The 72089-nt window shown below is 40.7% G+C and overlaps 4 protein-coding genes and 1 pseudogene across 4 annotated transcripts; 4 read left to right on the forward strand and 1 right to left on the reverse strand.

The window, feature by feature from the left end:
* Nucleotides 1-3722: 3722 nt before the first annotated feature.
* Nucleotides 3723-21400, reverse strand: LOC139459721 (F-box/WD repeat-containing protein 5-like). Its single transcript, XM_071241365.1, has 7 exons — nucleotides 21296-21400; nucleotides 13026-13409; nucleotides 11412-11586; nucleotides 10274-10413; nucleotides 7821-8593; nucleotides 6888-7100; nucleotides 3723-5664 (listed from the first exon to the last, which is right to left on the reverse strand). Exons 2-7 carry the CDS (start codon nucleotides 13392-13394, stop codon nucleotides 5463-5465), a joined length of 1872 nt encoding a protein of 623 aa, XP_071097466.1. The 5' UTR covers nucleotides 13395-13409; nucleotides 21296-21400; the 3' UTR covers nucleotides 3723-5462.
* A 2625-nt stretch (nucleotides 21401-24025) lies between these two features.
* Nucleotides 24026-42996, forward strand: LOC139459736 (TBC1 domain family member 13-like). Its single transcript, XM_071241388.1, has 15 exons — nucleotides 24026-24061; nucleotides 24172-24245; nucleotides 26298-26344; nucleotides 29997-30058; nucleotides 31829-31907; nucleotides 33675-33757; nucleotides 34699-34858; nucleotides 36174-36305; nucleotides 37098-37164; nucleotides 38002-38100; nucleotides 38817-38960; nucleotides 39877-39958; nucleotides 40785-40842; nucleotides 42170-42258; nucleotides 42610-42996. Exons 1-14 carry the CDS (start codon nucleotides 24045-24047, stop codon nucleotides 42245-42247), a joined length of 1182 nt encoding a protein of 393 aa, XP_071097489.1. The 5' UTR covers nucleotides 24026-24044; the 3' UTR covers nucleotides 42248-42258; nucleotides 42610-42996.
* A 1094-nt stretch (nucleotides 42997-44090) lies between these two features.
* LOC139458522 (chondroitin sulfate proteoglycan 5-like) lies at nucleotides 44091-45583 on the forward strand. Its single transcript, XM_071239958.1, has 2 exons — nucleotides 44091-44543; nucleotides 45575-45583. Exons 1-2 carry the CDS (start codon nucleotides 44091-44093, stop codon nucleotides 45581-45583), a joined length of 462 nt encoding a protein of 153 aa, XP_071096059.1.
* Nucleotides 45584-61368: 15785 nt separating this feature from the next.
* LOC139459752 (uncharacterized) lies at nucleotides 61369-67111 on the forward strand. Its single transcript, XM_071241414.1, has 7 exons — nucleotides 61369-61401; nucleotides 63165-63218; nucleotides 63764-63900; nucleotides 64092-64244; nucleotides 65540-65586; nucleotides 66478-66517; nucleotides 67062-67111. The coding sequence occupies exons 2-7, from the start codon at nucleotides 63166-63168 to the stop codon at nucleotides 67088-67090; spliced, it is 459 nt and encodes a 152-aa protein (XP_071097515.1). The 5' UTR covers nucleotides 61369-61401; nucleotide 63165; the 3' UTR covers nucleotides 67091-67111.
* A 3547-nt stretch (nucleotides 67112-70658) lies between these two features.
* Nucleotides 70659-72089, forward strand: part of LOC139458523 (uncharacterized) — a 5860-nt pseudogene continuing 4429 nt past the window's right edge.

Raw genomic sequence — 72089 nt, forward strand, 5'->3', positions numbered from 1 at the left:
CCATTGTGTCAGTCAGACTTGATTGTTTGTTTAATGTTTAATGCTGAACCCAGCAATATACCAGAGCCCTGTTCCTCAAAGCGATCTTAGCACTAAGGTGATCGTAGGTCCCATACTTTGACATAGGCTTACGATCATCGTAGCGCTAAGATTGCTTCAAGGAACGGGGCCCAGCAGTATAACGGCGGTCTGTAAATAACCGAGTCTGGACCAGACAATCCAGTGATTGAAATCATGAGCATCGATCCGAGGAATTGGGATATGATGACATGCATCACCAAAGTTAGCCAGCCTGACCAAGCGATCCTGTTAGTTGCCTCTTGCGACAAGCATAGTTGCATGTTACGGCAAGCAAGGGTTGCTGAAGACCTCTTCTACCCCGGATAGATGAGCTGGGGTGATATACCAACAGTGTGATCCAATACATAGCATGATACCTTGCTCATAATCCGATACCGATAATTGCATGTGCTTGTTTCTGTGGTGCCTAGGCCACCTTGTTCATAGACAGCATGGCCAAATACCTGGCATGCTGACGATTTACAGTTGGCAGTGTCAAGTATGGCACAACAGATGAAAATATTTACATTTTCACTACTTCTTTCACTACTAATTAGGATTTGGTGTAACAGTTATCAAAGAAAATATTTTATGTAAGTGAGTGAGTGAGTGAGTTTAACGCCGCTTTTAACAGTATTCCAGTTATATCACGGCGTGTCAGCTTAATGTGGGAGGAAAGCCCGAAGTGATGCAGGTCTCAGACCTTTACCACTTCGGTGAAACCAACGAACACGAGTATGGTGCTGACAAACCTAGAAACATAATCCGGGTGAACCGGGATTCGAACCCACAATCATAGGTTTCTGGCGTGCACAAGGGACCCAACTCTGCAAGAATCAGTATTTGTCACTTAGCATGCGACAGTTATGTATACTTGTACTGAGAAGTAAAACATTGTGGTCCATCTGTGTATCGTCCCACTACTAGAGTGAGTGAGTGAGTGAGTGAGTGAGTGAGTGAGTGAGTGAGTGTTATGGTTTTACGCTTTTAGCAATATTCCAGCAATATCACGGCAGGGGACCCCACTACTAGAGGTCAGAGGTCAGAGCGTGTGGCTTCAAGGATAACATAGGACACGGAACTGATACATCATTCAAACAGCTCCTGGCTGGTAAAACAATGGCAGACCCCCCTAAAGGAGGAATAATTTACATGTTAATATGACCTTTTAGAAACCAGAATTTTGATTGGTCCGCCAGCGGTTTCAAATCTACAACAGACCATTATTTTTCCATCACAGTAGAAGAAAACATTTCTTTGAAAACACTTCCAAGGGCAAATCCAGCATTTTTAAAAGGAAGGGGTCCAATAAGAAAATCCTCTCTCAGTGGGTGGGTGGGAGCAAGTTGTCTACAACATACTACACTTAGCTTTAAACAAAAGAAGGGTGAGGGGGGAGACTCCGGACCCCTCTGGATCCGCCTATGACTTCTCAAAGACGACCAGAAAGCAATTTCATATACTTCTTCTCCCTAGTGTTGTGAAAAACTGTCTTGCAGTTCATAGATTATTGTTAGTAACTGGGGCAATATATACAACGCAAAAGAAGTTAAAAAACACCAAATGGTTTTTCTAAACTATTGTTAATCTATCATGACATGACAGATTAACAATAGTCAAATGAAAGATTGTGTGTTCTATAACTTCTTTTGAGTAGTATAGAAAAAAACACATGGAACAAGCCTCACATAACATGTTTGGTTTCAAATGAAATTTACAGGAATCAAATCTATATTTGAAACCTCTTACTTGAAAATCCACTAGATTTTTCCCCTAATCAAATCTAATTTTGATAACAGCGTTGTTGGTAACATTTGAAGAGATGCTGATTACATCACGTCCAGCATAACATGAGTGAGTGAGTATAAGGATTTACACCGCTTTTAACAATATTCCAGCAAGATCATGGCAGGGGAAACCAGAAATGGGCTTTATACATAGTACTATGAAGGGAATCAAACCCAGGCCATCGTTATGACGAGTGAACCTGTTAACCACTACACTACCATTGCATAACATGAAAGTTCACCTCAGACTTAAGACCCAAGAGTGCCTCTACTGGCTGGTCATTGACTGGTAATCACCAACACTGTGATCCAAAAATAAGAACGAACAATAACTCTTAATGACTCTATAGGTACTGAAGCTCATCTCATTGGATAACTTCACACTTCAGTGATATCTTCATGATCTTGCTGACGTGTTTCCTCTTAGCCTCATTTCAGTGACAATAACATGCTATATACATAGAAAAACTGTATTGCAATACATATGATATTGGTAAACAATTTAAACAAAGAATCTGTTCAAAAGTTGTTCTAAATTAACATGTCCTGACATTTTCAACAGTTCTATGACTGTCCCTGATCCATTACCACCAGGACAGAAGGAGAAGTATCAACAACATTCAGTTGCAAAATTGTAGGAGGAAAAATCGTGATTCAAGACTTAATAGTGGTAATTGGAAAAGAGTACACATGGCTAATATAGAGTATACACCGCCCATATCATCACAAAGTTCTGCGGACGTTTCTTTCCCTCACCCCCATTTTTAACACACCCCCTCCAAAACAAAACCTTAAATATTCCAATAGTAGTCAAATAAAGTATTCCTCATGAAGGAATACATTTATGTAGGGAGGCCCTTTCCCAGGTCGATTGTACACAACTATTTCTTTGGTTACACACAATCTTTTGTTTCAAAACAACAAACCCCACTGGTAAGACAGACAAGCTTAGCTTGACGCTGATTAATGATTGGGAGCAAATTGAAAGTTACACATAACATTTTCTTTCTCTTTCAAATGCTGTACATGTCTAATGTGAATGAAAATAAACAGATATTCCACCACAAATTTTGCAAAGACTGGTGGGGTAATTCCAGGATTAGATCTTGTCGTTCATGCCTTGCGGGTGGATAGTTTTCAGATCTAAAATCCATTTAAGTTCAATGGATCGGCGTCTAGCCGTGCTCTGGTCTGACTCAGGGTCTGTTTTAAGCTGTTGCATGATTTGATAGTGTAGGTCTCTGGTTGAGTATCCTGCAGAATTAAAGTGTTTGGTGACAGGTTTGTCCCTTTGGTGGTTGATGTCGGCAAAGTGTTCTTTGAGTCTAATGCAGAAGGGTCGATTTTTTTAACCTACGTATTGTTTACCACATTTGCTGCAGGTTAAAAGATAGATTATGTTTCAACTTTCACAGGTAAAGTGGGTTTTGCATTTATATTTTTTGCCTGTTGCATGGCTACTGTTGCTGTTGAAAGCACTCACAATCATGGAGTCTGATGAGAGCCCCTAGGCTCGAAACTAGTCACTTGAGATTAAACTTGGGTCTTAGCCCAAACCCTAAACTTATCTGACTTGAAATAATATTACATCTTATCAGATTTGTATCAGCAGTTGCCTGGGGAGCATTCTGTCTACTGTATGGCAACCTTGGCCTTTGTCTCCAGCTAAGTGGTTCACAGATCTACAAACAAGTTCATAAACTTTGGAATAAAACCAGTTTCTTTTACTAGGTATTGTAAGCTCATTCCAGTGGAAAAACACCTTCAGCTTGAAACCCTTGACTTTTGTCTGTTAAATGTATTTTATCAAAAGAACATTACTTTGAGAGATCACTTTAAAAGATATGTTTTCAAAATATTTTTGTGTTGAAATTTATCAATACCTTTTTCTTCTCAAGTCATTTAACAACATACCCTCCGACCAAAGCAGCACAGGGACATAATGATACAATGTGATGAGTAAAGGATAGCACACTGTACGATACACAACTACTGTCAATCTACACAGCAATTTTGTTGTTTCTGAATTCTTTAGTCATTATAATCTAAATCTGATATTTTGTATCCCACAACTTGTAGAAAATCTCTAAAACATGAACAATCTTGTTAAGGTTGATTGCAACTTACATGTAACTTGACTACTATGTTTACACCATACTGGCTATTTGATACTGAGATCAGACAAATGCTGACAGCACCTTTGTAGATGTCACAATCAACATATGTCATCTTCAGCCATCTTCCCGAGGCAAGAGAGTTAACTGACTATAAAAGTCCAGTTTCCACCCTTGCCGAACTAGGCTGGTATTATGGAGTTACATTTTGGCTGGACTAACGAGTCTTTGCATAGTCCAATCAAAATCGCGCAACTAAATCTAAATCCTGTTTGTAAACTGTTATGCAGATTTTGGTCGATTGCAGGATTTGCAAAGCATGTGCACTGCCAACTTGTTGTCAACAGATGTTTACCTAATCTTTTCATGTTTTTAATTAAGGCGCTCGGGTGATTTGATGCACTTTGCGATGTAAGACCTGTTTTATCACAATAAAGATCTTTATTATCGATCAGATCGTCTTGACTGGGCTCCGCCATTTTGTTTGAAACAAATGCAAGTGATATGTTAGGTGGAATCTGATTGGTACATAGGAGAGCCATATAAGGGACATAACTCCTAATAGCTACTGGCGGCGCTACGATTGAGCCAGGAATTCCAGCCAAGTTTGGCAAGGGTGGAAAGTTAACTTTACTTTTGTAGTCAGTTAACTCCCTTGCCTCAGGAAGATGTCTTCAACTTGAGGAACAAATTTAGTTGACACTACAAAATATTCACCAGTGAAATATATTGTCAGTAGAGACAGTGAGTGAGTTAGTTGGATTTAACACTGACTACAACAGTATTTCAGTTATATCACAGCATGTCTGCTTAATGAGGATGAAAAGCCCAAAGTGATGCCGGTCCAAGAAGTTTACCACTAGGGAAGCCAACAAGCACGGATGTGGTGCTGACAGACCAAGATGTTTGTTTGTTGTTTAACGCTGCACTCAACAATATTCCAGATATATGATGGCGGTCTGTAAATAATCGAGTCTGGACCAGACAATCCAGTGACTGACACCATAAGCATCGATCCACGCAATTGGGATATGATGACATGCATCACCCAAGTCAGTGAGTCTGACCACCCGATCCTGTAAGTTGCCTTACGACAAGCATAGTTGCCTTTTATGGCAAGCATGGGTAGCTGAAGACCTATTCAACCCTGAATCTTCACCGGTCGACAGACCAAGAACCGTATTCAGATCAAACCTTGCATTAAAATTCAAACCAAAGATGAAGAGATGTCGACATGGCAAATGGGTTCCTCTCTGCTTAGTGAGACCAAAGGGGACAACAAGCCACTGGAAACTGAGGCTTGTCAGTAATTGTGAATCAGTGGGAAATTAATTTACAAAGACATAGCAGTACATCAACAAGTGGAGAGTAAACTAATTCTCTCTGACAATAGCTCATTAAAACACCAAAAGGGGAGATAATCCAGACATACACATTGCAGGGATTATCTCCCCATGGTCTAATATTATAACAATAGAACGAAAATAAAATCAGTTCGACATCAGGACTTTGAGGATTTTATCTGTTTTTCTTGGTTTTTAGATCTCCATATCTTGATGGTGTTGTCATCACTGACAGTGATAAGTACTTCTGAATCAACAGGGTTGAAAGCAACACAGTTGACAACGTCGCTGTGCGGAAAACGATGAAGGCAGATACCGTAGTGGCGATCCCAGATGTAGCCATGTTTGTCTTCAGCTCCACTGAAATAATATTCAAAGATCTCAAATTACCAAGGATGAAACTGACTTGATTTGTCTGACAATATATGAATTTTACTCATCTATTTTGGGTGTCTGCAACAGTTGATGATAAAAACATGCACATTTGTATACAGTTGGTCATTAAAGAAATATACAATACATCTAACATTTCTAAATGACAACCAGTTTTCATTGCCCCTCCCATACAGCTGTGATAAATTTTGGCAACCCAGATTGATTATTAGGACATGGACCTCTACAAAATACTCCTCACTCTTCAGAGCAGACAAGTTGTCATGATGGCCCCAAGAGTTGGGAAATCACATATCATTTATCACAGGAGTTTACTATCACAGCAAATCACTGAATCATTTAAGCCTTTATGTGAACACAGTGGGAAAATCATCTTTCAAGAACTGTCATATTTAAATATTTTCTTACAACAGAGAAAATATTGAGAAAATATTGAAAAAGTGGTCAAATAACAAATGTTATATTTGGGATTACACTTTGCTAGTAAAGTACAGATTATCATACTTTTTTGGGTTGCGCCCTGTCCGGGATTTGAACCCACACTGCCAGAGTGAAGCACCTAATCACCAGCACAAAAAGTCAATGATCTAACCCACTCAGCCACTAATGCTTTCACAAACATAAAAGTCAGACAATTGGTAGTCTAGATCACATACTTTGTGTACCTTTCTGACAAGTGTAATTTGTCACGGCTCCCATGGCCGAACGCTATGAGGGAGCACAGGGGGCCCAGTCATCTAAGGCGCCGCAATTCGGTGTGCAGAGTTACGTCCCTTGGGCACACAACAAACCTATGATTGTGGGTTCGAGTTATGTTTCTAGGTTTGTCAGCACCATACCCCTGCTCACTGTGGGTTTCACTGAAGTGGTAAATGTCTAAGACCTGTATCACTTTGGGCTTTCCTCCCACATTAAGCTGACACGCTGTGATATAACTGGAATACTGTTAAAAGCGGTGTTAAACCCAACTCACTCACCCTAGAAAGCTATGAACACATAATGCCATTTAGAAAGTGGTCAAATGTAACAAATGTCATAATGGGAATAACACTTTCTTAGTAAAGACCCAGATGGGACTCAAACCCCAAAAGTATGAGAATCACTACTTTACAAACAAAGTGTTATCCCAAATATAACATATTGAAGCACTGTTCACGTTTGTGCAGACCCTCTGAACGGCTGCGACCTACCTGGCAACATACTCCTCACAGACATCGAGAAAGATAAAGAAACACTCGTCGTTGGGGGTGAAGGCTTTGTGAGACCTCAACATGGTGCCCACCTCCTTCATCTTACACAGGTCAATGACATGGACGTCGATCTCCTGGGCTATTGGGGGTGGCTGTAGTGGGTTGCAGATCTCATAGCCTGGCGGCCACGGTCGACTGTTCACATACAGGTATCTACAACATGGTTGTCATGGTAACATCATGGTCACAAATATGTAAAGGATGAAGTATACACTCCAGGGAGCTGAGAATACAGTTGAATTAACACTGATTAACTGATCTGGATAATTTGTGCATGCCCCTCTGTGGGATTGAATCTTGCACTTAAGAAAGGTCATTTCATCATCAGAATCATCAACACCATGCCACATCTAAAACATTTTTTTATTTGATACTTACATATCCTGTTTTTTTAATGCTATGGAGGCCACCATCATAATAAATATCCCTAATAAAAAAAAACGCTGACCGTTTTTTTATATTTAACATAGCCCTGTTTCTATTAATGCTATAGAGGCCACCACCACCACCACAACCACCACCATCATCATCATTATCATCATCACCATCCCACATCAAAAAAACATTTTTTTATTTGATATTTAACATACCCTGTTTTAATGTCTGCTATGGAGGCCACCATCATCATCATAATAACTATACCACATTAAAATTGCTGAAGATTTTATTTGACATTTAACATACCCTGTTTTGATGTAGTCCACTTTCACATTCGTTTAAAGACCATACTGTACCCTGCTTACTGCAGACAGAGTTATACGTACCACAGAGCTTAAAATGTCCTGGATATGTTGAAAGGAGAAGATATTCTGGGAGATTAATTTTAAGGATAAAAGACAAAAAACATGTTTATGAAGTTGTCTCTCCACCCACCTGTGATCGGGAGACAGACTCATGCCGATTATGTGTCCATCCATATCGAATATTTCATCCACGCTGTCATACGGACGATCCACTCCATGGTTGTTTTCGTCAACATCAGGCAAGAGGAAGCGCACACCACCATCCCCGCAGTGAGACTGTCCAACAGTGCTGTCTCCTTTCAACGAATCAATCCTCTTAATGCCGATCTGGTGCGGAGTGTATGTCAGGGAACCCATGGTGAATATAAGGAGTTTATCACATTGTTCACTCACTTTCTGTTTTATGGTATTGTGCTTTTCAGAGGTATTGTTGGTTGGAAGACGACAGTTGTCGGGGAAACCGTAAAACTGGTTGTTTGGCTGAGGAGACATGTCGTCATCGCTGTCGCAGCAGGCACATGGAAGGGCCGCCTCGATCTCCACCTGGCGCAGAGAACACTCCATGGAGTGATTCATCACCTCCTCCGCTTCCCAATACTCAGGCCTGTAGATTATTCGGCCATTTATCTGATTGCCTATGTCTTGTCGGCTTCCTGTTTGTGAAGTCACAGAATGTACAGAGTTTTCCATCACTTTGACACACGCCTGACTTTCACCATTCATGTCTGCCTTCCCCCACACAGGCTCCTGGGCAGGTTTCTCTGCATTCACTGCCATGTCCAGTTTGGAGTCAGTGAGATTTTTGGATATCATGATTGTCCGAATGGAGCTTGCGTTTGTGTTTAGGAAGCGGAACAATCTCATCACAACCGACTCACGTTCCGATTCAATAGACTGGGATGCCTGTAAGATAAACACACATGCAAGTTGAACAGTTTTTACCAAGAAGGGTCGGCATGGTGTTACCATGGTTACGGAGCACAAACATATTCCTTCCTATAAGCATACAAATTGTGATCGGTCATACTGCAAGTCCTGCAGGTAGCTAATATTTCTACTCTGGTATATATTAAATTCAAAGTTCGGAGTGTTCAGGGTTGATTTTCTCCAATCTAACATTGAAATCCTCCTGTATTAATGGACTAAAGAGTAGAGCATGTGCATTGATATGAATTCAGATCATTCATGGACATCAAGTGACAGTGGCCACATGTTGCCAGCCTTGGATTCCCAAAATTATACTTGATAGTTCTCTTGACTTGGTGAGGTGAGGCAGGTGACATCGCGCTCAAGATTATTGCACCTAAATAGCGACACGTTGGTGTGTGTGTGTCTGTCTGTTTGTGTGTCTGTCAGTCTGTCTGTGTGCATTTGTAGTAGTCTGGCCTAATGCTGATTTTATAGTATATGCCGTAGTATAACTCTACAGAATACTGACTCCAAGCCAACCAGTCCTTGTTTTAGCCCCTTAATGCCGAGCGCCAGACAGTGTAACAACAAGTACCATATTTTAACGTTCTTGGGTATGACAAGGCCAGGGATCAAACCCCAGACCTTCCGCTTTCCGGGCAGACACTCTATCCACTAGACCAAGGAGGTCCCATGGACCAGATAAATCTCATATGTAACCATTTTCATACACCTTGTAAAGGTTGAGATTTTTTCAACACTAGACAAAATGTAAGTCTAAAATAATTGTTTTCTGAATGTAGTTTGACTTGATTTTCATGAAAACTAATTTATCAACCCTACATGGTTTTCATATGAGTCCTGTCGACTAACAACATTTTTCAGCTTGTTAGGAGACAAAGCAGAAGCTCGTTTCAAGTATTTATTAATGGCATAAAATCATTAAATTGGTATAAAATGGTTTTCCTCTTTCTGCTTTACATTGAAAAAAATCATACACTTTAAAATCAATCAGCTGAGTAGCACACCTGGTCAGTCATCAACGACGTATACTATGTAGCATGTACAGTGCTCGTTTGCGCTGTTCCTTCTACCGTTGTGCCCCCTCCGATCAAGATGTCAGTCATCAACGATGTATACTATGTAGCATGTACAGTGCTCGTTTGCGCTGTTCCTTCTACCGTTGTGCCCCCTCCGATCAAGATGTCAGTCATCAACGACGTATACACATACCCAAACACTACTGCCCATACAACAAAGACTTCAAGTCAAACTTTATTTTGAATATATACGTACCGTATTCGACATAATAAGTGCCCAGGGCGCTCTCAAAATTAGAAATAGGGGGCTCTTATGAGAATATTATTTTGGTGGAAAAAAACAGAGTTGATAGATATATTTCGTGGTTTATGCCGACAGCCTGAAATGTTTATATACGACAGAAATATTTTTCCAGAATTTAATTGTCCATAATTAAGGGTGCATATAACACACGAGTGCGTATTATACACGAATAAATAAGTTTTGTGTACATTGATCAATTGGAAGGGGTGCTAATGGGGATTGTTCACTAGCCAATATATTAGCAAATATCGCCGTGGGTGCTTATTAGAGAGGGTGCGCTTATTATGTTGAATAGGGTATTTAGTTTACAACTACTATGACAGGCCTAACCTTATTGAGCCACAGAGCTGAACATGAGTTGAGTTGCCGCGTCCAGTGCAGGTTCCCGGACAACAAGTGTGTGTCATCGTACCACGTCCCAAACACGTCATATGGTTTGTTTATCACACGACACTGTAGTTCAAAGTTTTCTGAAAGAGCAATCCAAAATTAATGAGTGATTATATCCATACAAATATGGCTTAATTCCCATTACCTTAGTGTCAGTGCCTTGTTCTACAACATGAACATATGGTTTCACAAACTGTCAATTTTACATCAAATTTAATATTTAATGCTTATATATTTTGTCTTTCATATTGCATTTAATCCCATTGTGTAAACAAGAGGTAGAAACTTTGCTTGCGAACAAAACTATTTGCAGGTTGAAACACCAAGACCAAAATGCAATAGCTGAGACAGGACTAGTAAAAATGTTAGAAATATTTTTTATGAGAATATTAATAGAAGATATATTTGCAAATAAGGTCATTTTTTATCTAAATATGGTAATTCTTATTTAAAATGAGAGAAAAACAAAGAAGATTGATAGTTATCTTACTTGTTCTCATATCTATCAAAGTTTTGAGTAAATACAAAGAAGTTGAAGACAATATTCGTTAACATGCTGAACATGCCAAGGGCTTCAGGTTAGGCTTAAAGGAAAGGAAAGAAGTGGTTCTCAGGCAATGACTTAAAACAAAATGTGGGCAGGTGGTGGTTTTGTTTGTTTGTTTGTATGTAACCAAAAAAACAGTGTTCCATCCACCTGGGAAAGGGCCTCCTTACTTAAACAAGCATACAAACTCCTATTGGTGCCATTACTGTACCACATGATGCACAGTAAAGCAGTGCACATGTAAAGGGAAGTAAGTGTGTGCCATATTGGATCGCATTGTTTTTAAGTATTCAGATTTTTATTTATTATTTTTCTAATGGAAATAAAAACGAAACATGCGGCTGACTTAATGATGATGTGGGTGGTCCCTGAGAACCAAGACTAATCTTTTTTTAAGCCTTTAAATACTTTCTAGGCCAAGAAAAATATTTTTTTTGTATAACATTAACATGGTTAATTGGTAACTAAGTTTGTCAATAATTTAACCAGGTTTGTCACCATAGCAACTGATTATTCACTGCTGAGTCTTACGTGTCAAGCTGAAGACGGCAATCTCTCCCGATGTGCTCATGTTACCAAAGTGTACCCCAGACACAAGGAGGAGAGTGTCGGACTCGTTAAAGTTGGAGAACTGCGTGTACTTCCAGGTGAATTCCTTCATGTCGTGTTCAAACTTGAGAGTCGCTGGGTAACTCGATGTCCACACCTTAAACAGAATCAGTTTTACAGTCCACGCTAATCTTAATTTTCAGAGGGTGGTCAGGTAGCCTAATGGAGCAAGTGTTGACAGGTCAGGGGGAAGTCCCGGTTGTGTTTCTTACAGGGGATCATGTGTGAATCATCTACTGGTGTCTACTGCTGTTATAATGATGTCCTTGGAATAATGCTAAAATCAGCGTAAAAATGTCATATGTTCAGATAACAAAACTGAAAGGGTTCAGTACACTGCGACATCAGTATCAAACTTAATGATACGATACTCCGTAAGCTTCCTCATCATCATCATTCATTTGAATCAATCCATAAAATATTTGAATTTTCTTCAGTTCAGATGGCTTACAGACCATGTTGACTGATCATTGACTGATCATTGACCATGTTGACTGATCATTGAGCATGTTGCCAATCACTGACCATGTTACTGATCATTGAACATGTTGACCCAGAGCTCCAGATAACTTTTAGAGCAATTGAGTTTTTACTCCAGGGTTTCTATTCTAATTGGGTTATTACATTTTTCATTGGGTAACCAATACTTTTTCACTCATCAATTCATCACTCTATTGGTTTTTACCCCAAATTAGTGAACATTTTGAGATTTAAAAACAATGAAAAAATGTTTTAGATGTATATAACTGTTCTAAATATATAGGCTTGACTCGGAAAGTAAATTAACTTGTAATTGTGTTTTGGAAATTAGCTCCTATGTATGCATGCTGGAAAAGCTTTATTGGGTATTTACCGGTGTTGTTCTTATACATTTGAGTTTTTCATTTAATGCATGCATTTCTGTACGCAAGTTAATTGAAAGTTAATTGAAAGTAGCTGGGTTTTGAATACTTTTTGGGTGGCGTGGGGTGGGGGTATTTGACGCAAATACGCTGCTTATCTGTAGCTCTGTTGACTGATCAGTTCGAGTGGGTCACTCGTGTTGACGGAACCTTACAGTGGCTCAGTAAACCAATTTTAAAGTTTTCAAACAAGTTGATGCCAGACAAGCAGACCACCATTGGATAATGGATGTGTTGATGTTGCAGTTATTTATTCAGAATCAGAATACAGAATGATGTGACGTCTCATTCCATGTGGATGACAGACTGAAAGAATGAACGAATGAAAAGTAGTATCGGCAACCAATGAAAAGCTGAGTTATTTATAAAAAGACTGTAATTCCCAAGAGCTTTACAGAAGATTTAATACCCTCTACCCGACTTTCCATATGGGTAAGAAATTATGATAAATACCTTGGATCCATAGGCTATCAGTTTTGGATGATAAATTGGGATTCAAACCAAACAACAGTAGATCCTGGAACACTCAAGGTAAAGAACTCTGCTTAGTTAAGTCTTGCTCTAATTGTTATTTAGGTAAACAGGGATAAAGCCCCGATACTATAAATCTGAAAACAACAACGATCACTGATACCTTGACAGTTCCGTCTTTGGAGCATGTTGCAAACAGCTGACCATTATGCGAGAAGCTAACGTGTAACACTTGGTCCTTATGCTTTCCTATGTTTTCACTCTCTAACACTGGGGTGTAGTAATACAGGCGCTTGAACTCCTGCCTCCAAGAGTGTTTCCCCGGCGCCATGGGAACAGATGGCGCTATGTGCCAGTGATGGTAGAAGAGTCCCTTCCATAGCAGGTCATCTAGCGAGACCTGGAACCAGCGCTGGCACGTGTAGGACGCCCTAGCTAGGTCTGCCACAGGCAGGTTGGAGAAGATTTTGAGCAGTAGGTCATCGGGCAGATGCTGGAAACCATAGTAGCAGATCACCTGATCTTCTGCCATCGACAAGTCACAGCTCTGAAAAGACAATATGGTTTTAAATGTAGGTATGTAACACTAATTGAGTGAATGATGTTCAACACCCAGTGTTCCTGTTTACCAGAAATTACCAGTTTTTTACCATGTTTACCAGTAAAATTAGGCCTGGACTGGTAATTCACGTGACATCCAGTCCTTGTGGACCGGCAAATAAAGTACCTTATAAATCTTTGTTGTTGAACAAAACATAAGTGACATTCAGTATATTTTTAGAAAAAAGTCAGCTTGTCTGTTACCATCAGGGTTTCCCTGTGTCTACTTTTAGTGCAAGGGAATATTTCACTTTGCTTCGAGGTTAAATATATATTTGAAGTGACTTTGTCGCAAACTATTAATAAAAAAGAGAAAATTGTGACTGAATTTTGTGTGAATGATGTGTAGATCATGTAGAACAGTTACTTCAGAGGTGTACTGAACAAGGTTTTGAAAGAACTAAAAGCAGGTATTTTTGTACATTTTTAAATTGTATAAAGTTGGGACTGACAATAACTAGCAGGGGACTAGTAATTATTAGAGTTGCCAGTCCACCAGAACTGGCAGTTTCAAAAGTCGGCAGGAACACCGAACATTCAGAAATATTTCAGTTTTAATATGGCTGCCTGTAAACAATTGTTTGTTTTTGAGACAGTGGTTGATTGAACAATATAATATACAATACAATAGTTTATAATGTTTATAATGCACCAAATTCCATTTACCAAGTCTTTGCTCATGGTGCCACATTATCGTTACCCTCGTAAAATATCAGATTCTCATCTCCCTGGGGAGTATACAACCCATGCTGCCTGCGAGGCATACTACCGGGTACCCATTCACTGCTGCGTGAACAAAGTCACTTGCCAAAGAAGAAACCACAAGTGGTTCAGCCTGGGGCAGGTCCTAACCCCCCAAAACTCTCAAGAGTCAAACCGCCAAATACAGTCACTCATCCAAATATTCTACTGTACCAATGTTGCATGACTTCACCTGATTTGTGATCTGTGACCAGGACCACATGCTGACATCACATGCCATATCTGCCTGAAATCCTACAGCTGTGTGTACAGGTGTGTGGGAGTGGGTTGATTCAATTAACGTGAGTCAATAACGTGACTAAGGTTGAATATAATATGGTCCAACATTGAATTTTAAAATACTTTTTTCTCAAATGGCACAGACAGTCTGTTAAAACACTTTTCAGTGTACAAGCCCGAATGATGTCACAATGATCTCCAAAGCATTGTGACAATGAGCAATATTCCAGCTATATGACGGCCGTCTGTAAAATAATCGAGTCTGGACCAGACAATCCAGTGATGGATATCATGAGCATCATGAGCATTGATCCGCAATCAAGATCGATGAAATGCATCAACCAAGTCAGCCAGCCTGACCACCCGATCCCGTTAGTCGCCTTTTACGACAAGCATAGTCACCTTTTGCGACAATGTAGATATCGCTTGATCTCACCAAAGCGATATCTCCTGTGGGAGCCTGTTTTGGATGACAAATGTAGTACAAGCTCATCTAACTCACTCACTCACTCTAACTAGACCATAAGAACTTTCAGACAAGTTGAGCAAGATGAAGACTGCATAGAGGAGTTCTTAACCAACCATTTATCATAATTAAATCAAACTGTAAACGTGTATTGGTTGGGCAATTTTTAAGTTTATGTGTTGCTTGGGAACCATAGTTCCATCATTGTTCCTATACAGGAAAGGACGTATTCCTGTACCTGTAGCTACCTCAATAACAGAGTCATCAGCATGACCAGCACTTCCAGTCTAACGACCTTGACCTTCAGTCTCAACCATAAACCATCTAGAGCTCATGTATATAAAGTTTCATCAAATTCCAATCACAAATGCTCAATATTGTAAATCAGACAAGTTTCCTGTTTAATCTGCCTACCCATTATCAGAAATGATTCATTTTCAACTGGTCGTTATCACTGGTCATAAAAATACTATCAGACTAGTAATAATATAAGTTGTAGCAGGATCACGAGGGGTACATGCGGTTTTATGTGTCCTGAGTTAGGTTTTATACCACGAGCTGGAGGCAGGCTGTCCCACATAGACTCGTAGTATAAAACCTAATTCGGGATGCATAAAACCCCATGTACCCCTCGTGATCCTGCTACAACAAATTTATTTTACTGCCATGTTTTAATGTGACACTGTAAAAGAATTAACACAAATTCAAAATTGAGATTGAGATGAGGTTAGCTTGTGCTTTGTCACATGACTTCAAATAACTCGAAAAAAGCATGCGGCTTTTTTGCTTTGAAGCGGGGTATAAGAGATTTATTCTGTCTTTCAGAAATTCCTGTGCAGCCTGTATTGCTTGTATGAATTGTATTAAAATCATATCAATCAAACTGGTAGTATGTAACAACCCAACTTAACGAGCATGATCACTGATCTATAAAGTCGCATGTTGCAATCAGCATTGGTTGCTTGGGACCAATTCTACCCAGAATCCCAATGGAGCATGTAAAAAAAATCAACCACTGAGAGTAATTTACACTGAATTTTGCTAAGACAATGAGCTTCCTTGAAATGAAAGTCACTATCTACAATATCAAGGAGGAAACAGTTTTGTACAACACAGTCAAGAAGGACACAGAGAACAATCATTCACTTCAAGCAGGAAGTCAGCTGTCAGTGACAACATCAACACCATCAAAGCGGTTGTACAAGCCGCTCTCCTATTATAACAAAGCCTTGAACACTATTCTCAGTAGGCAGCTGTGTGATGATACAGTCATATTTTCTGAGATCAGTGTTCACTGCCTCTGCTGTTTATACTGTATTATTATTGCTTCATAAAAAGATAAGAATCTTCACCAAAGCACTGCCCACAACTGATGTTGTTTGTCTTGTTTGTTGTTGAGCACATAAACTCAGCAATCTTCCAACTATATGATGTGATTCTGAGTCTGGACCAGACAATCCAGTGATTGATGTCATAAGCATCGATCCATGATGAACATGATGAAAGCATCAACCAGGTCAGCGAGCCTGACCACTCGTTCCGGTTAGTCGCCCCTTACGACAAGCATGGGTTGCTGAAGACTTATTCTAACCCGGATCTTCACGGGTCCCACAACTAACGTGATAAATTGAGAACTTGACATCCATACACCATCTACACTTGTCCAAATAATCGAGTCTGGACCAGACAATCCAGAGATTGATGCACCCGTGAAGATTCCGGTGTAGAATAGATCTTCAGCAACACATGCTTGCCGTAAAAGGCGACTACGTTTGTCGTAAGAGGCGATTAACAGGACCAGGTGCAAAATATTGGCACCTTTCTCTCATTATCAGTCATTTCAAGTCACCTTTGCAACGAAAAACATTAGTCTTATATATAATAACTTAAATATGGACATTATTTATCATAATTGGGGAAATTTGCTTAAACTGTAAATGTAATTGTCAATCTGCAGTTAACCTGTGGCCTAAAGAATTGGCCTCTGCAGAATGCCTAAACAAATCCCTGATTGTATGGTGTATTATGACCACAGTATTCATATTGCCATAAAATAAAATGTGTTTCCTGTTACAAATGACAAATGACAGGTTAATGATGACATAGAAAAATGGTTTTCATCATGTTTAAAGGGGCACTGATCTAACGCCATTCCCCGGACTGGTTGTTGCCTTTGTTATTGTTTTTTTCCCCGTGAGTACCCGGATGATACGCAACACAACTGAGCGTGACCAGAGACTGGGCTACCGTCTGCAAGGACAGCTAAATACACTTGGAGGCTATTTGTTTTACGCATTTTTGAATAAACACTGATTGGTTAAATGTGATCTATAAAGATTCGACAAAGGGCACATGTTAATTAATTTCTTCAGCCTAAACAAACAGACAAAAAGAACGGCGGAGCTCATCGGAAGTCGTCATTTGGAAATACCCCAGATGGTTATAGTTTAATACTAAAAAAAAGTATCCATGCAGTGAAAGCATTTTCGGTTTTCGGATTGCGTCGATAATACGATTACTACTCCCTTGTTGTCATCCACGTTTTCTCGTATAACCCTACACTTGTGTATTTGTCGTCATTCACTTGATGCTCAGTTAATGAATTTATTACAGGTACAATTAGTGGTAGCACCACTTAGATTACCTGACAAAGGTTCTCATTTGGCATTTATTGTGTCTGGGGTAATTATTCAATCTAAATCCAGGTTTGAAGTGAGGTGAAATGTGCGTTATGTAATATGCACGTGGCAGCCCAGCAAGAGATGAATGATCAGTTGATTTACTTTTTTTGGTAAATCAACGGATCGTTCCTAGTCATCAAAGGATTAACAGAAAATACGTTGATTGATTAATCACTGTTATCTTGCACAGTGGATATGTCAAAAGAGTGTTTACATGTCTAGGTTTACTAAAACAAAGGGAATACACTCATATCATGGCGTGAAGTGCCGATGTAAAAACAACATACTTTGTTCAAAGGGTTAACTGATAATACGTTGATTGGTTGCTCATTGTTATCAAACTCAGTGGGTTTTTTAGGAACCGTGGACGTAATGAAAATAGTTGTCACGTGGCCTTTCTCAGCCAACCCTTGAGACTTGACACCTATGTGAAACACCTGAAACAATCCAAGTGATCAGTTGAGAAACGAACACTCCGAAACGATATATATCTTTTAGAATATTTGATAGTTACAGAAACACGTGACATCGAATAAGTTATTTTGTATAGCTGCAGATGAGTGGGATATTATTCCTTTGTGTGGATATTCACGGATACATTCCTCGAACAAGGAAGCTGCCTATTTATACACATAAATTTGGTAAGATGTAATTATGGTATTTGCATTTTGTTTTCCTTCATTTGAACCGATTCGTTCTTGTTTCTCTACGTCTTGGTTGGGAAATTCTTCAATGCACGATAGACGTTGTTTTCACAGGTCATTTCCTTTGTAAGCGTGTATAGATTACCGTCAATTTGTAAAATGTGATTCTCTCAGGCAATTTATAAAATGTTTAAAATGTTAAATGTCATTTTGACTAAAAAATCTGTCCAGATTGATTAAGACGATCAAAAGGGCCTACAAACATCACAACAGATTATTATGTAGGATAAGAAGCCAAACAACATAGAAATGTACTTTTCAACGTTACATTTTCAGTCTCTCGGTGATGACATTAAACATCAAAATGTTTGGAATTCGTTATCATAATAATACAGATGGAAATGTTGTTCAGTCACTTTGTAAAATAACTGAATATTTAGACGTTTAATAAATATGTTACACATTTTGACAGTAAAAAAATATACACACTATAAAAAAAGCAATGCTCTGATGAAATATTTACTTTGTGTTGCAAGTGAAAATAGTGTAAACGAAAATCGCAAAACTACCAAGCAAGTGACTTATCAAAACTTCGTCACCATTACCGATGCTACCCACAAAGATACCTACATTTCCTTATCTCGAAAACTGTATTTCATTTTGTTGATCAATGTGACCATACGCTCTTATTACTACCGGTATCCATAAAAGTGACTAATGCGCTTACGAATGGCGCAACAGAGGTCGCGAGCTAGTCTAGATTTCTGCTCTACATCCGGGTACTCACTGGGAAAAAACAATAACAAAGGCAACAACCAGTCCCGGGGAATTGCGTTAGATCAGTGCCCCTTTAAAGGGGCACTGATCTAACGCAATTCCCCGGACTGGTTAGATCAGTGCCCCTTTAAAGGGGCACTGATCTAACGCAATTCCCCGGACTGGTTGTTGCCTTTGTTATTGTTTTTTCCCCCGTGAGTACCCGGATTAAACGCAACGCAACTGAGCGTGACCAGAGACTGGGCTACCGTCTGCAAGGACAGCTAAATAAACTTGGCAATATTTGTTTTACGCATTTTTGCATAAACACTGACTGGTTAACTGTGATCTATAAAGATTTCGACAAAGGGCGCATGTTAATTAATTTCTTCAGCCTAAACAAACAGACAAAAAGAATAGCAGAGCTCATCGGATGTCGTCATTTGGAAATACCCCACATGGTTATAGTTTAATACTAAAAAAAGTATCATTGCAGTGAAAGCATTTTCGGATTTCGGCTTGCGTCGATAATACGATTACTACTCCCTAGTTGTCATCCACGTTTTCTGGTATAACCCTACACTTGTGTATTTGTCGTCATTCACTTGATGCTCAGTTAATGAATTTATTACAGGTACAATTAGTGGTAACCCCACTTAGATTACCTGACAAAGGTTCCCATTTGGCATTTATTGTGTCTGGGGTAATTATTCAATCTAAATCCAGGTTTGAAGTGAGGTGAAAAGTGTGTTATGTAATATGCACGTGGCAGCCAAGCAAGAGGTAAATGATCAGTTGATTTATTTTTTTTGTAAATCAACGGATCGTTCCTAGTCATCAAAGGATTAACAGGAAATACGTTGATTGATTAATCACAGTTATCTTGCACAGTGGATATGTCAAGAGTGAGTGTTTACATGTCTAGGTTTACTAAAACAAAGGGAATACACTCATATCATGGCGTGAAGTGCCGATGTAAAAACAACATACTTTGTTCAAAGGGTTAACTGATAATACGTTGATTGATTGATCATTGTTATCTATCACTCAATGGATTTTTTAGGAACTGTGGACGTTATGAAAATAGTTGTCACGTTCCCAGCCGACCATTGAGACACCTATGTAAAACACCTGAAACAATCCAAGTGATCAGTTGAGAAACGAACACGGGTTATAATATCCCGAAACGATATCTATCTTTTAAGATATTTGATTGTTACTGAGACACGTGGCATCGAATAAGTTTCTTTGTACAGCTGCAGACGAATGGGATATTGTACCTTTGTGTGGATATTCACGGATACATTCCACGAACAAGGAAGCTGCCTAAAATTTATACATATAAATTTGGTAGGTTGTAATTATGATATTTGCATTTTGTTTTCCTTCATTTGAACCGATTCGTTCTTGTTTCTCTACGTCATGGTTGGGAAATTCTTCAATGAGCGATAGACGTTGTTTTCGCAGGTCATTTCCTTTGTAAGCGTGATCAATGTGACCATACGCCCTTATTACTACCCATAAAAGTGACTAATGCGCTTACGAATGGCGCAGCAGAGGTCGCGAACTAGTCTAGATTTCTGCTATACATCCGGGTACTCACTGGGAAAAAACAATAACAAAGGCAACAACCAGTCCCGGGGAATTGCGTTAGATCAGTGCCCCTTTAAAGGCTTCTGCATTTCCTTGAACATGATGATGTGGAAAGTATTTATTTAAATCAATCAGTATCTACGAATGAAGATCTATATCTCAGCCAGAAAAAAAGACTGATTAAAAATGTATTTGTAGGCTATTTGTGTTGATGTTTGTTAGCCATGTTAAAAGGCCACTTAACAATCATAATTTGAGTAATTTCTTACATTTGTTCCACTGGAACAACACAAATAAGGAAGGGAATTACGTGAACAGGCGAACACCTATTATCTTGGTATACATCCGTTGACTGTAATAACACCACTCAATATACGTTCCTTTATCGTTTGGTTGAAATGGCACTTGTAAATGACATCAGCTGATAACCAACTCCAAGTTCACAAAGCTGTCAATGGAGAACGTTAATTACTCTGATCCTGGTGTTGGTTGGTGTGGTTTTAGAAAAAGGACAATGAATAGATAAAAATATGATGCTTTCTAAGAATCGACCGAAGAGAAATAATTTTAAGTCAATGATTAAAAGAAATTTCAGAAGGAAACGAAAACCTCTAGGCCTACACCATCGAGCAAATGTCAATGTCAGTAAAAAGAAGTATGTACACTATAGTGCAGGAAATTGACACACTCATAATTATACAAAAATGCATACCTTTAGAAAATATAAACATAAATCCTCATAGGCACGACAGAAAGGACAGTAGTTGTCAAATTCGCACGTCACAGACTCTCGTTTACCCTAAACAACATTGCAACATGCCATTTTGCCATGGGAATTCTGGGAGCTTGTTTTGCTTCTAAAATTAGAAACATAATGCGTGCGACAATATCGAACTCCTAACAGGGTCGTGAGCACAGCGGCGACTCTACTAAATTAACCACAGTTTCATAACCGCAACGGTTTAGCATTGGGGCTTAGGAAAAGCGCGTATGATCCATAAGTTTATCAATGTTATCAAAGTAAGAAATATTGACACGGTGTATAAAGTGTTTGCCTCAAATTACTTATGTCCGTTATTCAGTCATGGCCTGATGAGACTCGTACGTGGTACGAGTTGAAAGCGCTAGTCTATTAAAACTGTGTTCAATCTTACTCCACTTATATATATATATATTCGTCTTTGAATACATGCTCTTTTGATAAAACCTTCAGGTTATTTTACTGTTGACCGATTCTACGTTTTAATGTGAAAAACATGTCAGAATCAGAGAGCTTTGTTGGTACCTTTTTATTAAATGTAAATTTAACACGAATGTGATTGCTATTTCAATTATCAGTGTGCCGCCTGTACAGCGAAAGAGGGGATTTTATATCGTGTTTAACAATATTACGCCAATCTCTTTAAATTCAGATCTTTTACTGCGATATGATACCTCTCTGCGTAATGAGTTGTAGTTATAAGTGTTAAAGGAGTCATTCCCGAGGCAAGGGTGAAAACTCCTGTTTCCACTGTGGTGAGTGAGTGAGTTTGGTTTAACGCCGCTTTTAACAGTATTCCAGTTATATCACGGCGTGTCAGCTTAATGTTGGAGGAAAGCCCGAAGTGATGCAGGTCTCAGACGTTTACCACTTCGGTGAAACCCACGAGCACGGGTATGGTGCTGACAAACCTAGAAACATAATCGGGGCGAACCGGGATTCGAACCCACAATCATAGGTTTCTGGCGTGCCTAAGGGACGCAACTCTGCACAGCGAATCGCGGCGCCTTAGACGACTGGGCCACCCGTGCCCCCGTTTCCACTGTTGAAATTGGACTTTAATGGCCAGTTAACGTCCTTGCCCCGGGAAGGTGTGAAGAGGTCGCCTTCTGTCTCAGCAATTTCGGCTGACCTGTTCCTCTTGAGTACTCGTGAGTGTGAGTAGGGTACACATATCCATTGTGAGGTTTAGTATTGGTAATCTTTCTGTTGTATTGATGAGTTTTCTGTTTTCGCATTGATATAATTTGATTTTTGATTTTTAGCAACTAATCATATTTCTTTGGCTGCTCTGTTTATATACGCCCAAGAAGCAGACCATCTGTCAGATATAGAGTTAGTTTGGACTTGGCTACTGCGTCCCTTGGTTTTAGGAGATCAACTACAAATAGTGGACCTAGCTGCCATTCTTTGTTTCAACCGAGTCCGGGCTGGGGCATGTTCTTGAAATTCCATTAACAAGTGAGCAATGGATTCAGGTTCATTCGAGAGGGGCATACCTTGTCATAGTGCTTTTGTGTTTTGTTTTATTTGTTGTTTAACGCCGCACTCACCAATATTCCTGCTATATTACGGCGGTCTGTAAATAATCGAGTCTGGACCAGACATTAGAGTGATTGACATCATGAGCATAGATCCACACAATTGGGATACGATGACATGCATCAAGTCAGCGAGCCTGACCATCCGATCCCGTTAGTTGCCTCTAACGACAAGCATATATATAGCTATTCCCCACACGGACCCCGTACGATATTAACAAATTCGGTCGTTTTTGAATTTTGATATCCTTTACGTGAAGGTAAACAGGGATATAAAAGCTCAAAGGTCGAGCATCTGTGTTAAAAACCAACACATGTATTTTTTTAGCTCATATTATCTGCATAATCTAGGAAATCATTCATAGTTTTCTCTCTAATCACACGAACAACTGTAAAACATATCATTCGCTTATATAAGACAACTTTCTCTTAAAAACAAACCATCATCTGAATACAATGTCTGTATGTAGTGTGTGATGCTACACCCCTCGTTATAGCGCGAGTAATCGCGATAACCATGGCCATCCGAAAACGTTTGATATCCGAAAACCTATGATCCGACGATAATCAAAAGTGTTCACATGACGAGTGTTCAATTAGCTGTGCAGAGTTGTTTCCCTTGGGCACGCCAGAAACCTATGATTGTGGGTTCGAATCCCGGTTCGCCCCGATTATGTTTCTAGGTTTGTCAGCACCATACCCGTGCTCGTGTGTTTCACCGAAGTGGTAAACGTCTGAGACCTGCATCACTTCGGGCTTTCCTCCCACATTAAGCTGACACACCGTGATATAACTAGAATACTGTTAAAAGCGGCGTTGTACACAACCCACTCACTCATTACCACAGAATAGACTTTTAAGATTCCTAGAAGTGTCTACTATTACAACTTTGTTGGAGATCTAGATATCATCTCTTCTCTCAGAAAAGTAATTTGAAAAATATCAATCGATTTATAGTTGTCCAGCTTCGAAACTATTTAGTATGAACACTGTATCTTGACAAAAGGTGAAATACCAATGGTTTTATTATCGTGCGAACTTTATTAAATGTGCGGGCATAAATGAAAGTGGTGTTTGGAGTTTGCAAATAATGCTAAGGGGGGATAACCACCAAACCGGAAGCGTTTCACACGCACGCGCCCCTCATGTAAACATGAAATATGGCCTACAAGGCAAGGTAAGACAAGTTTGCTGACCCGCCCCTTTCGGTCATCATTTGATCAAACGAAACTATGATTTGTCATTTCACAATATCATTTTGATGACATGAATATATTCATTTTGCAGGTTACGAGAGTTTGAAGAACAACTAAAATCGGACGAAATTGACTTCAAAAACTTGCGGAAGTTGTGTTTTGCGGGTAGGATATTATTTACATCACATGACTTCAAAACATTTAATGACAGGTATCTTTAAACTCGGTGTTGAAATTTGAAAATATAATTTCCTCATGTATATTCAAAAGAGTTTTCAAACTAGGGTAGGTTATTGTCTATAATATTATCCTTACCCTAATTTATAGTGCTACAAAATCCGTCAGCACTATTATAAACTTCACATTCGTGTGACTGTTGCAAGTGATCCAGTTCAAGTGAAATTGATGGGCCGGGTTTCAGAAATGTATGGCCACAGGACCCTTATTGGTCAGAAATGGGGGTCATATGTTTTGTCAGGTGGCAATGTCATGGACTGCCTTGCAGTCTGAAAGACTGAGAATATGATGAACAGGTACACTGGGTAGAGTCTACACAATATGGCATTGGTAGACGTTATGCAAATGTAAGTTTGGAAAGGCATAGAGGATATTATATTCATGTTCATGTGATGCTATGTTTACGACATGAGTGTCTAAATTCTGGTATAATACCAGAATTTAGGCAGGAGTGTCGTATACATAGTATGGCATGAACATGAATATAATGTTGTATTTATTACAGAAGATGTCTACAAACAGGAAGGAATTTAAGTGTTTTCCTGTAAGGACAGCAGTAGTATATCCACAATTTGTCAAATGATGTCAACAGTCTTCAGCTATGACGATGTTTCTAATGTGAAGTCATTCTGACCTCACGTCTCAATTGGAATCGAATGACATCAACAATGCTGTCCAGAAGACGGATACAATACACTGTTGTCTCGTGACGTGATATGACCTAGGGCACATATGATTTTTTTAAAGCCTGATATGTTTGCCCTCGTAGGTAATAATACAGTTTTCTGGCTGTGTACAAGGCTCCACCAGACTAACACTTTACTGATCTGGCATGTTCTTCGATGCTTAGGGTAAGGTTAGCATAGGGTGCGTTGTGTTAGGGTAAGGTTAGCATAAGATGCGTTGTGTTAGGGTTAGGTTAACATATGGTGTGTTGTGTTAGGGTTAGGTTAGCATAGGGTGCGTTGTGTTAGGGTTAGGTTAGCATAGGGTGCGTTGTGTTAGGGTTAGGTTAGCATAAGATGCATTGTGTTAGGGTAAGGTTAGCATAGGGTGTGTTGTGTTAGGGTTAGGTTAGCATAGGGTGCATTGTGTTAGGGTTGGGTTAGCATATGGTGCGTTGTGTTAGGGCTAGGCTAGCATAGGGTGCGTTGTGTAAGGGTTAGGTTAGCATATGGTGCGTTGTGTTAGGGCTAGGCTAGCATAGGGTGCGTTGTGTTAGGGTTGGGTTAGCATAGGGTGCGTTGTGTTAGGGTTAGGTTAGCATAGGGTGCGTTGTGTTAGGGTTAGGGTAGGATGCCCCAGGATGGTCCCACTCCCCTTATGATCCACCATGTCTCTTCAGAGCGGCAATCAGGTAGCCTAGTGGTTTAAAGTGTTCGCTCGTCACGCCGAAAACCCGGGTTCGATTCCTAACATGAGTAAAATGTGTGAAACCAATTTCCGGTGTCTCCCGCTGTGATATTGCTGGAATATAGCTAAAAGCAGCGTAAAACCAAACTCACTCACTCACTCCTCTGCAGGTATGCAAGTGTTGATTCTGTAGCTGTGACAGACCAATCTTATGCCTCTTGGAACAACTGCAAGTTTGGTCAACTTGGGATATGTCAACACTAATCCTGGGGTTCTTTGAATGCGTTTTATTGACGGGAGTACATGTGACAGCCAGCATGGCGTCCATTCAAGTACACAGTAATTCATGACGTCACTTGATGACATAATACGCAGACATTAACGAAGGGGAGCTAACTCAGATATTGACTGGGTTTTACCATAATCGGCGATAACGCTACAGTTAATTTCCAGCATCTGTCTGTAGTTTAAGTGAGTTGATGTCTCTTATGTCAGCAATAGTGTCTGCATTATGTCATAAATGTACAAGGCTAGTGAACTCATTAGAATATATGCACTGTGTGGTTTTCAATTAATTTGATTATCCAAATCCTATGGATACATTGTTGTCCTTCTCATCTTCTGCAGGTTGCCCTTATGAGTCTGGAAGTGGAATTCGCTCAGTATGCTGGAAGGTATGTCTTCACTCCAGACCGTTCTTCCTTCATTAGCTCATAGGTGGTGTAATTTAAGCTTCACTGATTTACATTACCGTATTCAACATAATAAGCGCCTAGGGCACTCTCAAAATTAGAAATGGGGGCTCTTATAAGAATACATTTTTGGTGAAAGAATTGAAAGATCGTAAATCTCGTGGTTTATGCTTGCAGCCTGAAATGATACAAAAGAAAAGTCTGTGCGTATTATATACGACAGATATATTTTTTCCAGAATTTAATTGCCAGTAATTAAGGGTACATATAAAACACTAGTATGTATTATACATGAATAAATAAGTCTTGTGTACATTGATCAATCGGAAGCGTGCTAATTGGGATTGTTCACTAGCCACTATATTGTCAAATATCCCCGTGGGCGCTTATTAGAGCAGGGCACTTATTACGTCGAATACGGTATATATTGGTGATGAGAAACTTTGTCAGTACAAATTCGAAATTTGAGATAAAAAATCATCAGACACGTTGATTTACCGTTTAAATTGTATTTTTTGTTCAGCTAGGCATTGTTTTATATCCAGGGATTAAGATTACCTTGTGTATTTTCTCGTAAACTAGGCCGGACACAGCAATCAGCTGTACACACGTTTTCTTGGAATCTACCGGTGATTCGGTCAAGATGATGTAACTTTACAGTATTTTAATGCAAGGATCGGCAAAAGTTGTATCTGAAACTATTTATTTATCAGGAATAATATATTCCAATATCTTGTGAATTTAGATGCAGCTTTTACTAAGCATATTAAAAATATTAATAACCCTAAGCAAAGCAGCTGATCGCTATTGCCGGGTATTATTTTTGACGTGGAAGCAGTCTGACCAGTCACCATCAAGGCTCCCGTGCACGTGATCGCGTGATTGCGAGAACTACATGTTGACATAGAATCGTCCAACAAAAACAAATATAACTTTTAACTAATCAAAGTATGGCATTTATGATATATGTATCCATTCTCTGTCAACTAAAGTTTGTTTCAAGGCGTCAATAGCGGTAATCTGACCGTGGTTGCTGTTAATAACTGTGAGTTGTGCGCTCATTGCTTCACACACAATTTCACCGAAATTAATTAAAACAATATTAAAAGGAATTTTGAATAAAATCAATAAAATAAGTTACAAACATAAGTCCAGATATACAAAGAACACTTTTTATAGCCAGACAGTGAAATTACATGAATAATATGCGAACTTCAGTATGGATTTGTTGACATAGTATTTCTGGTGTTACGCGTTCTCGGTAATGTTTTTCCATGGGGGAAAAAACATCAAAACTCATTAATTCGTGTGTAATGCGCACCCTCTTCTACACAGCTGTGTTTTTTTGGAAAAAAAGTGCGCACTATACTCAAGAAAATAAGGTATTAAAGCCACATATACTATTAAAGCACCAAAAATATGAAGAAAGGATGTTTAAGTGAGATTGATCACAACAATAGATTTTTTTAAGACAATGAAGAATTCATGACACACTTAATTTAATTTTTTGTTGGGTGTGAAAATAGATCTGGTTGGAAAATATCTGATGGTCATACTGCTTTTGTTATTGTAATATAATAGTTTGGTATGCTGGATGTAATAATATATTGACAGACTAATAATCCAACTATAAAAGTCTTGAAAATGTTTGTTTGTTTGTTGTTTAACGCAGCAATATTCCAGCTATATGACGACAATCAGTCAATAATCGAGTCTGGACCAGACAAACCAGTCGTTGACTAATAAAGTGTAGTTCAGACCTGTTCTAGCACAGTTTGATATTTCATGTACACAAGACTGCCTCCGTGGTCTAGTGGTAGAGCGTCCGCCCAGAGAATGGAATTCCCGGGGTTTGATCCCCGGCTGCGTCATACCAAAAGACGTTAAAAGATGGTACTTGTTGTTACCCTGTCTGGCGCCTGCAGCATGTTAAACTGCAGCATGGTATCTCATTGGGCTAGCACTATAAAATCAGCATCAGTCCGGACTAGCATGCACATCGCTATATAAGTGCAATAATCTTGGACGCGATGTTAAACCCCATTCCTCCACCACCACCAGGTTCACAAACCAGTGTTGTAAGGAAAGACCGCCTCTCAATCTCCCCCTTGTAGCACCTGTCTCCCCCTTGTAGCACCAGCCTCCCCCTTGTAGCACCAGTCTCCCCCCAGTCTCCCCCCTTGTAGGACCAGTCTCCCCTCTTGTAGCACCTGTCTCCCCGTTGTAGCACCAGCCTCCCCCTCGTAGCACCAGTCTCCCCCTTGTAGCACCAGTCTCCCCCCTTGTAGCACCAGTCTCCCCCTTGTAGCAACAGTCTCTACCTTGTAGCGCCAGACTCCCCCTTGTAGCACCAGTCTCCCCCCAGTCTCCCCCCTTGTAGCACCAGTCTCTCCCTTGTAGCACCAGTCTCCCCCTTGTAGCGCCAGTCTCCCCTTGTAGCACCAATCTCCCCCCAGTCTCTCCCTTGTAGCACCAGTCTCCCCCTTGTAGCGCCAGTCTCCCCTTGTAGCACCAATCTCCCCCCCAGTCTTCCCCCTTGTAGCACCAGTCTCCCCCTTGTAGCACAAGTCTCCCCCTTGTTGCACCAGTCTCACCCTTGTAGCACCAATCTCCCCCCAGTCTCTCCCTTGTAGCACCAGTCTCCCCCTTGTAGCGCCAGTCTCCCCTTGTAGCACCAATCTCCCCCCAGTCTCCCCCCTTGTAGCACCAGCCTCCCCCTTGTAGCACCAGTCTCCCCCTTGTAGCACCAGTCTTTCCCCTTGTAGCACCAGTCTCTCCCCTTGTAGCACCAGTCTCCCCCTTGTAGCACCAGTCTCTCCCCTTGTAGCACCAGTCTCCCCCTTGTAGCACCAGTCCCCCCCCCCTTGTAGCACCAGTCTCCCACCAGTCTCCCGCCCTTGTAGCACCAGTCTCCCCCTTGTAGCACCAATCTCCCCCTTGTAGCACCAGTCTCCCCCCTTGTAGCACCAGTCTCCCCCTTGTAGCAACAGTCTCCCCCTTGTAGCACCAGTCTCCCCCTTGTAGCACCAGTCTCCCCCTTGTAGCACCAGTCTCCCACCAGTCTCCCCCCTTGTAGCACCAGTCTCCCTCTTGTAGCACCAGTCTCCCCCCTTGTAGCACCAGTCTCCCCCTTGTAGCACCGTCGTAATATAGTTGGAATATTGGTAAACGTGTATCAGGGTTTTATGCGACGCACAAACGTGCATTCAGTATGCACAAATGTTGCGATTGGATGCAGAAAAAGAATATACTGCCTCCCCGGGGATGCACAACAACATGCATTGTACATACAGTGCTTCAAGAGCAGTTATGGGTGTCTGTCATTTCATCTATCAATCATGACTACTGTCCACATGATCATTGATTCATTCCAGGCTCTAAAGTAATTATCCAAATATACAGCATACTACAACATTTCATAACTTTACAGGACAATCATATTGCCTGCATGAACCCTAAAACAATTTCCCCATGGACCCCCAACGTTTGTTAATCAAGGTAAAACACAGGTGTGCTAAAACAACTCACTCACTCACTCTCACCAAACCCACTCACTCACTCACCCCAAACCCACTCACTCACTCACTCACTCACTCACTCACTCACTCACTCAGAGATGTTGCTGCATTCACAGATTCTCCTGAATTATCTGCCCCTGAAGAAAGGCGGCTGGCCAGATTTCTTGAAGAAACAAAGGTAATGTTGAATTGTTTGATAGGCATTACTTAGAAGTTGACGGATGACAAAGTGGACAAAACATTTATGGATAACAACTTCTTTGTTACACTGTACTAGTGACGTTTCTGTATAGGTCCTTATACCGTTGTCAAGCAATACAGAGCAGTCTAACGCAATGATGCTATGGTTTTCAGAATAAGATAGTGAAAACATTGCAAGCAGCTACATATTAAATTGAACATTTGTCTCGTCTTTTCAAATGACATGTTTATCTCATCTTGTGATCTGCAAAGTTGACAGTTTCACTTATGTTGTGCCACCCATGAAAATATCAACAAATTGCAAGCCACTCGATGATATTCATATATCCATATTAATTGTCAAGAAAAGACAAATATCTATATATAGATATCTAATACAAATGTTTATTTACCATATCTTTGTTTACTGATCTAAAGCAGGAATTATATTTTTTCCGTCTCTATACAACTCTAAAGCAGTGTATAAGGTCACACGTTTTTGATTTTATGTTACAAAGATTTATTCCTGCTTTTCCACCTAGGGTCAGTCAAAATAAAGATAGAAATAAATAGCTATGTCATGTCATGTCATGTCATGTCATTCATTGACTGATAGTGATGTAGACATACAAGTTATTTCTAACATTTGTTATTGTATGAGACGGTCTATATAACTCGCAGGAGACATAATAAAAATAAATATTTTTATGTTTAGCTATTTCTTGGACCAGCTGCTTTTCAGTAGGGATAGGGGGGCCTGTGAAACAAAAAATAAAAAAGGTGTGGCCTAACGATGCTGTGCCTTGCATATTGTAACTTAGAGATATATGTCCCTGTTAAGTGAGTATGCGACTGGGGGTTGAAAAAGAACCAAAACAGCATGGAATTATTTTTAAGAAAAGTCAACTCACCAGTTTAAAAATACCCATTAGACTAGACCCAAGGGTGGAGAAATATAGGATGAAAGTTCTTTATTTACATTTACATTGCTAGTAAAATTGATTCACACTGTTTGACAAGGGAGAGAATGCCATCGTATCGCGGTACAGGGAAAAACTATCAATACCTGATATAAATGATAACGTAACTAATACTCAATAGCTCGAACAGTTATTTGAGCCCTGTAAACATGGACATGTTTGATACACAGCACTTATTCATTACTTATTTCTCCCGTGAAGATTCCGGGTTGGAATAGGTCTTCAGCAACCCTTGCTTGTCGTGAGAGGCGACTAACGGAATCGTGTGGTCAGGCTTGCTGACTCGGTTGATACATGTCATCGTATCCCAATTGTGTAGATTGATGCTCATGATATCAATCACTGGATTGTCTGGTCCAGACTGGATTATTTACAGACCGCCGTCATATAGCTGGAATATTGCTGAGTGCGGTGTTAAACATCAAACAAACAAACAAACATTACTTGTTACAGTGTATTACTATTAGGTAAAAACTTGTTATTGAAATTCATCTGATGTTCAAAATATGTTTTCTTGAAGATCTTCAAGTGAATGCAATGCTATGGTAGGAAAACCTTCTAAAATAATATATATATATATGTACATGACTAAAATTTGCTGTTATTAAACCTTTTTTATTTTAACTTGTTTGATAGGCATTACAGTATTAAAGAAGTTGTTATCCATAAAAAAAAAAAAAAAATTAAAAAAAACAATTGTGTCTATCTTTTTTATTTTGTCAAAGTTTTTTAGTAATTTAAAAATTGTTTGGCATGTCTTGGTTGGACTGACTGTTGTTCTGTTACAGAGCCCTGTACAGGCAGTTTGTGCAGGAGATGATCATTGACCCGGGCGTGAAGGCCAACGCTGGAGTTCATGAGGACCATGTGAGTTGGGGGTTATACAGAAACTTTGTGTTCATTTTATCCAAACAGCTGTTAGACCACCTCTGTGGTATAGTGGATAGAGGAGTCTGCCAAAAGAGCAGAAAGTCAGGGTTTCGATCCCCAGCAGTGTCATACCCAAAGATGTTAAACGATGGTACTTGTTGTTACCCTGTCTAGTGCTCGGCAATAAGGCTGATAAAACAAGGACTGGTCAGCTCGGACTCAGTATACTGTGTCTGAGTGGGGTATCCATGTTCCACTGCAGTATGGTATCTCAGTGGGCCATCACTATTAAACCGTCATTAGTCCGGACGAGTACATACACACTAGGGCTGGGATGGGTTACTCGGGTACTCGGGTCGGGTAGGACCTGGGTACCCACAGTACTACCCGGACTACCCGGACCCGTCGTTAGTCAAGTGGCATATGGTTTAATGACAAAATCTCAATAGAGCTCAGTGGTTACACTACAAGTCGCTAATGTTCCTATATCTTTATGATGATGCACACATTCCTTTTGACTTGTATATGTTTGAGTAAAGATAAAGCTTCAGTCACGTGTACGCATGATTCAATCATTTCATAAGAGACCATATATCTATTATATGGTCTATCGTTTCATACATGTATCGAAACAGTTTTTGCCAGGGCTACAGTTAAACTATTCCCAATTAGACATTGTGTTCCCAACTCTTTGAGACCTACAGGGTAGGGTCCGGTAATAGGGGGTTGGGAACCCGGACAGTAAATTTGGACTTGTCCCAGCCCTTATACACACTGAACAAGCATGTCGCTATATAAGTGCAATAGTCTTGAATGCAATGTTAAACCACATGTCACCTCACATGGTGAGGTGAGTTGTTCAAGAAGATTCATTACATAAGTAAAATAATTTACCTACCTACCCACCATCATGACCATCCCATATCTGATACGACAATGTAACCTGAAACACATGTTTGTTTTTAACCTCTTTGAGATATCAAGGCAAGAGGTTGATAGTGCATATTTTAACATTGTCAGAAACAACAGTTTCTAAGAAACTAAACTTTTCTGAAAACACATTTTTAATCATTCTTGTAGAAAGAAACCAAAATAACTATTATCTTATAACTATAATGTCTCACATAACCTTCAAGAAAATGAAAATTCGAAAAGTTGTTAAATAAAATAATTTTGTTTCCAGAGTTTTTTACATGTTTTATGCAGTTGTAACACCGGGAATGTGCAAAAAGAGTGAATATAACCTTATTCTATTTCACACTATGCATTTCCAGTGGTAGAAACTAACAGTTTCAGTCCACTAGTCCTTATAATGATCACATGTAGTAAAACCCTTAAAAGTAGCACATTTCTAGTAGTCCTTATGATACCTTAACTATTGGGCAGTATGGCAAGGACTACAGGACCAGTGCCAATTTCTAACGCTGCATTACTCCTTCTTTCAATCTTGTTGTGGAATCTTTGAATGAAGTCCTTGACATTCTAGAATGAAGTTTCCAGCTTCAAATGATGCAGTGATGTGTTCAGGTTAAATGTGTTTTGAAGCTGTTTTGTCCACACCAAGATTAAAAGAAGAAGGAGAAAGGCATAGTGTGAAATAGGATAAGTATATATGTACACAAATTAATGTAAAATTTTCAAAATCTTAGTTTTTTTTATGTTTTTAAAAATAAATTCTTTTTGAAAACAAGGACTGCTTCCAGAGTAAAGGAAATCATGTTGAAAGTTGTAACCAGATTGTCAGCCCTGCTTTTGTTTAATCAGCCTCTCAACCCGAACCCTGATAGTTCCTGGCAGGCCATCTTCAAGGACAACGACATGCTGGTGCAGATTGACAAGGACTGCAGGTACGACAGGGTCTACAATCCACCAGGGCTTTAGAGTTGGTTGTGTTGCTAATTTTGGGCCAGATTTTAATTTCCTATTTAATCAGAACCGCCTCCAAACTAACACAGCCAAGCCACCTTTTAGTTAATTCTGATCTTATCGTTGAGCATTATTTCACTAGACGTGGCCAATGTTTTACGCAAGAATGTTTTTAATGCAAGAATGTTTTATGAGGTAAATAAACATGTGGACACAAAACAGTCTTCTGCCGAGGCTGCTGCTCACGGGATTCATGCAATAATCCATTGATGGGCACATAATATTTACACTCAGTTGGACATGAGGCACATTTATGTAAGTGGGTATATTTGATAAAATTTTAGGAGTCACTGACTGTCTCAAAAATATTTATGTTATTGAATGTTATTTGTCTCAATTTATTATCAATGCCTTTCATTGGCTGAAAGTCCTAAATGTTCTAATCTGTATTGAGCTTACACAGTTTGGGACAATAGTAATTCTGATAATGGCAAAGATGTTTCTGCTTCAATTGACACCCCGGTACTGCGGAAATGCCAACCACAAGTTTTATTAGTGAAAAAGTGATGAGTATTGGTGTGAATTTTGCATCGCAACTTCTTGCAATGAGACTAAATATATGACATGGGACATGGTTGCTAAGGTATGTTACATCTGAGAAAGATGCCATGTGAAACATTCCGTGTATGGTTAATGTACGTGTGGACGGGGATTCTGTATCAATACATATCAACCTGCATATGGTGTTTTTAAGTTTTATATGATCTCTCAGAGTGTTGCCCCATGAGTTTTGAAAATTACCCTGTGTATTTATGTTGAAGGGATCCCTGTCCACACTTGTCCTGTTGCTTGCCAGAACACTGCACATACATGTGTATTTATACCTTGACAAGTTGTGACTAATTGGTGGTTTTGTTTTCAGACGCCTGTGCCCCGATTTGTTCTTCTTCCAGCGAGCGACTGAGTACCCCCACGAGGGCATTGTGAACTGTGACTCTAACATCGAGACACTGCGTAAGAGAGTGGAACAGTGTGTGCTGCACTCTGAAACTGTCTCCAGGAACAGGCTTGGCATCACAAACGTAAGTGTGCCGAGTTCATATCAAAGACATAGTAACATCTAGGGTTAGGAGGGGTATGGTAGCCAGTGTGCAGAGTTCATGACAAGGACGTAGTGACCGCTAAGGTTGTGAGAAGTATGGTGGCCAGTGTGCTGAGTTCATGTCAAGGACGTAGTGACCTCTAAGGTTGTGAGGGGTATGGTGGCCAGTGTGCAGAGTTTATGTCAAGGACGTAGTGACCTCTAAGGTTGTGAGGGGTATGTTGGCCAGTGTGCTGAGTTCATGTCAAGGACGTAGTGACCTCTAAGGTTGTGAGGGGTATGGTGGCCAGTGTGCAGAGGTCATGTCAAGGACGTAGTGACCTCTAAGGTTGTAAGGGGTATGGTGGCCAGTGTTCCGAGTTCATGTCAAGGACGTAGTGACCTCTAAGGTTGTGAGGGGTACGGTGGCCAGTGTGCAGAGTTCATGTCAAGGACGTAGTGACTGCTAAGGTTCTAAGAGGTTTGGTGGCCAGTGTGCAGAGTTCATGACAAAGACGTAGCGACCCTGAAGGCTCTGAGAGGTAATTGTGGCCAGTGTGCAGAGGTCATGTCAAGGACGTAGTGACCCTGAAGGCTCTGAGAGGTAATGGTGGCCAGTGTGCAGAGTTCATGACAAGGACATAGTGACTGCTAAGGTTGTGAGGGGTATGATGGCCAGTGGTCTGTGTTCCATGTTACATGTGCAGAGTCATTATGAAGATTTGCAACCTACCAAAGCAATGGTATAAGGTTTCATATCATTTAGCCTTCAACTTGAATTTCAAAAAAATTCATAAACATTGCAAATTGGACATCAACATTGAAATTTACTTAGCAATATAAGTTCCATTATTCAACCTAATCCTCGGGGCCACATTAAAAATTACCCATTCCAGTTTGTTTTTTAAAATTTGTACATGAAAATGAGATTTACTTACCCTGCTTATGAAAGCATTTAAGATAAGCTGTGACTGCCATTCACCCTGATTATGATCCCTGGTCTGTCAGCTGGGGTGATGGGGTGAGTTCGCACATCACGCTTAAAACCTGGGTTCGATTCCTGACATGGGTACAATGTGTGAAGCCCATTTCTGGTGTCCCCTGCAGTGATATTGCTGGAATATTGCTAAAAGCGGCACACTCCATCACTCACTGGTCTTGTCAGCTGAACATGGGTGTATGATTTAACGCTATCATGAGTTGTATAAGTAAGGCCATTAGTTGAACAATGATTCCACTTTACATTTACCCTTGTTGAGATGATGGATGTAGTTTGTAATGAGAATTTAGGTGAGCTCTGTCGTGTGTATATGCAGATGATGTCGAGTCGGAGGAAGGCGAGCGAGGAGTATGCGGCACTGCCGGAGGGCCAGGAGGCGCACTGGGAAGTGGTGGAGAGGATCCTCTTCATATATGCAAAACTAAACCCCGGACTGAAATATGTGCAGGTACTAGCTCTGTCTTTGTTAGTCCTCACCTGACACACAAGTTTGCACAGGTGACTCTGTATTTATGCAAACTCAGATATGTTAAATGTTTTCAGTGTCTGTGTTAAGAGATTGTTTGTATTTGTTGTAAGTGTGAAGCTAATTCTAGTTTTTATTCCTTATAACACATTGTTGCATACTACATAAAGTGGTGTTAACTCCTCACTGCTCAGACTCAATCTTATTAAAATCAAATCTTAGTTCTCGCTAACAGCTAAACAAAGATCTGAGGACATCCCTTTACGGGTCACGTCAGAACGACCTTTCTTCCGACCAATCAGAGCGTCGCTTGCCAGATCATAAAAGTGACAGCCGGAATGTGATTTCTAATCATGCATCCTCATAAACTTTAACACGGGGTATTCCGAACGATAGTTGCGGGCTTAACGACTGAATCCATACAATCTTGACTATCTCTTAGCCATTCCAGAATGTTCTTTTGTTCAGGTTTCAAATTTTTAATCGAAAATTTGTCAAAATTTGATTCGAAGCGTAGTCGCCAATTTGAAATGAATGCCGTAAAGCACGAGAAAGCTGCCTTCTCATTGGTTAATGTCGACTTCTTGTCAGCCATTCCATTGGTCAGTCAAAGTTCGCTAAAGGTTGTTCTGACGTGACCCGTAATGGTATGTCCTCAGATCTTTGTTTAGTGGTAGCGAGAACTCAGATCTGATTTTAATGAGAATGTGCTTAGACTGGTTGGAGGAATTACCTCCCCTTTCCATGCTCACAATGTTTAACATTTATTTGCAGGGCATGAATGAAATACTTGGGCCAATCTACTACACGTTTGCTTCTGATCCTGATGTTGATTGTCGAGGTGAGTACAAGCAGATGTCCGAGAGATATTTATTGAAAGTTAAGGAGATGTTGGTCCTCTGGCACAGATGTCCTAATTGCCCCAGGTGCTTGAATTTTCCATGACTATTTACATCCCACAACCCCAGTTTGCCATGGCCGTGTTCGATGTGTGGGATGTCGGGTTGGAATCGGTCTCCATCAACCTATGAGGCAACTAAATGGATCATGTGGTCCAGGGACTTGATTGTGTGTCATCGTACCTTGATGGCATTGGATGTTGTTGTTATAATCAAGGGGGCGGTGGGGTAGGTTAGTGGTTAAGGCGTTTGCTCGTCACTCTGAAGGCCCAGATTCTATTCCCTACATGGGTACAATGTGTGAAGCCCATTTCTGGTGTCCCCTGCCATGATATTGCTGGAATATTGCTAAAAGTGGCGTAAAACCATACTCACTCACACTTATTATCAACGAGTGATACTGATCCTCAGGCATGGCTGCCCAATGTGTCAATGGCACTGCAAATTATCGTGCCTTGTTTTGACTCTTTGCTATGAGAAGTTTCAATCCCACATTCGCCCCCGACATGATCCTTCCCTTTCCTTTATGGTCAGCACGATATCCCTGCTCATTGCTGTCACCAAGAGGCAAATGTCTAGCACCTCTGTTCCGATTCTGCTTTCCTCTCACTTAAAGTGAACTCGCTGTCAAAATACAATTCCACCATGGCATTGAAACATAAACAGCAACTCAACAGGAACTGTAGTTTCCACCAAGAGAGGCAGGACTCTAGGAAATGACCCTCTGAAACTCTGGGTTTCATAGTTTTTAGTTCGTTATTCATTTCTGTTTGTTTCAGAATATGCTGAGGCGGACTCCTTCTTTTGTTTCACAAATCTGATGGCTGAGATTCGGGACAACTTCATTAAGACACTGGATGACTCTCAGTGCGGGATAGGTAATCACTAGTGCTGTATGTGTGGGCTCCATTTCACAAACAGATCTGAGTGCGAAGATGGTCGTAACTCCAACTTATGTTCATCTTGGAGCAAAGATCATTTTGTGTTATTGGGACCAGGGCCCACTTGCACAAAGCGATCTTAGTGCTAAGACTATTGTAAGCCTATGTTAAAGTATGGGAGTTACGATCATCTTAGCGCTAAGATCGCTTTGTGCAAGTGGGTCCAGGGTATTTTTTCATGCAACAATCTTAGCTCTAAGATCTAATCTTACTCCCTAACTTCAACATAGGCTAACGACAATCTTATCCCTCAGGCGATCTTAACTTCCATACTCCAGCACTAGGGGTGGGAGGGGTAACTCGGGTACTCGGGTACTCGGGTTGGGTGGGTAATAAGTAAGACCCGTGTACCCACAGGACTACCCAGACCCATGGTTCGTCATGTGACATACTATGTATGGATGTATATTTATGTATTTCTTTATGTGTGGGACAGTTTTGGGCTTTGAACTTCACAAACACTTGTAGGACATTTGTTGTATCATTATCAATTTTGAAGAGAATGTTTATCACCCTATTTATTACGATCAGTCCTAGTTTGAGAATATAGGCCCATCTGAACCTCTACTTTATGTTCATATGTTGCAATTATTTTTGTATTTTCAGGTCAAGTACAGAACTCCATGGCTGTAATTTTTTGTTTGTGTGTGCAGGAAACTTGATGACAAAGCTGTACGACTACCTGCAGGTGAAGGACCCTGCTTTGTGGCACTTGCTGAAGGAACAAGATCTTAAACCCCAGTACTACGCCTTCCGCTGGCTCACCCTACTGCTGTCTCAGGAGTTCCCCCTTCCAGGTGGGTAGAGTTCCTTGGGAGATCCACCCTCATGTCTCCCTGCCAGGCCGATAGTGAAATTTTGTCAGGAAGTCATTCCACCATTACTGTCTGTATTTGTACCTAGAAACTTTCAAGGTTGCCGGGCGGTCGGGTAGCCTAGTGGTTAAAGCGTTCGCACGTCACGCCGAAGACCCAGGTTCGATTCCTGACATGGGTACAATGTGTGAAGCCCATTTCTGGTGTCCCCCTGCCATGATATTGCTGGAATATTGCTAAAAATGGCATAAAATCATACTCACTTACTCACTCACTTCAAGGTTGTGAACAAATTCTCATGTAGGTGCTTTGACATAATCTCACTTCCTGAAGTAGTTGTGAACCAGTTCTTTAGGCAGTTTTGTTGAGAATCTCACTTCTTAGAAGGTTATGAACCAGTTCTGGGAGCAGTCGTGTGAGTGTCTTACTCCCTGATTGGTTGTGAACAAGTTCTTTGGGAAGTCTTGCGAGAATCTCACTCCCTGATAGGTTGTGAACCAGTTCTTTGGGCAGTTGTGTGAGAATCACGCTCCCTAGAATGTTGTGAACAAGTTCTTTGGGAAGTCTTGCGAGAATCTTACTCCCTGATTGGTTTTGAACCAGTTCTTTGGGTAGTCTTGCGAGAAACTTACTCCCTAGTTTGGCTGTGAACCAATTCTGCGGGCAGTTTTTGGAGAAACTCACTCTCAAGGATGATTATGTACCAGTTCTTTGGGCAGCCTTGTGAGAATCTCACTTCCTGGAACGCACAGTGTAACATGACTCAAGTATTACAATGAGTATCAATAAGTGAGGTAAACGCACATGACACCCCTTGTGTATAGATAGTGCTTGAACATTGCTGCAACAGCCAGGTTTTGTGCAACATGATCGTGTCTTATCAAGAACTTTCTTTCAGATGTGTTACGGATATGGGACTCTCTATTTGCTGATGCCAGTCGCTTTGAATTCCTCATCCACGTATCCTGTGCAATGCTCATGTAAGTGAATCCTTAGAATTTGTTTGTTTGTGGGTTGTTTTTTAACGCCGCACTGAGCAATATTCCAGCTATATGACGGCGGTCTGTAAATAATCGAGTCTGAACCAGATAATCCAGTAATTGACATCATGAGCATCGATCCATGCAATTGGGATGAGTGACATGCATCAACCAAGTCAGCGTGCCTGACCCCTGATCCTGTTTGTCGCCTCTTACAACACGCATAGTCGCCTTTTACGGTATGCATGGGTTGCTGAAGACCTAAGACCTTGCTGACGGTTGAATCCTAAGAAGATTTTCTCAAAGAATATTTTGGATTATCTGTCCCAAATGAATGAATTTTGCCAAAATGAAGCTTTATCAACATTTCTGTTTTTGTATGCACTTAAACAACATGTATGCAATCAGATCAAGGCAACTATTATTGTTGTAATGTATCAATAGCACTATTGGTAATATTCATTCATTATAGGGAATTCCTTTCTTTAAGGCATGTTTTTTTTGGTGGGGATTTCAAGTGTCATGGGTTGGGAGGTCAGCCTACATCTGGTGTTACACAGAAGTGTTTATGCAAGTGAACTGTATATTAGATGCAGCAGGGCATGTCATGGTGGTTGGAAGGCTCGGGAGTCACCAGTGTCTGGGTGGGGTATTCATGTTAATCTGCAGCATGGTATCTCAGTGGGCTAGCATACACACACACACATGCATGCAAGTCGCTATAGAAATGCAATAATCTTGAATGTGATGTTAAACCCGATTTCACCACCTTCTATACCCGATCTTATAAATGTAACGAGGCTGTTACTTTGACCTTTGTCCTCAGGCTCCTCAGGGAAGATTTGCTAAAGGGTGATTTTCCCCACAACATGAAACTACTTCAGGTAAGTACTTGTATTAATGTACAAAATACATCCGAACTTTCAGACAGGAATAGATTTCCTTGTTGTAATTGTTGGCAAGAGTTATCTCCCATACATAGTGACAGAAACACCTTGACCTGTCTCACCTTGTGCGCTAGAGTTATCTCCCATACATAGTGGCAGAAACACCTTGACCTGTCTCACCTTGTGCGCTAGAGTTATCTCCCATACATAGTGACAGAAACACCTTGACCTGTCTCACCTTGTGCGCTAGAGTTATCTCCCATACACAGTGGCAGAAACACCTTGACCTGTCTCACCTTGTGTGCTAGAGTTATATCCCTTACATGGTGACAGAAACACCTTGACCTGTCTCACCTTGTGCGCTAGAGTTATCTCCCATACATAGTGGCAGAAACACCTTGACCTGTCTCACCTTGTGCGCTAGAGTTATCTCCCTTACGTGGTGACAGAAACACCTTGACCTGTCTCACCTTGTGCGCTAGAGTTATATCCCTTACATAGTGGCAGAAACACCTTGACCTGTCTCATCTTGTGCGCTAGAGTTATCTCCCATACCAAATGACAGAAGCACCTTGACCTGTCTCACCTTGTGTGCTAGAGTTATCTCCCATACATCATGAGTGATACACCTTGACCTGTCTCTCCTTGTGTGCTAGAGTTATCTTCCATACATAGAGACAGAAACTTCTTAACATGTTATCTCCCACCTATTGGGAACAAGAAATCACCATTGTCCAGTGCTTTCCATAAAATCTGACTGACATTATTGAAGTGAGTGAGTGAGTATGGTTTTACGCTGCTTTTAGCAATATTCCAGTTATATCATGGCAGGGACACCAGAAATGGGCTTTACACATTGTACCCATGTTGGGATTCGAAGCCAGGTCTTTGGCATGACGAGCGAACACCTTAACAACTAGGCTACCTGACCGCCCAACATTATTGTTCCCTGACATTTTTGAAGATATATATGTTGATCATCCCTATGCTTTCAGTCACTTGTTTTTGATCATTGACCTAATTGACCTGCAACTCATTGGATAGGTCCAGTGGTTGAGTATTAGCTCATGTCCAAGGCTTTGGTCGACTCTACACATGGGCTCAGTGTGTGTCACATGTCATTGGTGTCCACAGCTGTGATATGGCTGGAATATTGCTCAAAGTCAGCTCGCTCGTTCGCTCACTCACTCACTCACTCACTCACTCACTCACTCACTCACTCACTCATTCACTCCATTTGTCTACAGGCACAAACTGAGCAGTCAGAAATATAAACGTGCCCCTGCAGCTGTTTATGTGAATGCACACACGTTTTGTATTTCAGAATTTCCCACCTTCTATTGATGTGCAGACAGTATTAGCGAAGGCTGTTGAAGTCAAAGATCGACACCAGGGCTTGTGACACTCACAGAGGTAGAGTCAGACATTCAGAACGACCCATGCACATCAAGAACTTGTTGGACAAAGCATTTAAATTTTGACTGCTTTGTGAATTGATGGCCTGAGGCTTATGTCTTTATTTTTGGGGGAATGCCTCTGTGGTCTAGTGGAAAACTATAGGATGTATTGCTGCTTGGAGAATAAATCCATTACCATTTACAAACTGATGCGTACCTCAAACTCCCAGTCGAGTCACTGGCTTAAGGATCTGCTGAAACTAGTGGCAAACTGTCTTTGTTTCCCAAAGTAATATCAGTAAACCAATAGTCACCCCATTACAATACCATTTTCAAGAGATGATAACAATTATATTTTCTTTTACAGATGATTGACACAGCTCAGCATTTTCTTCAACTTGTCAACAAATAAACCAACTATCGTTGTCCCCACTAGACAAATACCTTACCAGCCACACCACTGAAAATACCCTCAACAGATGGAGTCTCTCCCTGATACACCAGTGCTACATTCACCCTCAACAGCTGGAGTCTCTCCCTGATACAGTCACCCTCAATAGCTGGAGTCTCTCCCTGATACACCAGTGCTACATACACCCTCAACAGCTGGAGTCTCTCCCTGGTACAGCGACCCTCAACAGCTGGAGTCTCTCCCTGATACAGTCACCCTCAATAGCTGGAGTCTCTCCCTGATACACCAGTGCTACATACACCCTCAACAGCTGGAGTCTCTCCCTGGTACAGCGACCCTCAACAGCTGGAGTCTCTCCCTGATACACCAGTGCTACATACACCCTCAACAGCTGGAGTCTCTCCCTGGTACAGCGACCCTCAACAGCTGGAGTCTCTCCCTGGTACAGTCACCCTCCATAGCTGCAGACTCTTCCTGGTACACCAGTGCTACATACACCCTCAACAGCTGGAGTCTCTCCCTGATATAGCCACCCTCAACAGCTGGAGTCTCTCCCTGATGCAGTCACCCTCAACAGCTGGAGTCTCTCCCTGGTACAGCCACCCTCAACAGCTGGAGTCTCTCCCTGGTTCAGTCACCCTCAACAGCTGGAGTCTCTCCCTGATACAGCCACCCTCAACAGCTGGAGTCTCTCCCTGGTACAGCCACCCTCAACAGCTGGAGTCTCTCCCTGATACAGTCACCCTCCACAGCTGGAGTCTCTCCCTGGTACAGACACCCTCAACAGCTGGAGTCTCTCCCTGGTACAGTCACCCTCAACAGCTGGAGTCTCTGGTACAGCAGTGCTTCAGTCACCATTAAGCCTCTGTGTAAATGTGAGCATACACTACAGTGTTTCCATGTATCACCATCTGTCTTTCCTGTGCAACATTGTGTGTGGACATTTGACAGGGGAGCTCATTTGAGATGAAAATGATGCTTCCCTTGCAAACAATTTCAATTACCTTGTATCTTTCTATTTTCATTAACAAGCCTTTTGATCAAATAGCTAGGTTGGTAAATATCAAGTAAATACTTACTAGTTCTACATGTATATCATTAGATTTATTGAGTGATTGAGCAGTTCGCCACTGCACATATTTGCACAGCCCATGAATCATGCAGTTGAAACACTACCCGTCCGCAGCTGAGGAAATTTTGTAAACGCTAGTGTTCTTCCCATAATTTCATGTTAAACATAGGATTTTCCAAAAGCAACTGTGGACAAGTGGGATTCAGCACTGTAATATGGGTCACATGTACGCACCTCCATTAGTCTATCTGAGGCTACCTTGAGTCTACCCGAGGCTACCTTGAGTCTACCTGAGGATACCTTGAGTCTACCTGAGGATACCTTGAATCTACCTAAGTATACCTTGAGTCTACCTGAGGATACCATGAGTCTACCTGAGGATACCTTGAGTCTACCTGAAGATACCTTGAGTCTATCTGAGGATACCTTGAGGCTACCTGAGGCTACCTTGAGTCTACCTGAGGATACCTTGAGTCTACCTGAGGATACCTTGAGTCTACCTGAGGATACCTTGAGTCTACCTGAGGCTACCTTGAGTCTACCTGAGGATACCTTGAGTCTACCTGAGGATACCTTGTGTCTACCTGAGGCTACCTTGAGTCTACCTGAAGATACCTTGAGTCTACCTGAGGATATCTTGAGTCTACCTGAGGATACCTTGAGTCATCCTGAGGATACCTTGAGTCTACCTGAGGCTACCTTGAGTCTACCTGAGGACATCTTGAGTCTACCTGAGGATACCTTTAGTCTACCTGAGGATACCTTGAGTCTACCTGAGGATACCTTGAGGCTCAGGGTTGTGGCTTGTGGGGAGAAGGTTAGGGTGTTATGTTTTTTTTCACTTTAGCACAATGAGTATCGGACATTACAACAAATTTAGTTGAGCACAAGGATGAAACTTTCAAGCCTGACAACCAGGGCATACTTCTCCACACGAGGAAGATAAAGACCATGTTCAGCTTGTTTCAAGAGAATGAGTCTGTCACATTATTTGTCTACAGGCTGCAATATTGTGATCATGCACTACTCAAAAAACAGGTTATCTATAGTAATATGAAAGCATTCCATGTTCTTTCAGTATTTATAGTAGTATTAATATAAATATATACAAGAGGGCATGTGCCCATCTCATTTCTGGTCACTTCGATTGCCTCTGGGATATGTGTTGATTCTGATAACCTGATATTATGAAGCTTGATGGTATTAACTGATGGTATGGTTTTAGTACTGTTGTGTGAATTGCAGCCATTGAACTGTGTATTGTTTCCAAGGTGACCTCAAGCCTAGGGCTGGGACGAGTCCAAATTGACTAACCAGGTACCCGCTGTAGGTCTCATGAGATAGGTACAAAATGTCTGATTGGGAAACGTGTGACCGTACTCCTGGCAACATGTATTTAGATACAGGTTTAAAATGAATTGGCCATGCATACACTGAAGTTGACTGAAGTTTATCTGCATGCAAACATATTAAGTCAGAAGGAATGCGTGCAGAGTTTTAGATAATTTTTGCCATTAAACAATAAAATCATGTGACCTACCATGGGTCCGGATAGTCCTGTGGGTACCCGGGTCCTACTCAGTACCCACCTGACCCGAGTACCCGAGCTACCCGTCCCAGCCCTACTCAAGCCTCACCTTTTTGGAATGACTACAAACATTTACAGCAAAAGATGACTCAGCCATAATCTGGAAGTTTATTAATCCGGACCACTTCACTAAGAACTGTACCATCCAGATTAACAGGTTTGCTGACATTACACTATAGTGCAGATACCCATCTATTCGGAAATGAGATGTCACGATAATGTAGTTGAAGTTGATAAGATTGTTCTGTATTTTATATCAGAGAGACTAGCCCTCAAGTTGTAGACGAACATCATTGCCGGTGATTAATGTTTTTATAATTTCTGTTGTCAAAGAAGGCCCAAAAACTACTGTTATAATTGTGTTTTTGTGGATAAAGTATTGAAGCCATTTCTTGTCCCCAATGTGATATGACGGCAATACTTGTTTTAAACAGAGGTGTAAACTATAGGTAGAGGAGTGGTTACACAACATGATTTGTGAAGATGGTTGTCCAGTTTTGTCTGAACATGATGCCAATACACAAAAGTTCAGATTTCCAGTGAGTGTAAACATTAACCTACAACAACGCTCCTGCACTTTCCGTACATACCTCACATCATGGGCATAAACATTTGCACAATTTGCAAGTGTTATTGAATATCAACTGTCAGGATATTTTAGTATTTTATATGTTTTCGTATGGTGTGGACTTAAATTTTCCAGTTTCAAGTCGATACGTGAACATCGGGGTAGAATAGAATTCAGCAACCCATGCTATGAGTAAGCGGTGACTATGCTTGTCGTAAGAGGCGACTAATGGGATCGGGCTTATGGTACTTTGGGTGACGGATGGCTTTGATTGCCCAAAATGAACTCATATTGGACTCTTCGAATAGCTTTGTCAAATTGGATGGTCAAGCATTGTTGCTGCCTGCAGATATCATGATGTATGTGCAATAGTATTTGGCTTAGTTGTCGTCCTGTACTGCACAATAGCCACATGACCATGGGACCTCGTATTTGCTTACAAGGTTGACCGACAATTTTTTTGAAAACTGTTGGTTGCCATAAAAGGCGACTTTCCGTGTCATAAGAGGTGATAAACGGGATCGGGTGGTCAGGCTCGCTGACTCGGTTGAATGCATGTCATCGATCCCAATTGCGTGGATCGATGCTCATGACATGAATCACAGGATTGTCTGGTCTAGACTTGATTATTTTCAGACCACCGCCATATAGCTGTTATATTGCTGAGCGCGGCGTTAAACAATGAACGAATGAAGGAAAACTGTCGATTGTTGAAATAAGAATAGAAATTAAAGTGTGCAATATTTGTTTAATATATTTCAATGAAAAAAACTATACAGGATTAACATCAATCTTTGTTTGAAGTAAGAACAGTAGTTTTTTTCTACTAATGATTTCGAGTTTTCTTCATTGAAAAGATACACGCAAAACCCAACTAATATTAGCAATTTGTGTAAATGATAAATGATGACTGATGGGGAATAGTTAAATAGTTTGTGTGTGAACTGTCGAAATCTACTTGTCAGGATATGAAGGCTACTTCTTCAAATTACTTATATCACAATATATTTCAGCTTGTGTACAGAGTTCTTTCGGGGCATTCCGATCACGCCAGGGACATGGGAAATCTTGATTATATTTTATATATTATTTTTTAGATTTTCTGGGAGATTCATGTTGGAATGTGGGGCTTCTGCTAGTGCAGTGTGGTAAGCTGGGCATGGTATGTCTTCACCACTGCTGTACTGTATTTGGTGCTGTTGAGTTAAGTCAGTGAGTCTTATCACAGGTAAATATTGTGATGTGAATTGGATTCTGCGTTTAGTTTTGTGACCATGGAAAAGGTTTAGTCACATGTATTTTACAGTTGTATGGAAAGTGTGGAGGAAAAAATCAATTGACTTCAAATGTGTACCGGATGAACAATACGGTAATACATTTTAGAATCCTGAAATATGGATGTTCAGTTCATTTGTCTACCAGTACACATTTGCTAGTCTATCCATACTGCTTCTCAGTTGTTGAGAGTGCAAGATGAATAGATGCTGATTGGTTTACAGTGTGATAGCAGGTGGTTGTCGAGCCCCCTGTGGTGGAAACGGATACACGGTTTAAAGTAGACGCTGATAGATCTTGGGTTTTCAAGGGATTGCCAACATCAGTTGCCTTGTATGATTTTAATTCAACGAATCGGGTGCCAGAGGTCAGTATGGTTGCAATATCCACAAATTATTTCAAATGTCACTACTGGGCTATTTGTATGTATGCTGTGTTAGAGTGGTCTCCCTTGGCTGTCTCAGGATGTGTTGATTGTCTATTCAGCACCTGATTCTCCTATATATTATTGTCCTTTATCCATTGTCACCATTCCCTTGCTTGTGGGATTCACCAAAGTGGTAAAGGTCTGCATCACTTTGGGCTTTCTTCCACCATTCTGCTCCAGCTGTGATATAACTGGAATACTCACTGTTTAGAGTAGTGCTAAGACCTACTCACTTGAAAGGCTTGAGTCCTTGAAGATGAACTTGAGTACCTGACCAGGGGAAATAACTCACATCTTTACTTTGATACAGTGTCTGGACATAGTTTGAATTCGATGATGCTTAGAACAACTTAGTCAAAATGTCGATAATTTGGCATATTACAGTGGAAATCGGGTCCTCAAATTGGCACAAGTTTTGTGAAGTTGTAAATTGTTGGAGATATTACATGTGAAGAAGGATGTTTCCAATACCTTGCAGACAACGTCGTCTGTAAACCTTGTCATGGAATTGAAATTAATTGTTTGATTATTATTTGAGTTTACTTTTTGTTTAGACATGTTTCTTTAAGCATACCCACATACTTCATGTTTTGTGTATAACATATCAATCATTCCACTACGATAGATAGATTATTATTATTATTATTATTATTATTATTGTTATTATTATTATTATTATTATGCTGTATTCGCCTTAACAAGCATCTTTGTTTTTAGAGATTGAGCAGTATTGTTTGTTTGTTTGTTGTTTAACGCTGCACTCAGCTATATTCCAGCTATATGACGTCAGTCTGTAAATAATCGAGTCTGGACCAGACAATCCAGTGATTGACATGAGCATCGATCCACACAATTAGGATACGATGACATGCATCAAGTGAACAAACTAAGTTCAAACGTGATGAAATATTTTTTATCACAGCTATGAGGCAATTATTTACCCCTAGTATGCTGCTGTTCTCAGTGAAAGAATATTTTATATACACAAAAACTGTCTGTCACATGACCTTTTGGTCGTAGTAGGGAGTGCTTCTAAACATTACCTATGTACAAATTAGTCGAGAAGTTCAGGGGGTGCTTATTGAAGCTGGGTACTTATTAAGGCGAATACAGTATTCAGTTTTCTCCAAGTGATGTACTCTTTGTTTACAGATACTTTATTGCATATATTCCATATCTGTGACCGTTATGTTCAATGTAGTTCTGGAATGTCAATAGAAGTGTTTATATTCCATATCATTTCTCTATCTTTACATATTCCTATCTTGAAATCTGTTAGCAAGGGAACCAGTAACCCTGTGATTGGACCGTTTTAGTAGGGGTAGCCTAGTGGTAAAAGCGTCGGCTCATCACACCCAAGACCTGGTTCGATTCCTATCATCGATCAAACGAAGCCCATTGTTGTTGGGCCCAGCATCATATGGCTGGAATATTGGAACTGTGTAAAACAATGCAGAGAATTGTGAAGCAATACTTAAGGATACTGACAGGGTAAAAAGTGGTTCACATTAACTATAAGCTCTTGTGAGGGTTATGTGATTGGTGATGATATGCAGTTGCGGTCAGCTCTTTGATGAGGGTCATGATGGGTGTGAATATCTTGTGTAAAATGACTTTATATCATTATTGTAAGTGTAAGTGTAAAGATACATAGAACAATGAAATACTGCTTAGTGGTAACAAAAATGTGACATAGAATGGGGTTGGTTGGTTTCTTGTTTAACGGCGAACTCAGCAATATTCCAGCTATATGACAGCGGTCTGTATATAATCGAGTCTGGACCAGACAATCCAGTGATGAATATCATGAGCATCGATCCACGCAATTGGGATCGATGACATACATCAAACCAAGTCAGTGAGCCTGACCACCCGATCCTGTTAGTCGCCTCTTACGACCAGCATAGTCGCACATAGAATGGGGAGGAGTCAGCAGAATGATACTGTACAAAGACCAATCTCACCCCCATCCCACCCCCACTATTTCCTGCAAGTTATACTTCCTACTGACTAGGTGGCCCAGTCGTCTGAGGTGCCGTGGTTCTCTGTGCAGAGTTGCGTCCCTTGGGCACCCAGAAATCTATGATTGTGGGTTCGAATCCCGGTTCACCCCGATTATGTTTCTAGGTTTGTCAGCACCATACCCGTGCTCGTGGGTTACCGAAGTGGTAAACGTCTGAGACCTGCTTCACTTGAGTTGCGTCCCTTGGGCACCCAGAAATCTATGATTATGGGTTCGAATCCCGGTTCACCCCGATTATGTTTCTAGGTTTGTCAGCACCATACCCGTGCTCGTGGGTTACCGAAGTGGTAAACGTCTGAGACCTGCTTCACTTTGGGCTTTCCTCCCACATTAAGCTGACATGCCGTGATATAACTGGAATACTGTTAAAAGCGGCTTTAAACCCAACTCACTCAATGCGTTAATGCACTCTGTTGAGTAGATGGTAAAATTGCGATATATTTTAGGGTTTTGTTTGATAAGAAAAATACCATTTCTCTCTGTAATGGAGAAAGATAATTTAACTCCTTGTGGATATTTTACAGCAACTTTTATGACCATAATTATTGATATTGCCTATTTGCAGAAAGATCTTCAGCAACCCATGCTTGCCGTAAAAGGCGACTATGCTTGTCGTATGAAATGACTAACGGGTGTTCAGGCTCGCTGACTTGGTTGATGCATGTGATCGTATCTCAATTGCGTGGATCGATGCTCATGATGTCAATCACAGGATAGTCTGGTCCTGACTTGATTATTTATAGACTGATATCATATAGCTGGGATTTTGCTGAGAGCAAATACACTAACAAACGTATTTGCCTAAACATTGATATTAGCAATGGAGGAGATGTCTGCAGTGTGTTAATGAGTTGCTGTTCATGAGGAAGGCATGTCCTGTGCAAGAGATGTATTTATGTATGGGTATTCTGTTTAAAAATGTCTGTATATAGTTTTGTTCATACAAGGTTATAAAAATATTTATATTTACCAAAATAGTGCATATGAATATTTGTTCTCTATGTGGGGATGTTCATTTATACTTTTTGGATATGTTATAAAAATTCATGCAATATAACACATACCTTTTCACAGAGTTTTGCTGTTTGCAAAGTTTCCCTTTAGAACGATGTTGATTTCCAGTTGCGAGTTTCAGGTTCCATTGATATTTCTGTTGGATCAGGTGTATGATGGGAAAATGTCTGGCTTTCGTTCCATCCTTCATGTCTTGTATATTGGATGCACATATAACTTCGTGTCTTTGGCATGCATCATCAGCACTTCTTGTGTTTATACACTGTGTTCTTCCATCACTCATGAATACACACCGCCAGTTTGCAGTGTAGTCACCATTTATGATCAATGAATCGACCTGGGCCTCGTTCCACAAAGCGATTGTAACACTACGACTGTCGTAAGTCTATGTCAAAGCATGTGAGCGCCTTGTGGAACGGGGCCTTGGTTGCTACAACAGGGAAACAATCAAATGCTCAGACCAATGAGCGTTCATGTTACATTGGCACTATTTCTTGTGCAACATACGGGGGCACGGGTGGCCCAGTCTTCTAAGGCGCCACAATTCGCTGGATTGTGATTGTTTCTACGTTTGTCAGCACCATACCCGTGCTCATCGGTTTCTCGAAAGTGGTAAATGCCTAAGACCTGCAACACTTCGGGCTTTCGTCCAACATTAAGCTGACACGCCGTGATATAACTGGAATACTGTTAAAAGCGGTCTTAAACCCAACTCACTCACTCTTGTCAAACATACCACAGGGCCTTGCACCTGTGTCAGGCAATGGTTGGCTTCGCACAACGTTAATGGATAGAAAAGTCTTGTATTATTTATTTGAGTAATAAACAGCCTCATTTGATTACCTAACTGAAAGGACACATGTGACTATTACATGTATGTATTTATGGGTGATGGAGACATTCAGTGTGTACAACTTTGTAAAGTGATGAGGGGCGGTCGGGTAGCCTAGTGGTTAAAGCGTTAGCTCGTCACGCCGAAGACCCGGGTTCGATTCCCGACATGGGTATAATGTGTGAAGCCCATTTCTGGTGTCCCCCGCCGTGATATTGCTGGAATAAAAGCGGCGTAAAACCTCACTCACTCACTCACTCACTGTAAAGTGATGACGATAGCATTTTAAATGTTTAAATATTTTAATTGTGGACATATTTCAAAGACTACATATTCCTCTATGTTTTAATTAGTTTACAATAAGCTGCAATAAATTCGTTATTACATTTTCATACAGGTTTTTGAAATATGTGAAAAACCGGGGCATTTAAAAAAAGTCTTCTGTGTACTTCTGCGCATGTGATTCACATGAAGCACAAATGTTTGATGGATGATTTATAGGGTGCATTTCATCTTTTAGAGAAAACAAGGGATACACACAGTGAATTTCTTATGCTGTCAGTGCTTGTTGACAAGAAAGCAACGTGATAGCTAATGTGTGTATGTTGTATATTGTGTGCTAATCCATGAGTTGATCATCTTCAGATGCATGCATCACAAGGATAAGGTCATGTGTGTCTGTGTGTTGACCTCCACAAAGAAGAAGTATGACAGCGGTCATTCTAATTTTGGCTCATGATCTGCTTGACTGTAATGATGTGGGCATTCTAAAATTCTAATTGGGAGATAAATGCGTGTTTTCAATGAAAAGCTATTTTACTTGTTATGTGATGGTACATTCTTAACTTTGGAACTAAATGCACAGCTTCAAATGAGCTGTTGCAAGCAAAGGTGGTCTTTGTGATTTGAAACCTCTGATTCACCAATCAGAATTGAGTATTTTCGATGGTAGAATAATTTACATACCTACCCCAGCAAAATATCTATATTTGCTCCAGTCAAGTTGTGTAAGTGATTTTAGGAGGCAGATTGCCTTCAAGCCACATTAAGGGAGTTCACCAAGTATAAACATTGTTTGTGTGTGATTGTAAACAAAAATGCCTTTGGTTTTTTTTACAATTGGCAGAAATGTATTGTCACTTTTATTGTCAATTATTAGTGTTAATTAAAAGTTAAAAGGAGAAGGACACAATGGCTCAGAATGAACGCTATTGTCACCTCAACACATTGGTTGGACAAAACCTCTAAATTTTAGAACACCTGTGTAATTCCCAGTCACTGTACTGACTCTTCTTCTATATTTGTCACATTGCAATAATGTCCATGCGAGTCATGCATGCAAACACCACCCAAGTTCACGTTGACTTTTGTTGAGAGTTCTGCTTAAGTATTGTGCAAGACTGCTCTGTGTATTGTAAATATAATTATTTTGTGCCAGAAACATGAATATAAAAAATAAAATTGGATAAGCTGTAGATCTTTGTGTTGATTTCTTTGTTTTTCTTCAAAACCAGCTGTAGATCTTCCACTCAAAGCCTGAAACTGGACGTATCACATCAGCACAACTTTTACTGTACCTGGCTGATCATAAACAAAATTGAGATTTCATTTTGAAAATTCAAAACGTCAGCCACAGTTGTCAAATTTAGTATGAGAAAGCTGACAGACATTTTAGTGGCTTCCTTCTTTACAAAATGGGAAATGGGGAGGTGGGGTAGCTTAGTGGTTTAAGCGTTCGCTCGTCACGTAAACCCTGGTTTGATTCCCTACATGGGTACAATGTGTGAAGTCCTTTTCCGGTGTCACCTGCGGTGATATTGCTGGAATATTGCGAAAAGCGTATTAAAACCATACTCACTGGTTTTAAAAAAGCTGTAAATTCAACCATGGAGAAAAGTATGAAGTCAGTAGAATATCTGATATGAGGGGTGCCTGAAACGTTCTGAGTTTAACGACGAAGTATGTATAGTACACCATAGTACACCAACAGTTTGCATGTATTTAGTACACTACTTTCCATGTTTACAGACTGTATTTGAGCCAAATACACAGCCAGGCAGCATATTTCTGCAAGCCCAAAAGTGACTAGATTGGCGAACTTCAACAGCTGTCAACACAAGGGGACAATCCTTCTTCTTTTAAGAGATGAACACTGGAGTTCCAGAGGAGAAGAGGGAGCATTGAACAAGATCCATGATCAGGAAGACCTTCGACTGCCACCACTAAGGAAACTTGATGAAATACATAAATATGATCATGGCTGATCGACGTCTCAGCACACATCACATAGCCAATACAGGAGGCATCTCTCGGAGGAAATGAAGACGGAGTGGAATGAACTGGCCTTGGATTATTTGTTTGTTTAACGCCGCACTCAGCATTATTCCAGCTACATGTTTATGATTTTGGTCTGTAAATAATCGAGCTTGGACCAGACAACCCAGTGACTGACATTATTTGCATCGATCCATGCAATTGGGATACGATGACATGCATCAACCAAGTCAGCGAACCTGCCCAACCTATAGTCGCCTCTTACGACAAGCATAGTCGCCTTTTACGACAAGCACGGGTTGCTGAAGAGCATTTTAAACCTGGATCTTCACGGGTCAAACTGGGCATGACAAAGCTTTCAGCACACTGGGATTCAAGGTGTCTGACTCATGATAAGAAATGCTCCAGGTTCTTTATCTTTCGCGAGAATGTATGTCATTTTGAAGCAGACCCGGCTGATTTTGTTGAGCGATGTGTAACTTTGGATAAGTCTTCGGTCCATGAACATCAGCCAGTGACAAAACAATAGTCAAAGCAGTGGAAAGATGTCTCCTCCGATAAAAAAGGAAAATCAGTTCCACAAGCTGGCAGGGGGTGTCTTCGTCAGGGATGTCAAATGAATCCTACTTGTGGACTACCTCCCAAAATATCAGACATTAATGGTCAATATTATGCTAATCTACTTCGGAAACTGCGTGTAAATATAAAGACTAAAAGTCATGGAAAACACACTAAGAATGTGTTGTTCCACCAGCACAATGCATCTGTGCACAAGTCTTGTGTTGTCGCCATGGCTGCAATACATAACTATGGATGGAATTGAACTCATTGAGAATCCTCCATATTCACAAGATTTGGCACTGCCATCTTTCCACCTCTTTCCAAACTCAAAGAAAGAACTGTATAGCAAGCATTAAGCAAATGATGATGGCGTCATGTCTGCCGTGGATGACCTTTCACACCAATCGGAGGAAGCCTTCAATACCAGAGGGATCCAGACACTCCAGGATAGTTGGCAGAAGTGTTGTGGACCTCGGAGTGGATTATGTTGAATATGTCTTGTAGCGGCCATAAGATTTTAGAGTCCCGTGATGGGATTCGAACCACGGACCTTCTGGTCACAGGTCGGACGCCTTGTCCACATGACCAAAGAGGTTTACCCCGCCAGCAAGCTGACAAGGTAAGGATATCATCTGTGGGATGACTGCACGCCCTGCTATATACTTCCCCGCCAACAGAAGGCACGTCCTGGGCCGCATCGTAGGGTACTGAGACTTATTTTGCTCAAATTTGATATGAACGTGCTCAGCCCCCACGTTGGGCGCCAATGTAGCGGCCATATAATGTCTGCGTCCCATGATGGGATTCGAACCACGTACCTTCTGATTAGAAGTCGGACGCCTTGTCCATATTACCAAAGAGGTTAACCCCGTCAGCAAGCTGACAAGGCAAGGATGTCATCTGTGGGATGTCTCCACGCCCTGCTACAGTCTAAAGACATAAAAAAATATTCTGATATCATCGACATTCTGGGAGATCAATTCGTAAGAAAATTCACATGAGAAAAGCAAGTACCTTATGTCAGAAACCCAGTTTCCATCCGAGATTGATGTGGACATCTAAGTAGATTCTTACTTATCAGTCTCCCTCAGTACTTACCTACCCTCAGCTGCGTTTACTAAACATACTATGACGTCCCGTTTCCACGAGAATGTCCTTACTTCAAAAGCTCAAAAGCAATGTGCTGTTCTAGCATTAAAATCACAACTCAGAAAAACTGACACGAGTTACAATGATCATGCATTATTTGTAAACGTTTCTCTCCTGAATTATCAATACCAATTAAGCGATAAACTAAAATGTGTTTTCAATGTAGAAGTATCCAGCGTAAATTGCAATATATTTTTATATTCGAAATCAGTAGCGATAGCGTGAGATTTTGCTTTCAAAAATAATTCTGGTATTGAATCAAAGGGGTGATCGAGACATGCAGTGTATACAACTTTGTAAAGTGATGACGAAAGCATTTTAAATGTTTAAATCATTTTAATTGTGGACATACTTCAAAGACTGCATATTCTTCTATGTTTTAATTAGTTTACAATAAGCTGCAATAAATTAGTTGTCACATTTTCATCCAGGTTTTTGAAAACTGGGAAAATGGGGGCATTTCAATGAAGTCTTCTGTGTACACTGACTGTCTACACATGTGTGTGAGTGAGTGAGTGAGTGAGTGAGTGAGTGAGTGAGTGAGTGAGTGAGTATAGTTTTACGCCGCTTTTAGCAATATTCCAGCAATATCACGGCGGGAGACACCAGAAATGGGCTTCACATATTGTACCCATATCGGGAATCGAACCCGGGTCTTCGGTGTGACGAGCGAACGCTTTAACCACTAGGCTACCCGACCGCCCCTCTGCACATGTGAATCACATGAAGCACAAATGTTTGATTGATGATTTATAGGGTGCATTTCATCTTTTAGAGAAACAAGGGATACACACAGTGAATTTCTTATGCTGTCAGTACTTGTGGACAAGAAAGCAACGTGATAGCTAATGTGTGTATGTTGTATATTGTGTGCTAATCCATGAGTTGATCATCTTCAGATGCATGCATCACAAGGATAAGGTCATGTGTGTCTGTGTGTTGACCTCCACAAAGAAGAAGTATGACAGCGGTCATTCTAATTTTGGCTCATGATCTGCTTGACTGTAATGATGTGGGCATTTTAAAATTCTAATTGGGAGATAAATGCGTGTTTTCAATGAAAAGCTATTTTACTTGTTATGTGATGGTGCATTCTTAACTTTGGAACCATATCCACAGCTTCAAATGAGCTGTTGCAAGCAAAGGTGGTCTTTGTGATTTGATGCCTCTGATTTACCATTCAGAATTGAGTATTTTGAATAATTTACATATCTACCCCAGCAAAATATTTATGTTTGACCCAAGTCAAGTTGTGTAAGTGATTTTAGGAGACAGATTGCCTTGAAGCCACATTTAGGGAGTTTACAGAGTATAAACGCATGTTAGTGTGTGATTGTAAACAAAAACCCTTTGCTGTTAAATATTATTTTCTTTACGATTGGCAGAAACAGATTGTCACCTCTATATTTTAGAACACCTGTGTAATTCCCAGTCACTGTACTGACTCTACGTCTATATTTGTCACATTGCAATGCATGCAAACACCACCGAAGTTCATGTTGACTTTTGTTGAGAGTTCTGCTTATGTATTGTACAAGACCGCTATTTTAACCCGGATCTTCACAGGTCAAACTGGGTATGACTAAGCTTCCGGCACACTGTGATTCAAGGCGTCTGACTCATGATAAGAAATGCTCCAGGTTCTTTATCTGTCGTGAGAATGTACATGTACAATGATCATGCATTATTTGTAAACGTTTCTCTCCTAAAATATCAATACCAATTAAGCGATAAACTAAAATGTGGTTTCAATGTAGAAGTTTCCAGCGTAAATTCCATATATTATTTTCATATTCGCAATCAGTAGCGATAGCGTGAGATTTTACTTTCAAAAATAATTATGGTACATGTATTGAATCAAAGTTCGAAAACTCTAAATTGAAATGGTGTGTTTCCATTTTTCCATGACACAATACCAAACAGACTATTACTTGTATGCATTTTGGAGTGATCGAGGCATGCAGTGTATACAACTTTGTAAAGTGATGTCGATAGCATTTTAAATGTTTAAATCATTTTAATTGTGGACATACTTCAAAGACTACATATTCCTCTATGTTTTAATTAGTTTACAATAAGCTGCAATAAATTAGTTGTTACATTTTCAATCAGGTTTTTGAAATTTGTGAAAAATGGGGGCATTTCAATAAAGTCTTCTGTGTACACTGACTGTCTACACATGTGAGTGAGTGAGTATAGTTTTACGCCGCTTTTAGCAATATTCCAGCAATATCACGGCGGGAGACACCAGAAATGGGCTTCACATATTGTACCCATGTCGGGAATCGAACCCGGGTCTTCGGCGTGACGAGCGAACGCTTTAAGCACTAGGCTACCCGACCGCCCCTCTGCACATGTGAATCACATGAAGCACAAATGTTTGATGGATGATTTATAGGGTGCATTTCATCTTTTAGAGAAACAAGGTATACACACAGTGAATTTCTTATGCTGTCAGTGCTTGTGGACAAGAAAGCAACGTGATAGCTAATGTGTGTATGTTGTATATTGTGTGCTAATCCATGAGTTGATCATCTTCAGATGCATGCATCACAAGGATAAGGTCATGTGTGTCTGTGTGTTGACCTCCACAAAGAAGAAGTATGACAGCGGTCATTCTAATTTTGGCTCATGATCTGCTTGACTGTAATGATGTGGGCATTCTAAAATTCTAATTGGGAGAAAAATGCGTGTTTTCAATGAAAAGCTATTTTACTTGTTATGTGATGGTGCATTCTTTGGAACTAAATGCACAGCTTCAAATGAGCTGTTGCAAGCAAAGGTGGTCTTTGTTATTTGATACATCTGATTTACCATTCAGAATTGAGTATTTTGAATAATTTACATATCTACCCCAGCAAAATATTTATGTTTGACCCAGTCAAGTTGTGTAAGTGATTTTAGGAAGCAGATTGCCTTGAAGCCACATTTAGGGAGTTTACAGAGTATAAACGCATGTTAGTGTGTGATTGTAAACAAAAAACCCTTTGCTGTTAAACATTATTTTCTTTACAACTGGCAGAAACAGATTGTCACCTCTATATTTTAGAACACCTGTGTAATTCCCAGTCACTGTACTGACTCTACGTCTATATTTGTCACATTGCAATGCATGCAAACACCACCGAAGTTCATGTTGACTTTTGTTGAGAGTTCTGCTTATGTATTGTACAAGACCGCTATTTTAACCCGGATCTTCACGGGTCAAACTGGGCATGACTAAGCTTTCGGCACACTGGGATTCAAGGCGTCTGACTCATGATAAGAAATGCTCCAGGTTCTTTATCTGTCGTGAGAATGTACATGTACAATGATCATGCATTATTTGTAAACGTTTCTCTCCTAAAATATCAATACCAATTAAGCGATAAACTAAAATGTGGTTTCAATGTAGAAGTTTGCAGAGTAAATTCCATATATTTTTTACATATTCGAAATCAGTAGCGATAGCGTGAGATTTTGCTTTAAAAAAAAATTCTGGTATTGAATCAAAGTCCGAAAACTCTAAATGGAAATAGTGTGCTTCAATTTTTCCAAGACACAATGCCAAACAAACGAGAACTCTTTTGTTATAGCGGTAATGAATAGCAACGTGGCATCGGTTGAACGTATAAATATTTTCAATAGGTTAAACATTTAGGTGTTTACCTGTTAAAATGTTATTCATGCAAATGTATTGAGCCATAACAAATTAAATTCCATATGGGGGCGGTGGATTAGCCCAGTGGCTAAAGCGTTCGGTCATCACGTCGAAGGCCCCGGTTCGATTCTTCAAATGGGTACATGCGTGAAGCCCATTTCTGGTGTCCACTCGCCGTGATGTTGCTGAAATATTGCAAAAAGCGTAAAGCCATACTCACTCACTCGTATAGTGGTTGCTGAAAGTAGACACAGTAGTTTCTATTTGTGTCTACAATCTGGTTGGGGGGCACGGGTGGCCCAGTCGTCTGAGGCGCCGCAGAGTTGCGTTCCTTGGGCACGCCAGAAACCTATGATTTTGGTTCGAATCCCGGTTCGCCCCGATTATGTTTCTAGGTTTGTCAGCACCATACCCGTGGGTTTCACCGAAGTGAGACCTGCACCACTTCGGGCTTTCTTCAACATTAAGTTGACATGCCGTTATATAACTGGAATACAGTTAAACCCAACTCACTCACTCACTACAATCTGGTTGCTCTGCATATTTTGGTAGCTGTACTGTGCTATTGATATGTAAACCCGTTGCTATTTGTATATACTCTGTGGTTGTGGGTATACACAATTAATTCACGAACCTACTCACAAAATGTGATTGGTGAGTAGGGTAAAATCTAGCTGATGTATGTCTGCAGTCAATGTCTGAAATCATGAAACCCATGACCTCGGACAGCACGTGCAAGGGAAGGTATGCCAGATTTAACACTGTCACTCAGGCTCGGTTGTGAGCTGACACATATTCTGTTCTTGGCACCAAATACACTTCACTAAATATGTTTAATCGTGAAGGAAGTAAGAGCATTGATCATGCGACGACTGCAACGTGGTGAACACTGACTTTCTATGAACATGTGCAGGTGGGCACACGACAGTATCTTTTTGCTCAAACGCTGCATTTTTCTCAATCCGTCAGCAGATTGTGGGCTTGATACCAACAAACACATAACGTTGATGATCGACGCCGCTCTGGACACCCAAGGGCAACAACTCCAGCCCAGAACAGATTAGTCAGAACGAGAGCATGAAGAAATCGGTTGCAAACTGCCATAGAGATGCGGGACCGGTAGCAACAGGCAGCTGGTACATGAACAAACGGTGCGGTATCGTCTGCACAGATGGCATTTGCGTGCACGACGTCCACGTATCATCCCACAACTGACTGTAGGTCATCTAAATCAGAGGCGTCAGTGGTGTAGGGAACGTCAGCACTGAGATAATCGACGTAGGGCCAATGTCATGTTTTGTGACGAAATGAGGTTCATTCTCCACATCCATGCCTGAAGGAATCGAGTTGGGAGACGACCTAATCAGCGTTTTATGGACGTTAACATCGTACATCATGATCGTTTTGCACAACGTGTTGGGCAACGTTTCATCCTTCAAGTTGATAATGCACGTGCTCATTGTGCCAGGATTGTGATCCAATTCCTCCAACATCAAAAACAGCCATGTCATGGCCAGCACTCATTCACCATTGAACATGTCTGGGACGTCATTGACAGACGTGTACGTCAACGTCAAAATCCACCAACTGTCATTGACATTGGTCGGCTCATCAGAAGCATTCCGAGAAGAATTCGTGCATGCCTGACCAACAAAGGTAGTTTTACCCGTTATTGGTTGACCCCCAACCTCTTTAACGACCTAGAGGGCCACCGACTCATCACACCAACCAGTAGAAACCATTAGATCTGATTGCCAACACCCCTGCAGATATGTTTATATCATTTCCATTTGCCAATGCCTCTCAAAATGTCTTTGTAAGTCTGCAAAACCCCAACCTGTTATTTCCTTATTCACTTTTAGTAACATCCGAGTCATTTATTCATTTCAGTTGAATCTTCAAATTAACCTAAAAGCATACAGTGTGTGACGTGAGGATGGTCAGGTTCGGTGATTGTCATCGTAACCTTTGGTGTGTGACGTTAGGATGGTCATGCTCTGTTTCAGTGACTGTCATCGTACCCGTTGGTGCATGACGTTAGGGTAGTCAGGCTCTGTGTCCGTGACTGTCATCGTACCCGTTAGTGTGTGACGTTAGGATGGTCTGACTGGTGACCGTTGGTGTGTGTTGCACAGACGTTTATTTACACGTCACCATGACATAGCTGAAATATTGCTGATGGCATATTTGTTCAAGGTCTTCTGTGCATTGCGTGCAATTCTGATAACCCCCGATCTTGAAATAACACTATCTTATCAAATCATACCTATATCATGTCTGGTTTACATTGTTCTAGTATCCAGAAGACGACAATCTCTGAACATGTAAGTACATGTAGATCTGTTTTCCTTTTCCTGTACGATATAAGCTTGTCATCATGCTCAAACATATCTCTAGATAATATTGATTAATAAATGTACAGATAAAGATCTCACAATATCTTGAAAGAAAGGCATTATTTGGCGACAATGTTCGACAATTTTACATTGAAATAATATTATAAATTTGCACCCATTCTATATTATGGCAGTGAAATTTGGGGATATACATACAGAGGATCTATAGAAAGAGTACAAAGTTGTTTTTTTAAAGATTTTTGAAACTGGGAAAACAAGCACCTTCAAGTGCCGTTTTGGGCGAAGTTGGCCGTTATAACCTATGCATAAATTATTTTAGCAGGTGAAGTAATTTGCTTGATAAAGGTGTTAGGATCTACACCGAAACGTCGCACTAATTGTAATAAAGAAGTTGTTTATCCATAGAACTCGTCTTACTTCATCACTCCAACTTCTAAATGCCACTGAAAGAAGTTATTTTAGCAGGTGTCTAAATTTTGGTGTAGACTTATTCGTATGAATCCGAAGCGTTACCCCTGTGCCTGTTATAAAATGTTACAGTCACACGATGCGGTTGGGGCTTTGAACTGGGTTTCACGTGTCAGGATGTTGTTATTTCAAACAGGTTTTGCTTATGTCTGGATTGCTCAGGATTGTGGAAACACGAAGGGTTTCATAACTATGTTTAAACAGAGATGTGTAGATATGGAGATACAGAAATGGTTTCAAAAGATTACCAGCTCACATTTCCTGTCACATTATAATTCATACAAGTCATTACTAGCGCCAGAGATGTATATCACATCGGGTGTTTTAGATAAAGACTTGATCTGTGTATTTGCTAAGTTCCACACTCTTTCGCATAGTTTGAAAATACGAAAACGGCGTTGTAGTAAAAACAATGCGAAAACAAATGTTGATGAGTTAGTTGTTGAGGACGATTACCATTTTGTACTAGTCTGTTTATACTATAAGCAAAGTAGAAATACATTTATTCCACAACATTACCATAAACATTCCTTCGCGTAAATAAATAATTGAATTAATGTCCTCTACAACACATTCAACAATCAAAGGTCTTGCTTTGTACCTAAAGAGGAATTTGAAAAACACAAGAAACAAACAAACATAATTATGCATTATGTATTACGTCACATATCATGGAAACATTGTAAGTCAACTGTGTGAGATACACAAATAAATTAGATGGAAATGTATTGTACTCTTGGCCACGAGGCCTCCAATACTGAAGTAAAGAATCTTGAATAATGCCAGCAAAATGTGCCGCGTACATATTCGTTGCTCTCGGAAATCACCTTGTATTGTTGCGAACAACAATTATATACTACTACTACTACTACTACTGCTACTGCTGCTGCTGCTGCTTCTATTACTACTGCTACTGCTACTACTACTACTACCACTACTACTACTACTACCACCACTACTACTACTACTACTACTACTACTACTGCAACTACTACTACTACTACTACTACTACCACTACTACTACTACTACTACTACCACCACCACCACTACTACTACTACTGCAACTACTACTACTACTACTACTACTACTGCAACTACTACTACTGCTACTACTGAAACTACTACTACTACTACTGCTACTACTGCAACTGCTACTACTACTACTGCAACTACTACTACTACAAAAAAACTACTACTACTACTACTACATGTAATCCCTATCCGCGATTGTCCTATACTTATAGATATTCTTTGATTCAGAATGTTGGGTGTTATTCTTCTGACGCTCGTGGCCAGTGCGCTATGCGCTCCTACGTAAGTGTTTCCCTTCGTCTGTCTCTGCCCGTGGTGCCATCGGTTGAGAAATGATGGTATACATTCAATTATTCTTATTGAATTTCCCAGAATGTCTCAAAGCAATATTCCTGTCTTGCTGTTCCCCTATATATATATGTGGCCGGCTTTGAACAGGTCGGGCGGTAGGGTAGCCTAGTGGTTAATGTGTTCGCTCGTCACGTCGAAGTCCCGGGTTCGATTCCCGACATGGGTACAATGTGTGAAGCCCATTTCTGGTGTCTCCCGCCGTGATATTGCTGGAATATTGCTTAAAGCTGTGTAAAACAATACTCACTCAACTGAACAGGTCGACAGTAGCCAGTACTGTTGGACGAGAAACCAATGAGAATCAGGTAGTAACAGATAAAGTGAAGTCATCTTTAGAAAAGGGAGATAAAGGAAAACTTTTTTCCACTTTGTCAAGACATGTTCAATCTTCGACATTAAACTATACTTGCATTTATTTCATTAAATTAAATCTTTGTTCCCCAGGTGCGGCTGATGGTGACAATTTTATCTTTCAGCACCCCAGCCGGAGGTTCGACAACTCCGGATCTGATTGCTGCAGGCACTTCTTCCTTCAACGCTCTTGACAAGAACAAGAACGGCCATGTGGAAGTTTCAGAGTTTTTAATTTCATTTGACAAGTCTGACACAAACCGTGAGTGACTTTCACTACTTAAATTCAATAAATATATTCAGTAAATAAATAATTGGAATGAGTGTTAATATTTAGACACCCTTAACCTTTCAAAATGTACGAAATCACGCATACGGGATATAAGGGACGAAGGACTGCTCAGGTATCGTACGGACCACCCGCTGTACAAGGTGTATGTTTGTTGCCCGTAGATGACAATGAAATGTCAATCCAAGAGTACGTTCAGTTCAGACATGCCACCAAGACCTTTACTCAGGCACTCTACAAATTCCTTGACACGGACCATGACGGCAGCGTAAGCCGAGCAGAGATGATCAGACTCTTCAGGCTCTACGACGGCAACAGTAAGTATTGTAACTGCATTTACTGAAGAAGCCGTATGCAAATGGGATGCTTCAAGGTTTTGTGAGAATGTAATTTGAGTGAGTGAGTTGGGTTTAACACCACTTTTAACAGGATTCTGGTATGCCTCCAAAGCTCCAAAGTGTGCATGACTCAGATGTTTACTACGGGTATGGTGCTGACAAACCTAGAAACATAATCGGGGCGAATCGGGATTCGAAACCACAATCATAGCTTTCTTGCGTGCTCAAGAGACGCAAGTCTGCACAGCGAATTCGGCGCCATAGAAAACTGGACCACCCGTGCCCCCAATTTGTTTCTGAACCACGCGGATAGTTCAGGCATATGCCATGCATGTCTCCTTTATTTCCCTTTAATATGAGATATTGATCAATTATGTCAAGGTCTCCCTCGAAGTCATATCGAGAATATATGAGAATTAGACCAATGTAACAGTGAAGTTGATGATAAAAGAGCGACAAAACCTTTCCATAATAATAGGAAATCTCTATCAAAAGCATTTTCCATTGTACGACTGAACGAAATTGAAGGTAATGGCATCTGAATGGGAATACGCGGTGGCATGTTAACATCGATGTGGCCTTCTGGAAATAACATTCAAGCAGCTTATGTATCTGCAAGTTCTTTCTCGCCAAATGTTGTTTAACAGGCCATCCAAAGGATCTTTTCTTCTCCACACCTGCCATCGATATGTTTGGTATTGATTCTCCATTAACAGCTTCACTGTTCGCAGGATACCACGTGAAATAACTGTGTTGTGCTGTGAAAGTGTACGAGTGAGTGAGTGAGTTAAATATTGAGACCTATCTCCGTATTTATAATCATCAAGACATGGGAATACGGAATTAGATAACGGGCTGCGTCATACCAAAAGACGTTAAAAGATGGTACTTGCTGTTTTCCTTTCTGGCGCCTGGCATTGAGGGGCTAAAACAAGGACTTGTCGGCTCGGAGTCCGTGTACTGTGTCTGAGTGGGATAGTCATGTTAAACTGCTACATGGTATCTCAGTGGGCTAGCACTATAAAATCGGCATTATTCCGGACTAGTACAAGCAGCCACACACAGACACACAGACACAGACACACATACACACAGACACACACACAGACAGACAAAAACACCGAGACAGATACACGCACACCGACCACAGAAACACAAACGTCTCTTAGTGTAAGAAGTGCAATAATCTTGGACGCGACGTTAAACCCCATTTCACCTCACCGTACCATACTCCAGTAACAGTTAGTTAATCAAAATAGTTTTTCTATTTCCAGACGACGGTGTTATTACTCTTCCAGAATTTATTAGCCGATATTTGAAGGTGAGTACTTTTTGAAAAACATAATTTGTTCTTGAATATGATTGAACAAATTAATTTTTTCTCAGGCCTTACGACCAAAATTAATATATCGTTCAATGGACATATTGAATGTTGTGGGTGAAAGAAAACAAAAATCTTGCCTCAAACAAAAGTAGACATTACGTTCACTGTTTTGCCCAATGTGTGTCAACAAACACACTTTATATTCTCTATGAGTTAATCTCGATAAATGTACAGCCGATGTTCGTATTAGACACCCGGTGAATTTTTCCTACATTTGGATGTGTGATATGTCGTGTCCAGCATCCTGTTTTCTGTTGTGTTTCTCAAGTAATGAACCATTTGTATTTTGTGCGGAGAAGTCCGCCAACGAGCAATTATTTCACAGATAATTAGTCTTTGAGTGAGTGATTTTGGTTTACACATCTTTTAACATTATTGTTATTTATTTCACGGCGTGTGAGTATAATGAGAATGAAATGCCCGAAGTAATACAAGCCATTGACATTTTCCGTTTTGGTGAAACCAACAAGCAGGAGTATGGAACTGCCAGACCAAGAAACATAATCAGGGTTATTCTGCAATTTGAACGTTGGATTGTGATTGTGATGGCGCCTCAGTGGACAGGGTCATCTTTGCCACAGGAAGTTGTAGCATTGGCGGTAATGGTAATGAGGGTCTAGGAATAGCTCGAAGCGCTGAAGTGAGGGTTCATAAGTTTAGCACTTTGACGAAAGCCAAATATGGTGTGAAATGGATGTCAATAGAGCAGTGTCGGATTTGGCGAGTAACTGACTAGCGACTCTGTGCCTTTGACATCGGCAACATTATTTTGTGAAAAAAAAACAACGTTTAGTTTGTACAAGACTCTTTTTTGCTGTTTTTATTCAGATAGTGGATATAGTTGCAAAAAACCTGTCGCCTGGACAAGGTGAGTAATGACAGAGTTTACACTTACGTAGGACGAAGAATGTACCTGACGTGGGATTTTGGAGTCTTTTGGAAAATACCAATATTTTCCCGAAAGTGCTGGAAATAATGTGTTCCAAGGTTATCAAACAAATAACGTTCACTGGGAAATTTGAAAATAATGTGTTTTAGTTAATTATTCTATTTTTTTGGTTATTCGAGAAAATACAACTGTGACATTTTTTCATGCCACCCCCCTTACATTTGTGATGAATTTTGGCGATCCCCCCTCTTTCGCTGTGTCATTTTTTCATGACCCCCCCCCCCCCCTTAATCTCACCCCTCCCGTATGATATATGACCAGTCCATAAACAATAATTCTGTCGCTCATCCTGTCAAATGTGATTGGGAAGTCAAATATTCCGCTATTCTCTATTACTAACCTAACGACAAGTCAACCTAAACGCATACAGCATGAATCAATCTAAAACTAAAATCTTTGATCATATCAGGATTAGGGAATGCTTAGTTCATATATGCCTTAACACTAATTTGTATCCCAACAGGTATCCTCGCATCAACAGCCTCCACCTGAATCATGCTGTGAACAAATGGGCTCCTACTTCAGGATAAACCAACATCCTGTGCGGAATAAAGCCTTCTACTAGTTCATTTTGTTTTGTAAATGTAGAACATCATTAACCATGATTTATATGTAAGAATTTACGCATGGGACAAACGTTTGATATTCTTTGACACCCCGTGATGATCTGGATTAGAATTGGTGTTCAACAACCCATACTTCCCGAGGCAAGAGAGTTAACTGACTTTTAAAGTCCAGTTTCCACCCTTGCCGAACAAGGCTGGTATTCCTGGGCTAGATTGTAGTGCCACTGGTGGCTCTTAGCAGTTATGTCCCTTCTAACCCTATCCTGTTGACCAATCAGATTCCGACTATCGTATCACTTGTATTTGCTTCAAACTAAATGTCGGCGCCCAGTCGGGACGATCTGATCAATAATCAAGATCTATATTGTGATAAAACGGGTCTTACATCGCGAAATGCATCAACTCATGTGGGCACCTTGAATAAAAACATGAAATGATTTGGGAAATATTTGCTGACAACGAGTTGTCGGTGCACATGCTTTGCAAATCCTGCAATCGACCAAAATCTGCACGACAGTTGACAAACCAGATTTCGATTTTGCTGCGCGATTTTGATTGGACTATGCATAGACTCATTAGTCCAGCCAAAATGTAACTCCATTATACCGATCTAGTTCGGCAAGGGGGAAAACTGGACTGTTATGGTCAGTTAACTCTCTTGCCTCGGGAAGATGGTTGTTTAGAAGCTGCAAATGCTTTCTTTGTGGTAGTCAGATACACTGACTTGGTTGATGCATGTCATCGTATCCACATGCGCAGATCAATGCTAATGATGTCATTCATTGGACTTCTGGTCCGACTTGAGAATTTACAGACTACCGTCATGTAGCCAGCCTCAATATCTCCACACTGACCCCTAGATCCATTTCTGCTCTCCTCGCGATCTCAAATTACTTGCCCTTGATTTTCAGTAAAATTTTACCGATCAATCAAACGCCGGGATAAGATTAAAAGAAATGGGCAAGGGACGTAACCCGTATTGACATGTCGTTGATATCGCTATCTCAACACTGAAGCTAGTTTGTAAATCGTATTTTAACAGTATTCAAGTCATATCACGGTGTGTCAGCTTAATGTGGGAGGAAAGACCCAAGTGATGCGGGTCTCAGACGTTTACCACTTCGGTGAAAGCCACGAGCACGGGTATGGTGCTGTCAAACCTCGGAACATTATCGGGGCGAACCGCGATTCGAAGCCACAATCATAGGTTTCTGGCGTACCCAATGGACGCAACTCTGCACAGCGAATCGCGGCGCCTTAGACGACTGTGCCACCCGTGCCCCCTAATTGGTACGTCAGACTAAGTAGCGTAGCAAATTGGCTGCTCAAAATCAAGGGAGGAAGGAGATAATGAGTGAATTCACGTTGCAATCAGAGCGAAACTAATATTCCAGCCTGTAACCCATCGAACCTGGACCATGCACACCATGAGTAATATGAGTAACGAACCACACAAGTAGTGGTACCACACAATTAGCCACATTGACATAACCTAACCATCCGATGCTCATTTCAGCCAAGATTACGACAACCACGCTTACTGTATTGGGTAATCTTTCCAACAAGGCTTATCTACCTTCAAGTAATGTGTCCAAACACATTGCCATATTGGCAGACGGAAACCTCCCATTGAACCTCTGCCTTGGGATACTGACCTCTCGTGGATTTCCTTGCAGTTGGAAACGTCTAAGATCTGCATTACTCGAGGCTTTCTTCTTATTTTAGCTCCATGATATGACGGTGTTGAACCCAATTCAACTCATTTTAAAATTCCACTTAAATTGTATGGGTGCGTGAGTGAACGCGGGTTTGGTTTAAAGCCACACGAACTGGTATGCGGGACCATGTCGTCCCCGGAATTTTCAAAGGACAAACAATCTGTCATTGCAAGTGTTGGGTTGTTGGGTTAGTTCAGTCACCAGGTTGACTACTCTGTTCACATTGTCAAACGATTTATACGCTGTACTTACTGTTTAAGTAGAATTAATTATTACTCAACAAAATCTAACAAACTTTCCACAGTTGGCCCAGTTGCCCACTTGTCCGAGGCGCTGTCATTAACAGTGCATAGTTACGTCCCTTTAGCTTGGCAGGAACCTGTGATCGTTGATTTAAATTTATATGATGTTTGGTTTGTGGGCACCAAAGGCTCGTGGATTTCGGGGAACGTCTAAGATTTATATCGCTTTTAGCTTCCTGTAACATTAAGGCCACGGTTGTAAAACTGAAATTATTAATGCCGAGTTGTAACTCATTCACACTCATCTGAGTCTACCATGTCCAACAAATGATCATAATCAGGAGGTATCCGAGAATCCAATCAACACAGCAGATACTGACATGGCAAAGGGACAGCACAAACAAAACAACTAATCTCACCAACTTATCTCCTCTCAAACAATGAGTCAGCAGTTCCTTTCCATATGATAATCATGTTTTCGTTACCGTGTTTGAATTTTAGCGTAAAACACTGCTCTGTGAGTTACAAGATTGCAACACATCGTAAATATTCACGTTTAGATCATGCATTTACTGTCATTTACAACCGTTCAGTAAAACGTCCTTACTCGAATCATTAATTCACCGACTTACGAATACTGCATTGTAAAGATATCATTTAGATGTGAATTGCATAATCCCATAAGGGGAATAATCATTGCTCCCAGTGTGGACACCGGTACCGGTATAACGACTGTCCCCAGTGTGAAGGTGTCCCTTCCTCGGTAAAACCACTGCTGCCCACATGGACGCCCCCCTCTTCCGGTATTACCACTGCCCCCATGTGTGGACGCGACCCTCTTCCAGTATAACCACTGCCCCCATGTGCAGAGGCAAACGTCTTAAAGTATAACCACTGTCCCACGTGTGAACGCGTCCCTCCCCTGGTAAAACTACTGTCACCAGTGTGGACCCACCCTCTACCGGTATTACCACTGCCGCCAGTGTGGACGCGACCCTCTTCCACTATAACCACTGGCCCCATGTGCGGATGCAACCCTCTTCCAGTATAACCACTGCCCCCATGTGCAGAGGCAAACGTCTTAAAGTATAACCACTGTCCCACGTGTGAACGTGTCCCTCCCCTGGTAAAACTACTGTCACCAGTGTGGACCCACCCTCTGCCGGTATTACCACTGCCCCCATGTGTAGAGATAATGTTGTGTTTAAGATAATTATTTTCATATAACTATAACCGCTGTCCCACGTGTGAAGGTGTCCCTCCCCCGGTAAAACCACTGCTGCCCTTGTGGACACCCCCTCTTCCGGTATAACCACAGCCCGCAGTGTTGAAGCGTCCCTCTTCCGGTAAAACAACTGCCCGCAGTGTTGAAGCGTCCCTCTTCCGGTAAAACAACTGCCCGCAGTGTTGAAGAGTCCCTCTTCCGGTATAACCACAGCCCGCAGTGTTGAAGCGTCCCTCTGTCCCTCTTCCGGTATAACCACAGCCCGCAGTGTTGAAGCGTCCCTTTTCCGGTAAAACCACAGCCCGCAGTGTTGAAGCGTCCCTCTTCCGGTAAAACCACAGCCCGCAGTGTTGAAGCGTCCCTCTTCCGGTAAAATAACTGCCCTCATTGTCGACGCGGTGTTTAAGATAATCATTTTCATACAACTGTGGTTGTAAAGCTTTCATGCATAAAACCCTTTCTAACATTGTGGGACATATTTTCCCGAAACACTAGTAGGTGCCCTGCAAAATTCTGAAAGATAGTTTGATATACGAAAATAGGAATGGATGTTGGTTGGATTTCATATTGCTGTTAAATGTCTATTATACTTCAGCGAGACAAGTCCAGCTACTCTGGGTATGCTGTTTTGTAAAGGCGTAATTGACACGAGGAATGCAAGGATACGTTTCAGCTCTGCCAGATTCTTATCAAATAAACGTGGACTGAAATAATTTTTTACATTTGACTCGAAGAGTATCAGACCTACCAGATGGGTTGGCTGTCACGCACTTATGTAAAAAAACCCATCAGACAACAGCTAGTTATAATGCAATCTTATCTCACTGTCCAATAACAGTGTCGTGTGAAAGTTAACATTTAGATATGTTACCACGAACATAATGTCATATTATTATAATATTTAATATTATATTAAAGGTTGAACGATCGAATGTCATAACTTCCCAATGCTAACACACATGTATTTTCTCGATTCTCGTTGCTGATTTATCAGCTGAAGCAATGTGACGTCACATTGCAACATTGTGGAACATTATCCGTCAATAATTGATCATGACGTCATAAAAGGATTATTTGGTCATGTGAACAAGGGAAGTGTCTCTGTATGGTTCACAGTTCTTACGCGACCCGTGAAGATCGGGGGTAGAATAGGTCTTCAGCAACCCATGCTTGCCGTAAAAGGGGACTGTGATTGTCGGAAGAGGCGACTAATGGGATCGGGTGGTCAGGCTCTCTGACTTGGTTGATGCATGCCATCGATCCCAATCGCGTGGATCGATGCTCATGATATTAATCACTGGATTGTCTAGTCCAGGCTCGATTATTTGCAGACCGCAATCATATAGCTGTTTTATTGCTATGTGCGGCGTTAAACAACAAACAAACTAACAAACCAATCACAGTTCCTACGTTTTTCTTAAAGGAAGAAGCACACACATTTCGAAGAAATCTGGCGTAACCGTAAATGCATCACAAATAAACCGGTTTCAGCTCGAACCCGTTTTAGACTTTTACTGATCGGAGTCAAGAGCAACAATTGTGTCTAAAGAAAGTAACAACTGTTAACTTTTGGCAAAAATGCATTTGCTATAGTCTCTGGCCATCACACTTTAATTTAACACCACAACACCTTATCTGAAAGAATACATTTAAATTACTCGGTACAAATATTAAACATCCTGCACTTCTAGGAGAATTTCCCACCAGTCTGACCAATACAAGCAGATCAATGTCATCGGA

The sequence above is a fragment of the Haliotis cracherodii genome, unplaced genomic scaffold (assembly GCF_022045235.1).
Source record: "Haliotis cracherodii isolate W230 unplaced genomic scaffold, xgHalCrac1.p SCAF_13, whole genome shotgun sequence".
Taxonomy (NCBI): domain Eukaryota; kingdom Metazoa; phylum Mollusca; class Gastropoda; order Lepetellida; family Haliotidae; genus Haliotis; species Haliotis cracherodii.

Bases quoted from the DNA above. Each gene is read 5' to 3' on its own strand.
- LOC139459752 (XM_071241414.1), top strand. From the start codon at position 63,166: ATGTTGGGTGTTATTCTTCTGACGCTCGTGGCCAGTGCGCTATGCGCT. The intron at 63,219-63,763 runs GTAAGTGTTTCC...TTTATCTTTCAG, and splicing joins AGTGCGCTATGCGCTCCTAC to CACCCCAGCCGGAGGTTCGA. The intron at 65,587-66,477 runs GTGAGTACTTTT...GTTTTTATTCAG, and splicing joins TTATTAGCCGATATTTGAAG to ATAGTGGATATAGTTGCAAA.
- LOC139459736 (XM_071241388.1), top strand. The intron at 36,306-37,097 runs GTACTAGCTCTG...ATTTATTTGCAG, and splicing joins CCGGACTGAAATATGTGCAG to GGCATGAATGAAATACTTGG. The intron at 39,959-40,784 runs GTAAGTGAATCC...CTTTGTCCTCAG, and splicing joins GTATCCTGTGCAATGCTCAT to GCTCCTCAGGGAAGATTTGC.
- LOC139458522 (XM_071239958.1), top strand. From the start codon at position 44,091: ATGAGTCTACCTGAGGATACCTTGAGTCTACCTGAAGATACCTTGAGT.
- LOC139459721 (XM_071241365.1), bottom strand. From the start codon at position 13,394: ATGGCAGAAGATCAGGTGATCTGCTACTATGGTTTCCAGCATCTGCCC. The intron at 11,587-13,025 runs GTATCAGTGATC...ATTCTGTTTAAG, and splicing joins CCAAAGACGGAACTGTCAAG to GTGTGGACATCGAGTTACCC. The intron at 8,594-10,273 runs GTTAGGCCTGTC...TTTATCTTACAG, and splicing joins CAGCTCTGTGGCTCAATAAG to GCATCCCAGTCTATTGAATC.